Below are 60,948 nucleotides of genomic sequence, written 5' to 3'. Positions count from 1 at the left end.
ATTAGATCGGAAAATACTTGGCTCTTTAAACTAGCTTTTTTATTATTATTATTTTGTTTAAGAAATCCAAGTCGAAATACCATTAAAACCAGGATAGAAGGCATAAAGCCAAGTCAACAAACGCGCAATATTCAAACGAAACCAAGCACAAATAGACTCCTCATCCCCCATGTTAAACATATAAAAAAAAAAAAAAAAAAAAAAAAGAAAAAAAAAAAGAAGCAATAATATAGACTGGGATTGCAACACGCATTCTGCTTGGAGCTTTCTATGCCAATTGCTTAGCACTTGGCCTCCTTCAAACCATGGGCAAAAGTAGATAAACATTGGGTCGGTCGCACCCTCCTTGTTGTAGGCAAAAGACCAAACCCCCACCATCATGCATGCATGCTCTCCCCAACAAACAATTGGAGGTCGCTGAGCTTCCCAAGCTTTTCCTTCTTACACAAATTACATTGACACGTAAGTATAAACTTTCTGTTCTTGATGACATTAGCAAGTCACTTTAGTATAATCGTTAGCTTGTGATTTGCAGTTAAGGAGAAATAATTCCGTAACTGTTAAGCAGCCAATCAGCACGTACAATTGAGTTGACAACACTAGTACTTTGACGACTGATCCGACCATGGAATAAGTCATAGCAGACCAAGTTAAAGTTATCTCTTAATCTCAGTCATCAGTCATCAAAACTTAGTCATACTTCACAGTTGGTCGACGGAAGATGTTGGGAAAAAATGACCATAAATTTTCAAATCCAAAAAAAGACAGATTCCAAGTCCATGCATTTACAGTCAGTCTACTTTTACCTAGATCTTGGCAGACAAATATTCCTTGGAGATACTTGACTGTCGCATACCTTGAAGATGCCTAGAACTTTGCAATGAATGTTTATAAGGGGAAAGGACTCGAAAACTCTAATGTGCGGTCGAAGATTCAATAAAACAAGAATTCAACGGCCAAAGATTTCGGTGCACACTATACATATTACAAACATCTCTATATGACATCATTAAGTCCTTTTATATTTCTATTTTTGAGAATTTTCCAATATGTACGTGGCAAATTTCCAAAGAAGTTGCCAGTTTTCTTGTGTATATAGGCATGGCACAACATAACTGAATTTAGCACTTGTCCCCTCATCAAATCATAGCCTAAAGAACAGAAGAGTAAGAGTTTTCCAAGTTTAGTTCGAAGCACCAGATGGATCCAAGGCTTTTAGAGTCAATTACCAGCAACAATGTACCTGCATTTATCGCCTTAGTTAGCGAAAATGAAGGACTTGTTGAGCAAAGAACAGCTGATGATACCTTGAACACGGTTTTACACATTGCTACTAAGTTCGGATGCATTGACATTGTGTCCGAAATTGTTAAGTTGTGTCCTGAAATGGTTGCTGCTGCAAACAAACTCCTAGAGACTTCGGTGCATGAAGCTTGTCGCCTGGGAAATGCTAGCGTCTTAAAGCTACTCTTAGAAGCCAATCCCCGGGCAGCCTGTAAGCTTAACTCCGACAAGAGGAGTGCTGCCTTTGTAGCTTGCAGGCTTGGCCATTTTGATGTGGTAAATCTCTTATTGAATCAGTCCGGGCTTGAAGGCTTAGAGGACGTTGGAATTGACGAAACATGTATTCATATCGCTGCATCCAGCGGACACACAGGTAGTGAGCAAATTTCAATTTGACGAACGTACAGATTCCTACATATCCTAGAATTTGTTACGCAATATATTTGTGAGTTTTCCAAGTCATGTTCCGGTGGTGCAGATATTGTTCGAGGGATCCTAGACATGTCCTCCGACTATGCTCAAAAGACCGATGCGAATGGAAATTCACCGTTGCACTACGCTTGTAGCAAAGGGCACAGGGAGATAACTTGGATGCTCCTGCAGCGAGATGTGAATCTGGCATTGCAGTATAACAACAATGGTTACACGCCTTTGCATTTGGCAGCAATACGTGGAAATATTTCAGTCCTTGAAGACTTGGCATTGAAGACTCCTGCAGCTTTCCACTATCTGACTAAAGAAGAAGAGACGCTATTTCATCTGACCGTGCGATATGGAAAATTTGAAGCTTTGTTATTCTTGATGCATGTCGCTAACAGCTTCAATCTATTTCAGTGTCAAGATCGGTATGGAAACAGCATTTTACATCTTGCAGTTTCTGGCGGGCATTATGAGGTGAGGAATGAATGAAAATTATCATTTGAAGTTTGAAGCAAAAGCTTATCATGATTTTTAACTATAATTTTTATGTCAAGTTCTTCCAGATTGCTGAGTACTTGATCAACAAAGCAAAAGTGGAGATCAATTCACGAAACTGCAAAGGACTTACGGCGTTTGACATCCTCAACCAGGCCAAGGACAGCGTAGACACTCAAAATCTTCAAACCATATTCCATAAAGCTGGTGGTGAAAAAAGTACTAACATGACAGCTTGTTCACCAGAAACATTGTCTTCAATGCAGAGTTACATATTCGAATCAGATATGTCTAATGCAAACGAAAATGGTATTCTCCCCTCTTTGCCAGAAATCACCTACACTCCGCAAGAGGATCAATACAGGTCTAAAATGTCATCGCTCCGTAATCATGTTCATGAGAGATTTGAGAAGGAAGCATACAAACTGGAGTCTTCATCCCCAACCAATTCACGTCAACGCAAGCCTTCCAGCAAAAGGCACTGCGAATACCGTAAGGAGCATAAGATATACAGAGAGGCGATACAAAATGCTAGGAACACTATAACGCTAGTTGCGATTCTGATTGCAACGGTTGCTTTTACTGCTGGAATTAGCCCTCCTGGCGGTGTCCATCAGGACGGAACAATGAAAGGGAAAGCAGTGGCAGGCAGAACAACAGCTTTCAAGGTCTTTGCAATAAGCAATGACGTTGCGCTCTTCACGTCACTCTCTATAGTTGTTGTTCTTGTCAGTATCATCCCCTATCGAAGAAAACCGCAGATGATGTTGCTGGTGGTTGCTCACAAGGTCATGTGGGTATCTGTGGCATTCATGGCGACTGCGTATGTTGCAGCAACATGGGTGATCATGCCACGCAACCACGGTACAGCATTTGTCCTGGTGACGCTACTAGCAGTTAGTGGCGGCACTCTTGGGACAATCTTCGTCGGTCTTGGAGTGATGCTGATTGATCATTGGCTTAGAAAGTTGAATTGGAGGAAATTGAAAATGGGAATATGGAGATCTGCAGATGGAGTGGAAAGCCAAAATTCTGATGTTGAAAGCTCCTTCCATCAAGGATATCACTCCTACTGAACGTTTGTGATAGGATTAAAAGCACACTACAAAGTAGCACATAAATGTCCTATTAATTTTCATTATTCATGCTATGATTTATCAATTGTAGCATATGAAAATGAGTTTTTCCCGCAAAAGACTGTCTTATCTAATTACTCAACAGCTGCTAAAAAATAATTACTAAACTGACTTACACTCATCTAAATTCAACAAAATTTTATATGAAGACAATAAACACATAGAGGTGCTCTCACACATTAAGAAAAACGAGTTAAGGGATTCCTTTCAGCATTTTATGAGTTGATTTGGTATTTTAATTAAATCCATAAAAACAGGACAAAAAGGAAGAGAACAAAAAAATAACGAAAACATATTTTAGTTCCCAAATTAAGAAAAACGAGTTAGGGGATTGTTATCCACCACCAAATAATCATCCAAACATGTTATGTTTCATTCAAATTTCTTTGTTTCCAGAAGAAGATAATCAGGTTGGTTTGATGTTAGAACATAACTTATTACTCTTTCTATGTAGCATGTTAAGATAATGGTGTTTTTAGCTTCACATAGTCCCTAGTATGCAATCTAGAAGGCAAGTTCATAGATTTAACAAGTAGAAATCATTAAGCATTAAAATAGTTTGAGTCATCACTAGGCATTGTAAGTATTGGTGTTGTCTTACTTATCCTAGAAATTGATTCACATGTTACTCTTAATTAACAAGTACTACTCCAGAACATATATAGGTCCTCATTCAGTAAGGGTAGACACACACATATTCATAGCATTAAAATCCTAAATATGCTTATCAAGTATGCATCCATAGAAAAAACAAATAATTCTTTCTTTTTTTCCTAAAAAAATGGACAAGCTGGTGGTTTCGCCAAGGCAATCCACCCTTCTGCACATAAAGAATTCATCATTGACATAGGTAGTGAACAAATTTGCAATGTATTTGGGGCTTCAAAACAGCCCCTAACCGCATGAAATTTATCTACACATAATTCTTAAATTAAATCAAAAGAAAGACATGAGTTTGAGAAAATAAAACCGAAAAAAAAGAATGATGTCTCTACTCCTATGGTTCCCCTCTTTGCTGCCTTTCCTTCTTTTCTTTTCTTCCTTCTTTTCAGCTTTGGGTCTCTTTTTTTATAACCTTTAAATGTGTTATGGGATTACAAGCATCATGGGAATTCAATCCCAATTAAAGCCAATTAGTGTTGAGGCTTTTGGGTTTTTTGGCTGCATCAGTTTTGGCTGCTAAAATTTATTGTGTTTTATGCTTTTTTTGTCAGTTAAAAACTGTTTAGCCTCTTAAGAACCTTTTAGTGGTAAAATGGACATAATTTCTTCTAGGAAAATGATAATAACAAGCCTTAAAATGCTCCAAAAATAGACATCCGTGGCTTTCCAAGCATATAAGGCTCATTCTCTGATTCATTCTGAGTTGTCCGCAACTCACTGTCAAAGTCAGTTATTCTGCATGCATAGGCAATTTTGACGAATTTGCTATTTAAAATCCACTTGTGTTCTTTTTCTCTTCTTTAATTGAAAAATCCTACAAAACACAAAAATAAAGTAAAGCTTGAAGATATATGGAACTAACTAAGAAAAGACAAATGAATTTGATGTAAAATATGCATAAGTATAAGCTTATCAAATACTGCCACACTTAAGTTTTGCTAATCCTCAAGCAAAACAAAGAAACATTAAAACTAATCTTGACTCAATATTTTTCCTCAGAGAACCAATCTTGAATGACTTCGAATTGTCCAAGTGCCATAGAACTCCCAAAGCAGTACTCAAACCATAATGGTTGATAGTGAACAATTGATCCACGCAATAAATTTCAAGCTCAATTGAACCATTAAGAAACTTGGCATAAACTCACATGTTAATACGCTCATTTTCACACAAGTGTTTATGGCTAAATATTTATACTCAAAGAATCAAATGTGAAAGATGTACCATAAGCTTGCAAAAAGTTCTCATCTCCAATCATAATTGCAAAACTTAATCAAAAGGAATTTTATTGGGTGTAATAAGGCTGGGGAAGAGGGTTACCCTAATGAAAAGATACGTAAGCATAAGTTCCAAGCTAATGAGGCTGAGGAAGAGGGTTACCAAAATGAAAAGATAGGTAAACATAAATTCCAAGCTACCTTACAAGGAATTCTCTTGTTGAGATTTACAAGAACTTAAGCTTTACAAGTACTTTACTAATATTACTCTCCAACCACACCCCCAACCTAAAACTTTAAAAAACTTTTTATTTGCTTTGTTTACCTCTTTTCTCTTTTTTATTTCTTTTTTGAATATATTTTTTTTTAATTTTGCACAAAACTAAATACAAACATGAATAGCCCCATGCTTATTCATTTGCTAAATACCACAAGCATTTCTCATTAGACAATTTCATATTGCTCACTAACTAGCTTGAAAAGGGTAAGGAAAAGTGTTTAAGGTAGAAGGGTGAGACACATATGGTGATAAGAAATGAAAGACTCAACATATATAGCTCAAATTGGCAATCTAATGGTATCATTGTTCTTTAGGAAACATGCTTATTGGGCCATGGTGACAATCCTAATGCCTCTATAATATTGAAGTTCACGCAATCAAATGACAAACATTTCGAAAGATCTTTATGCAATTTTTAGGTATCTTCACATAAGTTCATCACATATGAAAGGATAGGAGTGTATGAAAAAAGCACACACTAATAGGCTCAAAAACTGACATAGAATGGATACTTATCAAAAGTTTAATCGAGCTCAATTTCAGTCACGATCACATTTTCAAGCTAAAGAATATGCTATGTGTCACTCAAGGATATTGCAACAGTGTTCAAGGGCAATGTCATTGTATCATGGGAGGTTTAACAAAACACTACCGATGCTGTTCACTTTTAACGAAAAATCATATTTATACCTTTACCTGGTACTATTCACTATACCTTTAAAAAGAGATTTTCATTAAAAGAGAAATTTTTATGGACTTTTCGTTAATTTTCCTTTTTATCATATCTTATGTGTCACATCAAGTGACAACTAATTACTAATATAACTCAAGCACAATTGCTTCTCAGTTTTCATTTTGTTCAGAGGTCATATGACTCCATGCTTCCTAAATTTGATGTCGGATTTTAGGCAATCATGATATTGTGACGACGATTTCTGGTTTTCAGTGGAAAAAAGTTGCTGGTTTTGAGTATGATAAACGCCAGGCCCGTTATCTAAAAGGGTCCTCATTTTTGGATAAAAATGGGACTAGTTGTACGGCCTATTTCACGTCGAACTTCAACGATCCGAAATATTTATTTTGCAAGTCTTGATTCATAGATCATTCTTGCAAAAATTCAATTCAATCTAAAATCATTTGCTCATTTGATTATCATGATAAAATTTCAATGGTTCTTATAAAACAAAGTGCTCGTCAATTTCTTTAAACTCATTTAGATATCTCAAATATTTCCAATTTAACTAATATTTTGCAAAGATGATTTATGAGGTGCAACTTGATGGATGCACATTTATTGGTATTGTGAGGACACAATTGTTTTGATGGTTGGCTTTGCATGGTACAAACCTTGGAACATCCTTCGTTCGATCCTTAAGACCGACCATGGTTCGGCTTGGTTCGGGAAGTTTAGGGATCGATCAAAGTCCAGTTTACAGGTTGAGAAGCTATACCACGTACTGTGCTGCTGCAACAAATTTGTGAATTTTGACTTTTTAACATTCATTTTATATCTATCGGGAAGCAGGAAGCAACCACTTCCATTGGTTTGCAACTTTGCATGTAATAAGTTAAACCACTTGTAAATACATCAACCGCAAATCACAAAGTATATTTTCCCTCAAAATGCTGGCGTAAAAAAAAGGATTTAGCAATACGACTCTTTCACGTTTTAACTGAAAAAATTAACCAACAGTTACATTTTCTTACCACAAAATTCTACATACCAAACATTAAATCCATGACTTTGGACACCAATGACTTTGCTGGGGAAGCAATTGCACCTCCAGATTTCTGCGCACTGGTATTACCGTTTTGAAGATAGTAAGGACGAGGAGGGGCTCTTGAAGCATTCACCTCTGCATGTTTCATGAACGGTTGAGGGGGAAATGTCATGAAACCCTGATTGTTGACCCTTTCATTTAATGCATGGCGTTGCATTGGATCCAGCGGCTTCACGCCTATAATTAGTGCCCCGTTAATTTGCATCCCATTCTTGCTGAGAGCCTTCTGAGCATCAGAGTAACTCTGCACCACCAGCAAAGTGAATGGTTAACAATTTTCAATAGCAGTTGCATTCTTGTAGGATACCTAGCCAAACTGAGCAAACGGAGAGTATAAAGATGGAATACAGGTAAGTCTTTGGCAACCAAAACACACAGACAAACATGGTCTACATCCATTTCCCCTCATATACGCACAGCGCGCACATTATGGTGTTACAAATTCCTTCCATGCCATAAGCCAACAGCAGTAGCAAATAATTATATTGTGATCCTGTGATTACTTCCTTAAACATAAGTATTACTGATAATCTTAATCAATATTATGCCTCCGTGAGGCTATGTCTGCAACCAAGGCCAATAAGCGATCCTACTTTTGACATACATGGCAGCATCCCACCAATAATAAAGCCCAACTTTAAGCAGAAGTGATGCACAGTGCCATTATTATATTTGACAGAGACAAATCCATACATTTTACAAGTAAAACATCTTTCATAACACATAGCAAAAGATAAGTCATAAAAACAAACTCAGCTATTTCCAGCTGCTCAAAAATTTTAATTTATATCAAAGTCTTGGTTAGTTTTAATCCCAATTTCAAGGGCATTTTTTATAGAGAGTCAATGAGTTTGACTCGCAAACTCTCCAATTAACGAATTCATGGTAACATTACCAGTTCAAAGAGGTGAAGAAATGAAGAGAAGATCAATGCTTGATATAAGAAATTTGATTCATCAAACTCAAAATAATGGAGAAAAAAGAACCTGATATAGAATGTGCATCCAGTTGGCATCTCTTGGACCAGGAACATGTTTCAAAATCACTCCACATTTTTCAAACTCTCGTAAGACTAAATTTGTATCAGCTGGAGAGAATCTGGAAGAAAAAATAAGAACACCATCAGAAGCCTATAATGTAGATAGCTGAGCAAAAATTACATTGTAATTACTCAATAAGTTAGACAAGCAAGCCATAACTTTAGAGATTGAAGACTTGAAGACCAAGTACAACCAAATAAGCTTCAATCAGTTGAACGACTGACCTAAAAAGTTGGAGAGAGCTATGTGATAAAACAATACAATAAAGTGTTCTACGTGTTCCCAACATTTTTCTTTAGAGTACATAACAAAACATTTCCATGGTCCTTGAAACTGTGAACTAGAAGCTCAGTATAGCAATTCACAAAAATTAACTTCTATTCAACAGACATGCATAGAAAATATCAAACACCATTATATCCAATAATTTACACAACATTTTACTGTTAACTAGTTCACCCTTTTTTGAGTTTCCTTTAGGGATATCTATTTCTGTGAATGATAGAACATGCTACCAAAGAATGAGATTCTTTTACTAAGTTGTGTCTTACCCCTAAGTTCTAACAGTTGATTACCAAACAAGATCTCCCTTTTTTATTGTGCAAAGTCAATAAATTCTAAGTAATGAAGTAGCTACGAGGAGCAGAGACTTGGGAAAGGGTTTGTGGTTTGACACACAACTTGTTCACCAGTAAGTAGCTAAGAAAGACATTTATGAATGCAGAATACTTCATTATGACAAATATCTGAAATTTCTCATAATATTTCAAACTTACAATCACATTTGACCAGGAATACATCCAAACGATCACTGACCACTTCAAGTTTAAAATGCATTGTAGTGGGATATTTGATTCATGCATATCGGGAACCTCCAATAACTGGGAAACCAGGATAATTTTTTTAAAGAAAACTCTTTCCTTGGCACAACAACCACATGGAAATAAGGCCAGAGCCTTCTCATTTCCTCCTCAACTCATAATGGCAACAGCTGAAGTCAATAAGATGAACTACTAGAATATGATGATACATAACCAAATGGAGATTAACAGAAGTAACAACTAACAAGTACATAGTTGATCAAAAAAGGTACAGTACATAAACATAAGAAAATATGCCACATTGAAAGCATCACACGTGGTTTTTCCTCAATGATTTCTGTATCACTTTTAGGCAGAATTAGGCATCTCAATTAGTAATATGCAAATCAACAGACATTACAAGCAAATGGATGTTGTGGATAAGGTAATTGCCACAGGTAGACTTTAGCCAAGTATTATATGAACAAAAGATGAATGCATCTATGTATGCCCAAGAACAGTCACACAAGTAAGGTTAAAGAATTACCCGTAAACAGTAACCCATTCTTCTTCGTTGATGTTCCCTGTAGGCAAGGTATTCCCTTGCATCTCTGGCCTTGCAACTTCCCTTGGAGGTGGAAGAGTGATCAGAGCAAGAGGCTGAACAACACCCTCCACTGGTGAATTCTTTCCCTTCTCTTCTTGCTCACCACCACTCTTCGAGGGTGACCACCAACTCATACTCGCTGAACCCTGTTGGCCATGCTGTCCATTTGATAGAGCATACGAAGTGCTTGCCTCTGATTTTCCCTTCACTGGAGTCAAGGAATCACGTCCAAAACTGTGCACCGGAGTTCTAGGATCCGACTTGATTTCTGGGGATAATGGGTAATCCGGAATTCCGGATTCAGGGGAGAAGTCCAAGCGGTCTTCCAACGTGTAAAGCGGAGGTGGTGGAAGGTTCGATCCTCCACCACTCTCGCGCCATAGAGTAGAGACCGCAGCTGCCTGGCCTGGAGTTGAATTTTTTCCTCTCCTGGACGATACAGGTGAAGCTAAATCTTGGAAAAACAATGACTGCCTACTGGATTTGGGAGTTCTATGTACTGTGGTGCTCATCCTACCTCTATCTTTAAGAACCAACCTCTGAAAAATCCACAAGAAATTCCCAATTATTATTTGTTTTCCTTCTCTGCAATTTTTCTCAGCAAGCAAAGGACAACATAAGATAAACCAGAAATATGAAAAATCAAACATTGAAATATCAATAAAATGGGAAAAATGTTTTATTCGCTTGATTAAAACCAACCTAGCTCTAAATTCATCACATTCGACCGAAAATTTTGAAAAACGGGATTCGGTTTTCTCCGCTTGGTTGCTGAGAAGCCAAGGAAACTTAATTCAATTACCCAATACAAAAGATGAAATCGACGAAGTTAAACGCACATATGTGCAGTAATCTAAGTCGAGAGCTTAGAGAGAGATATATATAGAAAGAGATTACCTGGGAATTGGGGGAACGAGGCACCTGAGATCTCCGATTAGGGATTTGAAGTAGCCAAGTAGGAGGGAATTAATTGAGCTTCCCACCCCCAAAGACTGAAGAGCGAGAGTGTTTGAGAACGCAGAGCTGCTCGAAATTCGAATAGAAGCGATTTGAAACCCTAAACCCTCGCCAGCGATAAATTCAAATTGGCGCTCTTTGGACGCTCGTTGTACATTTTTCCAAATGACGATTCTATCCTCGTCCCACTCCGAAAATTTTAGCTCTCAATTACGGTAATGAGAATTAAAAAAATAGAATTCCAATTACAGGTAAGATTACAAGATATGAATCAAAATTTTGATGGAATCCACATAAATTTTGGAATCCAACTCCAAAATTTGAAGGAATAGGAGTTTCTATAACTTGATGGTATTTGAAACATGGGTTGTTAGGGTTCAGAATGAACTTTTTCTACCTATTATACCCTCATTTATTTCTAAAATTCCAAAATTGCGCCATATATTAACCCTTCAAAACCTTAGGGCTATCTCATTTTCTCTTCAGACGCATCTCTCAATTTACTAACTTTCTCTTCAGACGCATCTCTCAATTTACAAAGAGGTGAAACTCCCCTTGTCTTCTGCATTTTCATCTCTATCTTTATTTTTTTGTTTTGGTAAAAATCATCGTTGAAAAGGATTTCATGATAGAGTGATTGCTTTTCTAAAAAAAATGCAGGAACTCATTATTTGTAAATAAACACGTGAATAGGAATTATACTCATTCTTTATAAATAAACATGTCCCAAAACTATAATTAAAGTAGGGCATTAAACTAATTACAGTATAATAATTATTGAATTAAGTACCAAAAAGCTCTCAACTTTTTGGTGTGATTCCAAATGAGTCCAAACCTTTTCAAAACATTCCAAAAGAGTATCCAACATATAAGAAATATCACTACCGTTAGGTCCCAAGTTAGGAGAACTGTTAAGTGCTTACGTGACACTCTTGTCGTATTTTTTTAATAACATGAAAAATCTCAAATTAATGATGTGGCATTCATGATCAAATTAGTCTCTCTTATCCTTTCCCTCTCTCAAACAAGAGAAAAGTCTTGTCAAATTCTAGTCTAGTGTTATAGTGGCATTATCTCCATGTCTTGTTAAACAATGTCAATTTAGCTATATACAAAACTATATCAAGACAAAAAAAGTGGCATTATCTCCATGTCTTGTTAAACAATATCAATTCAGCTATATACAAAACTATTTCAAGAAAAAAAATTTCGAAAACAAAGAAGAATAGACAATTCTGAAATGGCTGTCTTCAATCATTTGAAGTGTAGTTTAACAAAGTAATACATTCAAGCTCAGTTCAACAAAGTAAACAAAATAAATGCATGCCAATGGTTTGGTTACATTTGAAAAACATGACCTGCAATTGGCCTTAGAGAAAAAGTAAACAAAATGTCAAAAACATATGCCAAAAACTCAAATGTAACTGCACTTGTTACTGAGGCCTTGAAGCCCCCTTGGCTCATTTTCCTTGGACACCAGAACCTTTTGTCTTTGTAAAGGCAATTGGGAATCCTGAAGCTTGGCTTGCCTAAAATAAAAGCACACATTTAATCAATAGCTATGCAAACCATCCTTAAATTGAATAAAGCAATTCAATTCCAAGCCCGCTATCTGAGTTCCAACATAATTTTGAAGCATTGTGGAGCCCGTGTTAGATGATCCTGGATTATTCGAAGATCGTGGATCATAATAGATCAGTAAACAATGCATGATAGAAAGAAGAAGAAAAAAGACTTAGTAAAATTAATTGGGAACTTAAAAAAATAATGGCACTCCAACATGCTCAGCTTGTTAGGTTCGTTTCCAACCCTTTGGTGGTCTTCCCCTACGCTTGGGCACTGGATTTTCTTTTGGAGGTAGATTTGTATGGCGAGTTGCTTTGTTATGCCCGACTTGGCCAAACCTTACATGTCATTGTCATCCCTTTTCTCCCAAGCTTGTACTTTCCTTTTTTTATCTGTCCTTTCATCAGCTCCCTTCTTCCTCAGTTTTCTTGGCCTACCAGGTTGTCTAGTGTAACTTTGTGGGACTAACAGTGGATGATCAGTTCTCTACCATAACTCTCGGCCATTAATTGGTTGTAGGATGTTCTCATAGCACCTCATATATGTCTCCTTAGAATATATTGAACTAACAAACTCCTCAACTTGCTTCCCCCTTAAGTAGTGCATTGCTACTATACCATGGACGCACGGAAAGCCTTTAAGATCCCACCCTCTGCGTAAGTATGAAAATCTAAATCAACAATATATTGTTCACCTTTTCCTTTCAAATCTTGCAATTTCTCAAAAATAACAGGACAAATTTCATGAGGCCATTTTCTCATTTTGTCATTTCTGACTTGAATCCTTCTCATAAGCAAACATTGAATCATCTGTAGCAATGTGAGAATTGGCTTGTCCCTAACTTTCTTAATGGTATTGTTGATTGACTCGCATAAGTTGTTCATAAGCATGTCACGCTGCAGGTAGGTGCTGGAGTGCGATCCAGAGCGTTGTGGAAACTAACCATTCCCAAGCACCCTTGTTTAACCTCTTAAGTTCATCCATATATTTACCAAAACTTGGCAGTGGTGGATTTTGCAGAAGCCCAAAAATAGTCGCTTAATGCCTTGAGACTTAACGTAAGCACTTAACAGTGGTTTAACTTGAGACTTAACAGAAGTGATATTTCCTGTACGTTGGATACTCTTTTGGAATGTTTGAAAAGGTTCGGACTAATTTGGAATCACACCAAAAGGTTAAAGAGTTTTAGGTACTTAATCCTTTTAATTATTTTATTAATTAGTTTCCAACCTTGTCACCTGTTAACCATACCGTATCAAAAATAGTTTATCAAGTTTGGAATTATCATAATTATCTTGGTGAACAACGGGCTCACTTCATGGTGATGGGTTGGAATTTTACGAGCCCATTGCCGTAGTTGTACAGGGTTGCCACACACAGAAGCACCGCAGTGCGATACCTTCGACATTGGGTCTGAAGCAAAACAGTAAATATTAGTAAATGGATTATTTTTATTTTTTAAAGTAACATATTTAAGTTTCTAAATATGTTTTGGTATATTTCAGCATTTCTATCAGCCATATGAGAGATTACAACTATGAGCAAGTAGGACACGTTGTTCATGATACAATGTCTGTTTTAACACGTACTGCAATCTTGGAGCCCTATTGTGGTGGATATTTCACCAGTACAATATTATTACAGTTAGATTTTAATAATTTAATTTATATTTTTCACTTAAAATGAAAAAAATATTACTTATGTATTTATTTTGCAAGAAGGATCTTGAAGAAAGATTTTCCACCAAAAATGTGCTATTTAAACTATTTTGGACCAAATATTTTAAAAAGGACCATGTATGAAATTTGTCGATGAAAATGAAACCCGTTTTTGAGTGGAACTTGAGAATTAAGTTGTTCTTGTATTTATTCATTTGAAGCTATGTATGAAATTTATTTTTTTACATCGTCATTAGAGGACTACCATGGCACCGTCAACGTCACCAAAGTTTGGGCAGATTGTATATGCGTAGGCGTTGATTCAAAGGCTACGGATCGTATAACCAGACAAGTGGCTAGTTATAGTTACACAAAGTTTCATGAACTTTACCTAAACATCTACATGATTGCTGCAAGCTCCAGCTCTGTTTTTGAAACAATCTTCCGTCAATTACACACTTGGGTAAGAATTTTGCGGAGTTTTATAATAAATTGTTAATAGCTTATTGTTATGTTTTATAATAATAAAAATAATTAACTTTTTAATTATATTATTAGTTTCCAACCTTGTCCTGTTAACCGTACCATATCATAAGTAGCTTATCAAGTTTGGAATTATCAAAATTATCTTGGTAAACAACAGGCTCACTTCTTGATGATGGGCTGGGATTTTACGAGCCCACTGCCATAAGTGTACAAGGTTGCCACACACAGAAGCACCGTAGAGCTTAACCTTTGCCATTGGATCTGGAGGAAATCAGTAAGTATTAGTAAATAAATTATTATTCTTTTTTAAATAAAAGGTACATATTTAAGTGTTTATAGATATAAGATTCTAAATTTTTTTTGGTACTTTGTAGCATTTCTATCAATCGTGTGAGAGATTACAACTATGAGCAAGTAGGACATGTTGTTCATCATACAATATCCGTTTTAACAAGTGCCCCAATCTTGGAGCCCTGTTGTGGTGGATATGTCACAGGTACAATATTATTACAGTTTTAGATTTTAATAATTTAATTTATATTTGTCTCTTACAACTGAAAAAAAAAAAAAAAAAAAAACACTTATGTATTTTATTTTGCAGGAAGGATCTTGAAGAAAGATTCTTCACCAAAAATCTGTTATTCAAACTATTTTGGACCAAGTGTTTTAAAAGGACTATGTATGAAATTTGTTGATGAAAATGAAACCTGTTTTTTGAGTGAAACTTGAAAGTTAAGTTGTTCTTGTCTTTATTCATTTTGAAGCTAAGTCTTTTTTTTAAAAACATTCCCACAATTGTTGCGACTGGAAGACGATGAAGGGATGCTTGATTCCAAAAATATTTTATTTGAAAAAAGATATCATAATTATGTAGGATGCTTGACTGGTTAAATAATCCTCAATTATGCAGTAGTAAAAGATTTACTAATAATTCTATTCTAAGGAAGGATGATTCTGCATTGTCATCCTTGAAACATCATTTTCTTTTCATCGGGTCTGATTCATTTTTTTTCATCTTTGTAAAAATCAATTTTTTTTACTTTTACAAACATGAAAGGCAGTCAGCAAGGTTTCTTGCCAAGATTGGTATAAATGATTTTTTCTTCATGGCAAAGACGATTAGTATGAGGGCATCTCCAACAGTATCCGTAACATCAAATACTAGTTTGAGGCATAAACTTCCTTGAACCCTACTTCAAAATAATTATCATATCACATATCACATATCACATTTTATTAAAAAATTTGTAACATTACAAATATCTGATTGAGATTTTTATATCAAATCTAATCTTTAAGTTTATATCATGATAATTTTTATTTATTTATGGACATACAATGTGTATGAAGTTAGTAAACATCGGATGAAATGGTGACATAGCTCATCATAGTGTCCTCGTATCTTCGATATTGTATTCCCCGCTTACTATATAAATGATAAAGGTAATGTTATCCAAGACCCGCGAGCCCACTGTAGCACAAGCACAAGACCCGTAGACCCAGGACGTCGTGCAAGCCTAAGTCGCGCCGAGAAGAGGAAGGGCCCAACGTCCACACATTCCAGCGGCCCAGCCCATACCGAAGATCTGACCTATGCCTGCGATATGACCCACACCTGCAATCTAGCCCATGCTCGTGGCCCACTTAGCAGCCCAAATAGGTCCGAGACCGGTTTAATTGTCCTAGCTTCAAATTTTTGGACCGATGATTGAATCAGGGGTATTTTCACCCCAATTTTCTACAAATTTGACATATCCCAACTCAAATATCGCGCTCAGAGTCCATTACACTTCCACCACTTAAGAAGGTGCAATTCCATCTAAGCTTTTCCATCCCACATGGCGAACAACACTTGTGCCAACAAGTCATAGAGCTAACAAGCGCCTTTGCACAACAGACAATCTTGGTGAATCAGCTTTTGCAGCACACCGAGATGCAGTGTGCCCCAGACGAGGTGTCCCAAAGCAAGACAATGGCAAACAACAAACCTCTTTAACAGTGTCCCGGTAAACAGCTCATCGACCAGTCATGAACTGAGCATTCTAGCAGTGTACACTCCTACATGGGCCCCTCGAGATAGGGTATACTTTCGTCTTAGCGCACAGGAGAGCGTGCACTCTTGGTTAGGCTCACGTATGAGCATACATTCACGGTTGGGGCTATACTCCAATAATCAACATGAACAACCTTCCAGGCGAAGTGCTCATTCGCGGCTAGGCCCGCAAAGAGCATTCTCCACCTCACATCAGAGTAGGCAACATGACGGACAAAAATAAGGAATCACTCAATTTGGCTCAAGTTCAACCAGTAGCTTGCAAATAACCTGCTCACCTACTAGGAACGTACCATATGCACCGCAGTCATGGCATAAATGATCCGAGCAGAAGGAAGAGCATCCTAGATTAGCAGGTCAAGACTGGGGGCAACCGAAGGCTTCGCTACCTCAGAAAAAGCAAATTCATGAAGAAGTAGAGATGTTCCTAACTGAACGATTAGGGTTTAGGGTTTAGGGTTGATAAATGACCAAAGTCTTTGTGTTTAAAGAGCATGTTGCAAGGATGGGAGTGTAGGAATTATTCGATTCAACAGCTATGCGACAGTAAACGTATAATTTAATTTTGTTTACTTTATAGCTATTTCTGCAAATAAATGTGAGAAAACTTGCTGATTTAGTTCTATGTATTGGTTTTGACATGAATTGTTAGTAATAAGCAATTGTTTGGTTGTTGGGGTTTCTATACATTTTATTATCCCTTGTAGCATTGTTTGCTTATTTGAAACTTCAGGTGGTTTTAACTATTTCAGCGTGAAAGATAGCTGAAGATGCTTTGTTAAAACTAAGCAACGATAAGGTAATGGTTTATCCAGTGGGAGTATAAAGTAAAACTCCCTTCTGGCCGACATGTTTATGCATCATACGTGAATGGTTTTGTGATATGGTGATTTCAGAGTGGCTGTGCTATGATAGTGCATGTCTTTTCTGAAGTTCTATGTCTCGAATCACTCATGGTGGATGTGTGAGGAATTGGTTATTCGTTTATTAACTCACGCGATCACTAAGGAATTGGTTTTGGTGGAAACATGGCTCGAAACAAGGATGATCAGTTTAGGTCCAAGTGGGAGAATGTTGGAACTCTATTGGACTCTAAACTTATCTCATTAGTGTTTTGAGTTTAGTTGAAACTGGAATTAGTTAGAGTTAATATTTGAATAAGTCTTCTTTCCTTTAAAGTACGACAATAAGGCTAAACATGTTGGTGAGTGGATATCCCATGTTGGAGTGTAAATTGGCGTGCAGTTTTGCCAAGCAGTTTCTATGATAGGTGGAAACGGTTGTGGTTATACGTCTATAAAATGGTTTAGTCCCTGCTCAAGTGGAACAAGTTCTTTTAGTAATTAGCCCTATTCTAGTGAGAACATAAGGTCCCCATTGAGTAGAAGACTCTTCCTCGATCATTCAGTAATGACTTCATCAGATTTGTGTGCTCTTTCGTCCCCTGTATAAATGTTGTAATCTATGCATGTGGCTAACCATAAATTCCAACAATTTGTGACATGGCCGCATCCTCCCTTCGATACGTAATCTCTAAGCCATGGCACCGCGATTGGTTTTTTAAGTCTGCAATCTTAACTTTGTCGTTTCAGAAGAAGAAGTTAGGGTTTTGAAGAAATATTTTGAGGCTTTTGATTTCCATCGCCTATTAATAGGAAGAAATTCACTTAGGTTTGGAAATTATGATATTTTTCAATAAAAAAAATATGACCAAGAATGCCACATAAGCACTTAACAGTTCTCTTAATTTGAGACTTAACAGAATTGATATTTCCTATACGTTGGATACGTTTTTGGAATGTTTGAAAAAATTGGAACTCATTTGGAATCATACCAAAAGATTAGGGGTTTTAGGTACTTAAATATTTTCAGAATATTCGATCTTCAACACTAATGTACACTAAAGGCAGGAGTAAAATTTGAACCGGGATACAATTGGTTAAGGAGGAAAGACTTTAAATACCAGTACAATCGACCAATTACTACATTCTAATAGTTTGATTTGTTTCGATTTTGATAAAATTATTATAAAAAAATAACTAAGTCAAATCAATGTTGGACTTTGGTAGGGTTTGGTTCGGGTAGTTTGGGCTTAAAACCAATTATTTTTGCTTTTAAATTTTAAATTTTTTTTTCTACAACATCAAGTCATCCTAAAATCCTACATACCATCAAACTTACAACTTAAAAATCTTCAACCTTCCATCAACCTTCAAATTTAACATTCGTATGAGAGGTCTTAGGTTCGATTATCGCCAAAGGAGAATTTGAACTACATTATTGTTAGTCCATTGTGAGGCTAAGCCTACCCCATCCCTTTTCGTGCAAATAATATCGTTTGTTAAAAATAAAAAAAAAAACATTCTTATGCAAGTGATAGGTCCAACTTGATTTAGATCAATTTATAGAAGCCTAAAAGGTTTACCAAACCAATTTATTATAGTTCAATTCAGTTGTGAGAACGTTTGAATTCTTGTAATCGTAAAGCATCTCTAATGTAGATATCAAATATAAATTTGAAGACTTATGTGGCAATGTTAAATTTTCTTTTGCTCCAATCATATGTTTGTTCTTATTCAATTAATATTTGTAGGACTTACTCTTCAAAACAAATAATCAAAACTAACTTTCAAGATTTATGATTGGTGCATATTACTAGGGCTCACGCAACAAAACATTTAAAAAATAAATTGACACCAGATTTTCTCATATGTCAATTGGCAGCACACAATTAGTTGTAACTTGTGTGTACCTTCAAATTTTATTATGTGACATTCTACTTAGGATTTGACATCTTCTTTGGATATGCTCGTTTTTTTTTTTTTTTTGGAACAAACAATATTATCTACACTAAAAGGGAGGGGGTGGGCCTAGCCTCACAATGGGCTTGCAATAATATGGTTCAAATTCGCCTTTGGCGAGAATCGAACATAAAACCTCTCACTTACAAGTGAAGATAAATATTATTATACCATAGTACTAAGTGGCTTGGAGATGCTCTTATTTGTTATTTTTAAAATGAATTTTGAATCCTAATTAACATTTAATGCAACATGTAAGCCAAAAATAACGCTCTAGACATATGACACACTGTCATTTAAATGACATGTATCAACATTCCTTCACGGGTACCAAATTTAGTATGTTAGTTCAACCAAACCCACTTTAAATATTGGCTCTGTCACTGTACTAAATTCCTACATATTGTATTGGATAAATGGACATTAAACCCTCTTTCTAATCTTTCTCACACTGTCACGCAATGATGTAGCTCAGAAAATTCAGTTATTTTAAATACATTAGAATTAAAGGAAAACACGATATTTAATGAAGAAAAAGTGATTGGAGAATTGAAAATTCAAAAGTTAGAAGATTATTTGATGCTGTTATATTTCGAAAGTTGATGTTATGGACTTTTCAAGTAGCTCGACAAGCGAAAAATAAAGAACGATCAGTTTTATAAATCTCTAGGTGTTTAGTCTCAAGACTTGCTTCCATAAACTTGCACCTAAGTTATTGAATTATAGGTCTTGAAACTATTCCGCTAGAGACATTTATTTCGGATTTTTAATATTTTAGGAAGTCTCTATAATTTATTATTCTCTATTTTAGTTGTCTTTTGGAGTTAGGGTTTGCTTTAGACTAACAACTTTAGGAATACTATCAATTAAATTCTACAGTTTGCTCTATATTTGGTGGATTCTGAATTGCTCATGGACCTCAGCTTATGTTCTACAATTTAATGATCATTTCTATGTATCCTATTTCTCGATGAGTGACGAAAGCCCAAATATGAATGAGATTGTATAAACACGGCATTTGTTTGTCAAAATATTATTTTTACTATCTATTTGTACCAGCATTTGTATTACCTCTCTAATAGAGATGAAACCAATATGTGTTGGTGCAATCTACCTTTATTAAAAAGATAATACAAATATATGATAAGTGTAACACTACTCTTTATTTGCACCTGCTACAAGTCTACACAAAGCCCCCAACATCTCCTAATTAAAACAGAAAACATAAGTTACTATGGAGACCCAATAATTACATCTGCATTCTTTGGAAATATCAACACTACAATAACTGTTAAAATGTGATTTTGAACCGTTGTTAATTAATCTTACATTTAAAATTGGTACAAAAGCTTGTATATATTATTTCACATATATATAATATTCTCTAATCACACAATCGACTATCTGATAACACAATATGTTAAATTATAAAATTTGAACAACGAAAACTATCAAAATGGGGCCGACACGGGTTCTGTAAGCCGCGTTTCTTGATCGGGGGTTTCAACAATGGCAGTAGAACACAAGCATTGGCAAGGCCCTTCTAAAATTTGAGCCTCCTCCTTCCACTCCACAAGCTTAGTCTGCAATTGTAGTTGCTCACCCTCTTTGTCAGTCATATGCTTCATCTCCTTCACTGAACCAATTACTGGTCTCAGTCCCTATATACATATGTATAAAAAAATGTAATATAGAAGCATGTAATTGTAATATATATGAATTAATTAAAATGCATAGTATGAAATCATACTTCAATGAATATAGCTGAGGCTTCAGTTGGTTCCATTTTCTCAACGACATCAGCAGCCATTTCCTGCAAATATATGATGAGAAACATTTAGAAGATAACAAAAAATCCAATTTAAAAACAAGAAGCTCAACATGAATGTAATGTGATGCACGGAGTTTATAGTTGAGTTAGTTAAAAACATCCTCTCTTGCACCCAAGCTCCAAATTGAGTTCGACTTTCCCCTGCCCCAATATCATCATTTAATCAAAGTAAACAAAAAACGTAATTGTGAAGTTTTTAAAAATTACAAACCCTAGCATGGTTGAGTTGCCCTTCACTCAAGGTTCTAGGCTCCGTCTCGATTGAACAGCAAACTTTAGCCATGAAATGAACACAAGATTAAATAATCTCTCAAGCAATCCAATTGGGTAGTAAATGAGTCCCAAGCATGTGAATAACCACCAAGTCAGTGCTGTTACTATCACTGTTTAGTCTATATATATAGTGAGGCCTATAGTAGGGTTATTGGCCGATATTTTAGGCAAAGTCACGGGTTCAATAGTGACTGGTATAGAAACTGAGGTTATAAAGCAAAATGACACTTTCTCATACATCCCGTGCTTCTCTGGTAGAAAATGGCTCATATGGTTGACAATTTTGGTGGTGGAGAGTACGTAGGTACGTAGGAGTTTTGTATGAGCTGTAAGAGGTGAGAAACTGCATGATATATGGTTACTCGATTTGATTTGATATTGATGGATTGCTCAAAAAGGTTCTTTGTAATGTTCAATATTGTTAACCAACTATATGATCATCAAGGTGAAAAGCTCTAGCATCTAATTAACAACCGTTGATTGATGTGAAGTAAGCATTAATTGTTTGATTCACTAATTAATTGTCCATAGTCGTCCACACGCATGTTGGTGATCATTGGGTGTGAAACCAAAATGCTCCCCTTCATGATTTTACAAGCTTGTACGATCGTATGTGAGGATACGAAGGTTAAGAGTCTCACGTCAACAAAAGGAGAAACCTTGCAAGCTTATAAGTAAGTTGGCTACTCCCATATTGTCAATTAGATTTATGGTGGAACCTCACACCACTAAATTAAACACTTTGCACGACGAGGGAGTATTTGTCGCGCAAAGCATGTCCAGGTCACACAAAACCTATGGCGACACAGCAATCTTCGCGCAGAGTTTGTCGCGCAAAGGTCGTGAAGAAAGACCTTGTGCGACGAAGAGTGCACATTCATCGCGCAGCTAAACGATTGCACGACACTTAACTACTCGTCGCAGAAAGGTATACGGACAAAGGTTTTTGTTGCACAATATAAGAGGGTACAAGTGTGCTTTGTGACGAGGAATTTCTGGGACGTCTATAATTCGTCTCAAAAATGTTTGCAAGACGAAACATGTAAGACACGCATGGTTTTGCAAGACAACATATCTTTATTGCACAAGTGTAATTTTTAGTAAAAAAATTAATAAATAAAATAAACGGAATATTATTAAAAAAATATTTCATACAATTGACAAAAATAAATAATAATAAAAAATTAATGAATAGAAAAACAATTTATTTATAATATAAATAAAAATGTACGTACAAATACAAAGTTTAAAAAGAAAGCGGGAAAAAAAAATGAGGCATATCTATGGGCAAGTCGTTCGAAGGTGCTTGGTAATCTTGCTGCTAGAAGGGGGTGGGGTTAGGGATGGGGTCGGAGATCGATGGGTCTGATTGCTGTGCATGCTAGGGGTGGAGGGGCTTTGATGGTGGTGGTGCAGAAAAATCGGGGAGACGGATCCCGAAGAAACTGAGGGCTTGTACAATCAATGACATCTAAGTCATGTACGATGCCAGCTCACTCCTCAGGTCAGTGACTTCTTGCGTCAAAGTCGTAACCTCACCCTTTGAGTGCGAGGATGAAGATGCTTCACTCTCCTGCCACCTAGCATTTTCCATCCCCCAACAATATGTCCCTAGCCTCCAACCGAAAGTTTGATCCAATGTCCATATAAGGATGTCAAACCCTGCATCCTCAGGGGGATCCACATACTTGATCGGTGTGTCCGAGGGAAGCTGTGAGGCAAACTCCTAAAGGACCAACTGACCCTTCTCCACCATAGTCGCCTGTGAAATAAAACATGGAATATTAATAGCAAACAATTTGAAATAATTAGTATATATCTTTAATGCATAAGAAATTACTTACATGAAGGGACTCGGTCAACTCATCCCCGGGCCAAACATAAACGTCAGCAAAGATGTTGATCTCCGGAAATTTTGAACCCTCCTGAAATAGAAAAAGATAAGGAAAATGTTAATACGAAAACAAAATAATAATAATAATAATAATAATTTATTAGCGACATTTTAAAATTGGAAATGAAAGCTGTAATATATACCTTCTGCCGCGCCTCCATCCTATATGAGAAAGGCCTCGAACCCGAAAGCTGGAGAAGAATCTTTTTCTCTCAATTGATTTTGTTGGCTTTCGCCTTCTTCTGTTATACACAAAATAAACGTATTAGTTGTAATATTTTAAGAAAATAAAAAAAATTCATAATAAACATTAGTAAAAATTTTAAAAAGTAAAATGAAAGAAGTCCTAATTAAAAGTGCACCACATAGCCTAGCTTTTGAAAATGACTGCAGAGCCAAACCCAACTATCTTGTCGGTCCTCGAACTCGTTCAGGCAACCCTCCTCGAGAGCGACCTGCAGATCATCAAACATCTCGAAATACTGGTGCAGGTTACTCTTCCACTGCTTGTAGCGTTCGGAGAAGAGCCGATTGAGGTACACCAACATGTCCTCGTAGATGTCATCGAAATTGTAGTTTGTCTGCAATGTAACAAATATTACGAAATTATTAGTAATAAAAGACATTAATAAATATAAATATATAAATTTTACATGAAAAGCATTAAAAAGGCGACGATACTTACCAACAAATGATTGTGCACCATGTTCTTCACCTCCTCTGGCATCGCCTTCCAAGATTTCCACCGTATAGGGCAATAGGTCTGCACGACGTGCCCAATGTTGTGGACCAATGCACTATGCTGCTCCGCTATTGGTGCTACCCGATCCAATTATGATACGACCGTTGGTCACCCGGGTGACCTTTGACGTCTTCAATTGCCGACAAGGTCCCCAAGTGTTTTTCTTGGCTGCAAAGAAATGAAAATTAATGTTCACCCAAAACTAATAACAAATCCTACCAAAATTTCGGCATAACCTCTCTATAATTAAAACATATCCCAAAATACTGAAAATAACACAAACAATATATGTATCCAACACAATGATCATAACTGTTTAATAATGGGTTCGGAATGATGACAACAGTAAGCAATACATACGTACATACATACATATATATATATATATAATAACTTTTTAATCCATAAATGACATAACTTAACAAATTAAACCTAAAATAACAAAAATAAGTTAACATGGGAATGAAAGGGTAAATTAAGATGGTATACCTAGCTGTTGACCCGAGGCATCAGTTGTGGATCCCGATGGCGACATCTGCTTCGTAGTACGGGGGCGCTGATGAGCATGTCAGGCACCGAAGAAGTTAAAGATGTCGGCGCTTGTGGGACTGGAGGACCAACTTGGTCAATCGGATTGACTAGCCTATGGTCCATCTCTGCCAGAGTAGTGGCGACAGTAGTACGTGTAGTCATCGGACGAGGTGTAGAAGTCACCGCCTTTCAGGTTCTAATGAGCTGTGATGTCTACAAAATTGGAAATAAATTTGTAGATTACAAAGATAAAAATTAGCATACACATGCATAATAATTTCTACTTAAATTTAAAACGAATTTTAAAAACCCTAATTCTAAACCCAGTTCAAGTTTGGCAAAAACAAAAATTAAAACTGCATCTACTATACACAAACTAATCAATGTCATATAGGATATATACCCAGCAATTATAACTTATAAGAAGAAACTAGCATAAAGGAGTGCCAATTTTGCAGTACGGATATAAAACCAACATTGCACCAATTTTTTGTGATTCTGATCTGATACTTGAACCACTCTTCATTCCAATACTTGCTAAGTCAGGCCGAAGCAGAATTTGGATATGATTATCCATTGGGTGGTATCACAATCCGTTGCAGTGAATATAAACTCCTTAACCTCATTTCTAACTCAAGTAGGTGAGAGTGCATGGTAACATGCAGTTTCGATATCTGACATATGTAATTTCATGACATTTATTCTTGCCAAATGATGTTTAAATCATTTGAAAAACTTGGTAAACTGGGGTGCTTCTTCACATATGTGGACTATTTGCTAACTATGAATATGAATTGGTATTGTAAGACAACCTTCTTAGCAAAGTCATATTGTAGACATGTACATTTCGTTGCATACAAATGATGCATAACAAAGCTCCACATGGCATATGACTCATCACAAATCGATAAGTCATCAATGACATATGGCACAAATCAAGAAAATGAAGAATAAAACTTCCCCAAAACCCGGCAAAAGGGGGAAGAAATCCTTAAAAATCAGCAAGGGCCCAAATTGCTCCCAAAACTGAAAAGCAAGCTAAAGCATCTTCATAAAACAAGCAAGAATTGAAGATTGCTCACAAAATAGGCAAGCAAGCCCTAGATTTTGGCCAAACAAGGGAAAATGGCTTTAATTAAGACACAAAACATGGCTAAATTCTCCCATGGACAAATCAAGACACAAATCAAAACCAAATCCATCCAAAGGCAAGGTTTGAGAAGTCTATAAATACAAGGTTCTTAGACAAGCATAAAGGTTGACAATTTCTACATTCAAGGTCGACAATTTCTACATTGAAAGGCCGAAATTCTCACATTGAGAAGAACCTCTGCCAAATCTTTAAAGACTAATAAGCTGCCAAAGCTCTCTTCAAAGAACGTACAGCCAAAGCCAAAGCTTTCTTTCAACCAAAGCCGAAGCACTCCCTTCAAGAATCAACAAACACTTGCACCAATTCTTTCAAGACTTTGTTACAAGCTCAAAACTTGCAATGGTGTTCGATTCACGATCAAGGTGCTAAGACCCTTGAATCAACCAAATTCTACGTCAACATTACCTTTGTCGTAACCCTAAACTTGAGGTGAAGACTACACATGCATCGTTTCAAGCTCAAAACTTGAAGCAATCGTTCAATCGTTCATCTGAGATCAAGTCATCACGACCTTTGGATTAACAACCTATGCATCTACATCAAATCTGAAGACTGAATCAAAGAAAAATTGTAAACATAGATTGTAACCTACAAATTCAAATAAATACAAATCTACTTTATACACGTGTTCTCATTTCATTTGTTACGGAATTTTCGCGTTTACAATTTTGGCACGCCCAATGGGACATCTCTGCCTTCCATCTCTGTCTTCAAATCTGCAAAAAGCACAAATGGCATTAAGAAAGGATCAAGTTGCTCATGCAATCAATGCGAAGAACAAGAACATCCTTGCCTCAAATGGTGGTACTTTGGGCATCACAACCCGAAGCAAGACAAGAGCTCTTTTTGTCGTTCCTTCCACCCTTACATCAACTTTGCCGAATGAGCAAGAGTACCCAAAGCACGAACCTGTGATCACCATGGCCTCGCTAGGAGCACCAAGGGAAGAAAGCCCAAATAGGTACTTTAAGTCGTTGGCTTCTGAAGCCAACTCAAGCAGCAGCTTGTATCTTGTAGCCATTCAAGTTATGACCACTAGTGTGACGTCCATCGAGGAGCAGCTAGCCCAAATGAACGAAGCAATTGCAAAGCTGACAATGACCATAGAGGAAAATGACTTGTAGATTGCTACATTCGTTAATCGTTTGAAGGCGCAACACGACTAGAAAGCTAACCTAAAGGTTGATCCTCCAAAAGAGGAAACAAACGAGAAAGAAGAGCTTCTGGTGGAGAAAGCTAAGGAGAAGCTAGAGGTGGACCAAGCTATAACGCTCATGAGATCTCTCTCTATCCAACAGCTGCAAGAAATGATCACAAGCACGATTAAGGCACAATACGAAGGAAGCTCAGATGACTCCATGCTGTACTCAAAGCCATACTCCAAGAAGATTGAAGCCTTGACGATACCAAGGGGTTATTAGCCCCCAAAATTCATGCAATTCTATGGAAAAAAGAATCCCAAACAATATATTGCCCATTTCATCAAAACTTGCAACAATGCTGGGACGGAGAGAGACTACCTTGTTAAGTAGTTCGTGTGCTCACTAAAAGGTAATGCCTTTGACTATTACACTGACCTTGAGCTCGAGTTTATCAATAGCTAGGACCAGCTTGAAAAGAAATTCATTAACTACTTCTACAGCACTCGTCACACCATAAGCATATTGAAGCTAACGAGTACAAAGTAGTGGAAGGACAAACTTGTAATACCCTGAATAAATATATGAAATATATTCATAATTATGAATATGTGGAGAAAATAAAAAATAAATCGATTTACAGTTATGAAAATAGAATTGGGAAATTATTATAATTCACGTAATTGTATTATTGAGATTTTATGTTATTTTTCAAGAAATTATATTAATTTATTTAAAATCAGTTCTAAATTAAACTGGTTACAAAGTTTGAAGTTTGGAAGTTAATTATTTAAAATTTGTAGACCATTCGAGGTCACAATTTTTATTTTAAAATACAGCGCGATCTCATGAACGTGTGGGCGCAAACCGTTCGCAAAACGGAGTTATAACGAAGAAGTTATTAACGATAGAATTTAAGGACGAAATAGTCATTTTAGCATTAAGAGGGAAGGCTCCAGAAAATTTGGAGCATTGAAAGGGAAGAAGAGAAAAATGAGGGACTAGGACCAATGGGGAAGGAAGGAAATGAGGGCATGGGAGAGAAGGAAAATGAGAAAATACGGGGGGGAAACGGGTACCCGTGAAACCGTGACCCGACCCGGACCTAACTCCCAACTCTGGCCACTGTTGACGGCAAGGTTTGTGTCAAAATGACCCTTCCCTGAAGGCCAATCGATCCCTTACCCATTTTAGTCCGAAAATGTAACAAAATTTGAAGGATTGCGAGAGAAACCATGAAGAGGGGTGCACGGGTTGGCTCCAATTCACCATGATCTGAAGTTAACTCCACCCATAAACACCACCCATAGTCATACCTCAACCTTATGAACAAGGCCCAGCCATTGGTTGGGGCGGCGGAGCACCGAAGGAGTCGAATCAAGAACACTAAAAAACAAGGGTTCCGATGGTTCGTGGCCAATTTGAGGAGTTTCCCGGACAAACTGGACTTGGATGTGGGTATAAAGTTTGATCTACTCTTTGAGATCTTCATTTCTGTAATTTTTGAGAATTTTTGGAAATAATGAAATTTTCCAGCAAGTTGGGGCGGTCGATCGCCACTTGTGGTGGCGCGTGGCCAGTGGGCCGATGCTGCCTTTTTCATTCAAATTTAGATATTCTGAATTCATGTTTAGTAACCATTTGATGCGTTTTGATCTTGGAAGCTAAGGTTGAATGTGACCTAAACTATAACATTTTTGGAAGTGGAGAATAGATTAAAATGCGAACTACGAATAGCTTGATCCCTATTTAGGATACGTAGGCAGTTTAACAAGACGTTAGATGCAACCATACAATAAGTGAGATTAAATAATCGAGAATTAATATTTAGATTGAATTTTGACCTAAGAGATGGAAAGGGTTCTAAATTGGAAGTGAAATTGTATGTTTTGGTAAATGATTAATGTTTATGAATTACACGTGGGAGGAAGGAAATTATTTGGAGAATGTTACTAATGATAGTGATTTCAATTGTTAATTTAATGTTATATTTTGACATTTAAGAAAATATGGATAGCTTGTAAGAATCTAAATTATTGACTTAGAGGAATGTGACTAATGAAAATAAATTAACTATGATTTGAAATTGGGCCTATTAACAAAATCAATCCCCGAAAATAAAAAAATTTAGGGCCGGGGTGTTACAAAACCTGTTGGCTACATTAATAGATGGCTTACACTAAGTTTGGATTACAAAGATAGGCTTTCTGAAACCTTTACCATTCAGATGTGTGTTCAAGGCATGCACAGGGGGATATAGTACATCCTCCAAGGCATAAAACCAAGAACGTTTGAGGAGTTGGCAACTTGATCCCACAACATGGAGTTAAGTATCACCAATCATGGGAAAAATAAGCCAATCACCGACTTCAAGAAGGACAAGGTGTTTGCTCTGAAAGTGGACAAAACTGGGAAAAAGCTTGATAAGGAAGTTTTTACAGTCAACACTACCATCATCAAGATCTCCTCCAAAACCAAATCGAAGGAGATGAAGAGAGGTGAGCCGTCTCGCACCCAATACAGGTACAAAAACACCTTGGGGGAACTGGAGCAAAAGACGTACCTTTTTCCTGACTCTGACGTGGCTGTAATGCTAGATAACTTACTGGAAAATAAGGTGATTGAGCTACCTAAATGCAAGTGCCCCGAAAAGATGAATCGCGTTAATAATCCTAGGTACTACAAGTACCATTATATCGTGAGTCATCCTGTTGGCAAGTGTTTCGTCCATAAGGAGCTCATCATGAAGATAACACAATAAGGGCAAATTGAACTTGACTTTGAAGACATGGCCATAACACACACTACTTCGATTGCATTTGGATCTTTCGATCAAGTGCCTCTCCAAGTGACGCCTAACCACTCTCGTCCATGCTCAAGCTACACGACACCTTCTGCACAACCATTGTTGGAAGCAAGCGACCAAAATACACCTATCGACGATGAAGAAAGGTAGACATTAGTAACCTACAAAAAGACAAGGAAACCAAAACCACAAGCCACATGGCTAAAGGTGGAACAAGGGAGAAGTCACTGCTGCCGCACTAACAAAAAGCCGAAAATGAGCATAAGAGCTGTTAAGCCAACATAGGTAAGGGAACCTATGGAGCAAGAGCCACGCATTCCCGTCTCCATGCACAAACACTTCCTAAAAGACTTCTTCCAACAGTGCACTACCGCTGTCTGTCACATGGTTGAAGTGGAGATAGAAGAGCTCTCAAAAGGCAAGTTATCGCCATTGAGGAATAAAAAGACCCTCACGACCAAAGAAAGCCTACCGGCACACTTTAACGTTGAAGAAGCACTACGATTTCCCAAGGAGATATGAAAAACACTAGTAGCAGTCTTAATGAGTCCCGACGACCACAAGGTGTAAGTAAGCAAGAACAAAAGCTTAAAGCTTCAACCACATGAATATGCCATATACTGTGCCGCCCATGACGCAATTAACTTCACTGACGAAGACTTGTTACTAAGGTCAAAGCCTCACAACTGTCCTATCTTCGTCTCTGGGTATGTAAGAGAGAACAAAATCAACCACATGCTTGTGGATGCTAGGTCGACCCTAAACATCATGCCAAAGTCAATAATGACCACAATCGGCATTAAGGTGGATGAACTATCCCGAAGCCGCCTCCTAATCCAAGGTTTTAACCAAAGAAGACAAAGAGAGATGGGTATGATCTGAGTTAAGATGACCATTAACGAACTCAAGTCAAGCACGTTATTTTATGCGATTGATGCAAGAACTTATAACTTGCTCTTAGGAAGGCCTTGGATCCATGAGAATGGAGTGGTGTCATCCATCCTTCACCAATGCTTAAAATGCTATCGAGAATGAGTGAAGTTAATACAAGGCGACACCAAGCCATTCACCAAAGTCGAATAACACTTCATGGATACCAAGTTTTACATTGATGATGACATGGTGCCCCAAGCTCTTCCAAAAGAGATCAAATCCACATGCACAGCCACACCTAAGAAACATGAGTGGTAAGCCGTGTCCAAGAAGTGAGAAGGGGAACCCGTGCCATCTTCAAGCAAAGACGATGATGAGCTTGCCAAACCCACAACAACCAAAGGAAGTGTGATGCCTTCAAAATGACCAAACGTACCTATCTTTCAATACATCTCTATGTCGAGAAGAAAGAATGGGGAATCCCCATTTGAAACTAGAAAAAGCAAAGCCGACACACAGCTGCACAAGGACGATGTAAAGTTGCTCAAGACAAATGTAGTTTTACTTCTGACACAGTTAGGCAATGCTAAAGTTTCAAAACCACCGTAAGGTTTCATAAAACCTCTGCCAAAGGGGGCAAAACCAAGCTCTCTTCCAACCAACAGGACCGAAAAAGGTTTCGACCCAAATGCCTACAAACTCATGTCAAGGGCTAGGTACGATTTCCCTTCCTCTTTAAATCTTGGAAAGAATAATGCAAACATCGTTAACAACAAAGAATGTAACCTCACCGAGACTTAAAAGAAGTTGAAGGAGCATGGCTACATAGTTAACAACAACAAAGCCGGACTTAGCTTCACACCAAATACACTCGTGAAGATTTCAAGAAAACAAAAAATACTAGCTCTCAACACATCAGCATAAATGTTGAACAAGATCAAGAGGAACCTAAACCCACCCCTTGAACGTCAGTCTTCAATAGGATGAATCATTCAAAACCCAGAATTTCGACACTTGATCTCATCGGTGGTCAAGACCGAACTTCCGTCTTCAAGTTGTTTAACAAGCCAACAGGCCAAAGCTCTATTTTCTAAAGGTTGTCAAAACCTAAGAAACAAAGCAACACAGCTAGCTCTCCTCCATGACGATCGGCCTTGGAAAGACTTGAAGAAACTAGGTAGCTTTCTAGAAAAAGGATGACAACACCAAAATAAGAAAAGCTCGACCCTCTAACAGCAAAAGACGACGTTCGAAGCACGATTTCTTCAAGGATGAAGTGCCAAGCAACCTTGGAAGTCAACACAAAGAGACAACTAAGGTAAAGAGGCGTACCATCGTACACATTGGCCAATCTTCATGCTAACAAGCCCAAACGGACGACACTAAAGCCCAAAGGTACGTCCCCTACCTTATAATCCAAGAAGACAAAAAAGATGAATTCCTCGAGGAAGATGTCACTATTACGCCACCACAGCTCGAGGATAGGGAGGGGCAAACCACAGTTGATGATCTCAAGGAGCTCAACTTAGGCACAAGGAAGAAACCGAAGCATATCTTCGCAAATGCATAAATAAGTACGGACGAGATCGAGGAGTACTACCAACTGTTAATGAAGTACAAATACGTCTTTATGTGGACCTATAAAGAAATGCCCGACCTTGACCCTACCATCGTCGTGTATTGTCTTGCAGTCAAGCCCGGAACACGACCGATAAAGCAAACTCAAAGAATCTGTCGACCCAAGCTCATCCCACAAATTAAGGCCAAGATTGACAAGCTAATCAAAATGGGCTTCATCCGAGATGTGCAATACCCTAAATGGATCTCCAACATCGTCATGGTCCTTAAGAAATTTGGACGAATATGTGTTTGCATAGACTTCCGAGACCTTAACGATGCTTGCCTAAATGATGACTTTCCCTTGCCAATCATCAAAATCATGGTGGACCTAATCACTGGCCACAAGGCATTATCATTCATAGACGGCTCATCTAGGTACAATCAAATCTGCATAACTCTCGAAGACTAATAACTAATAGCCTTCCACACTCCAAAAGGTATCTACTGCTACAATGTAATACCATTTGCTTGAAGAACGCTAGAGCTACATATCAACGAGCAATGCAGAAGATCTTCAACGAAATGCTACACAAAAACATAGAATGTTACATAGACGATGTAGTTGTCAAGACCAAGAAAAGATCTGATCACTTGAAGGATTTACGAATGGTGTTCGACAAAATACGACACTTCAACCTCAAAATGAACCTGTTGAAGTGTGCATTTGGTGCCACTTCTGGGAAATTCCTCGGTTTCATTGTCAAGCATTGTGGCATTGAAGTGGACCAGTCAAAGATCAAGGCTATTCAAAGAATGTTGAGCCAAGGAACCTACACGAGTTAAAAAGTCTACAAGGACGACTTGCATTCATCAGAAGCTTTATCTCTAACCTTGCTAGACGTTGTTAACCCTTCAGTCGACTCATGAAGAAAAATGCTCCATTCATATGGGATGATGCATGTCGCAATGTACCTGGCAAGCCCACCTATCTTAGAAGCGTTTGTGCTTATAAAGCCATTCATCTTATACATTACCACACAAGAAGGTTCCATTGGAGCACTCTTGGCACAAGAAAATGAAGACTAAAAGGAAAAAGCATTTTACTACCTAAGTAGAACTCTCATTAGTGCCGAGCTCAACTACTCACCAATCGAGAAGATGTGCCTTGTCCTAGTCTTCGTCATCCAAAAGTTAAGACACTACATGCATGCACCATCTACTTGGTTACTAAAACTAATCCAGTCAAGTACATTATGTCCAAACCCGTTCTGACAATGCAACTAGCTAAATAGGCGTTGTTTCTCAATTAATACGAGATCATCTACATCCCAGGTAAAACTGTCAAGGGACAAGCCCTAGCAGATTTCCTTGTCGACCATCCAATCTCAGCCGATTGGAAAATCTCAGATGACTTGCCTGACGAGGAGGTGCTCTACATCGACATCTTCCCAACAATCTTCTTCGACGGATTCGCACAAATGGATGGAACGGGAACAAAAGTAGTATTCATGTCGCCCCAAAGACAAGTACTACCCTATTCCTTTCAACTAAGCGAGCTATGCTCCAACAACGTCGCTGAGTACTAAGCACTAATCATCAGACTCCAAATGCCGATCAACATGGAAATCACAACGCTAGAAGTGTATAGTGACTCCAAGCTCATAATCAATCAACTTTTGACTGAATATGAAGTGAGGAAAGATGATCTTGTTTCATACTTTCAGCTAGCAACCCAACTACCACAAAAATTCGAGGTCGTGATGCTAAAACATATGCTAAGAAAAGAAAATCAAATGGTGGACGCTCTCACTAACCTAGACTCTGGCGTTAGGAGAAGGCGAAGTTGCGAACATGCCAGTTTGCCAAAGATGGGTGATCATACTCGTCACTGAAATGCTACTAAATGATACAAACGTCATCTCAATACTTCTAGTCGACACTGAAGAATGGAAATAGCCGCTGCTCGACTACTTGGAGCATGGAAAACTTCTAGAAGATCCTAGACACCGATCTGAAATACAGCGACGAGCACCTCGTTTCCTCAACTACAAAGGAACACTCAACCGATGCTCTTTTGAATAAGTACTTCTGAAATACCTAAGTGAGGAAGAAGTTAATCAAGCCATGGAAGAAGCACACTCAGGCATATGCGGAGCGCATCAATCTGGACCGAAGCTACACTTGTAATTCAAAAGAATGGATTGCTCATGGCCGAGCATGGTGAATGACTCCTTAAAATATACCAAAAGGTGCCAAGCCAGCCAATTCCACGCCAACTTCATACATCAACCACCTGAGTCATTACACCCTATAGTTGCTTCATAATTGTTTGATGCATGGGGATTGGACGTCATATGACCAATCACACCAAAGTCATATGCTGGAGAAGCTTACATCCTAGCTACAACGGACTACTTCTCCAAGTGGGCTGAAGTCGTACCCCTAAGGGAAGTCCAGAAGGAAATTGTCGTCCATTTCATCAATGAGCATATCAACCACAGATATGGTGTGCCTCACTACATCATCACCGACAACATAAAACAGTTCTCTAACCGACTTATGGATGAACTCGGCGAGAAATACAAGTTCAAGCAGCACAAGTCTTCCATATATCATGCTCTAGCCAACGGTCTCGTGAAAGCATTCAACAAAACTTTGTGCAACCTCCTGAAGAAGGTAATTGGCCGAACAAAGAGAGACTGGCATGAAAGAATGAGAGAAACACTTTGGGCATACAGGATGACATATAAGACATATACCCAAGCTATGCCCTATTCTCTCGTATATGGCGTGGTTGTTCTGCCACTCGAAAGTCAAATCCCCTCATTAAGAATGGTTATACAAAAAGGCTTGACTGAAGAGGAAAATTCAAAACTACGACTTCAAGAGTTGGAAGCACTTAATGAAAGAAGGCTTGAAGCTCAACAACACTTGGAATGCTAACAAGCACGGCTATCCAAGGCATTCAACAAGAAGGTCCGCCCAAGGTTTTTCCAAACTGGAGATCTTGTCTTAGCATTACGAAGGTTCATCATCATAACTCACAAAACAAAAAGCAAGTTCACATCAAAGTAGGATGGACCTTATATAATACAAGAGGTCTACACCAACGGCGCTTACTTACTCATGGTGGAAGACGGCTTAAAGATTAGCCCCATCAATGACAAGTTCTTAAAGCACTATTACCCCTAAACCATATCCACACCAAAAATGCTCTTCGCCTGCACGAGCTGAAACTACAACACGGCACAAAGCTCCTCGCCTGCATAAGCCTAAAATGCACATGACAACAATGTTCCTTATTCGCACAAGCTTAAAAGGCAACACCCAATGCTCCTTGTTCGCACAAGCTCAACAGGTGACACCCAATGCTCTTTGTCTGCATGAGCCTAAACTACACACAGCGTAAAGCTCCTCGCCTACACGAGCCTAAACTACTCACGGCAACAATCCTCCTTGTTCGCACAAGCTTAAAAGGCAACACCCAACGCTCCTGGCCCACAAGATCATAAACTGTATACGAAAAATCACCATCAAAATCATAAAAAATTCATCACTCATTTGAACTACGTCATGACTTGATCCCTCCTCAACCGAAGGTACATAGGTAACTTGAAACTTCAAAACTTTAAGTATAGTCACATCATCAACAAAAACACAAATACTTTGAAGAAAAAAGAGCAAAGTCAAGAATCTGAATACTTTATTTCTTTAAAGGAAGAATTCGGCTACATAGCCGTTTTACAAACAAGGCAACATAAGCATAAGTGGGGCGACAAGAAGAAAAAATTGCTTAACTAAAGCAAAAGACATGTAAGATAAACCTCGTGAGCATTGAAGGATGACGATGACAAAGTCACAATGGTGAAAAGAAATCAGCTACAAAGCTTGAGTAGCATAGCAAAGAAGGCAGCTACAAGACAATCCTTCAAAGCACGCTACAGTAACAAAGAAAACCAAAATGCTATGCAATCATATTACGCAACCTCACGGTGATTACGCAAGCAGTTTCTTGCACTACACAGCAACGTCACCCCTAAGGAAAAACTGTGACCAAAAGGCAATACACAACGAAACCCCCACTATAGTCTTTTGCACAACACCACGCGGTAAAAAGTAACGCACTGCAATAAGCTCCAAGCAGTAATTACACACGTCAGCAATGATGTGGTAGAAACTAACACACAAATTAAACCATATAAATTATGCAATTGCAGTATGAGTAAGTAGGGATCATTCTATTCTGGGGATTAGAAGGGATGCTAATCAACACAAATTAAACTTGTAAAACTGAAAATTAAGTTAAATTAACATCAAAACAATGATGGGGGAGATTTTGGATGAATTTAATGAAAACAAAAGTACATGGCAGCAAGTAAATTAAGTTATGAATGAAATATGGATGAAATGATAGCTAAAGGATTATTCTCCACACATGAATCATATGTATACAAATCAATTTCCAGTTATTCTTCTATAAATCACAAATGACAATGCCCCAAATTAATTGTGAACAACACTAATTAACTCTCAAATTTTCCTAAGTTTATTGAATTAGACTCAGTGAGACAACCAAATTATTCTTATCAAGTTCCCTAACTATGAAAAGCATGATAGAGATACATCTCAAAGATCATTAAGTTATGTGAAAATCATAAGCATTGACAAAGCATTCATAACTATGAAAAGCATGATACTCCTGCCAAGAATTTACTTAACTCAATCATGACTAGTGACTTACTACTTACAAATATAAGTTCATAACGATTAGGTGAGATTCCCTTATATTCTAGCATCAAATCCTTGCATGCAAACTAAGTGTGCACCCTTAATAAACATACAAGAATAAGTTTTCTATAAAGTAGATAAGTAAATCGCATTCATGTTTTATGAAACAATAACTGGATGTAATCAATTTATATAAAACATATGATCACGGCTTCGAATTCACCTCTAGCTAAAAAGAAACTTAGTTACACATGTTCATCATAACTGAAAAGCAATCTAAAATAAACATTGAACCTTAAAATAAAGAGAGAAAAAACTCTGAAAACTCCAGCAACTTCAATGGATGAATGACAGGAGCGGCACACCCTAAATCGCTGCAGGAATTTCATATTTATAGGGGGAGAACGGCTGAATCCAAAGAGAAAGAGGATAAGGTGTTTTGAGTTATTTTAGGATTCTAAGAATCAGGTAGAAAGTGTTTGAATCTGATTAGGATTCCTCTTTGCAGCTAGAGATAAGATAACATAAGATAAGATAGGATAGGATAAGATAATGTTCCTCTCCAACTAAGATTCCTCTTTCTTGTGTAATCCTTGCCTTCCAAGCCTTAAGTTTAATTTTTCCAGATTTTAGCACATGTCTAACACCATTTAAACACCAAAAATATCTAGGCCATATGCTATCCAATCCAAGTCCAAAACTGCTCCAAATTGCTCCATTTTGCCATTTATTATCATCTTTACCAATTGGACCTTCAATAATACGAAAATAGCTTAAATTACTACATAAATGGAAATTAACTAAGTAAATGCAAAGAAATAAGATAACAAAGTCGCATAAATATGCTTCTATCAAGCAAGCAGCAATAGGGTATGGCACAGCAACAAACACAATGGCAGTGCCCGACAAGGGTGTGTTGTGGCTAAAACACACACTCAAGTGTCCTATAAATAAGGGTCAACTGCTTCCTAATGCTATAACGACAATACATACCAAATAGCAAAAGGAAAATCAAAACAAGGAAGTACATTCCAACCAAAAGAAGGAAGCAAATTCCAACCAAAAAATGGCAAGTTTCAGCCAATTTGCGCGAGCAGGACATTGATAAATCAACTTTCTGAATGAGTTTTGATACAAGGCCAATTGGACAAGGAAGCTAAGATGCTCATGATCGTTGTATCCAAATTTCATAACTTTCCCTAAAGCCAAATGTTCCAATTTTCAAAGTTAATCCCTCAAAAGTTGTTCTCCTGTTAGTAAGGAAAATGACGAGTTTAAGGCTTTCCTAATTTTTCCTAGTGGTATGTGATATATGCTTGAAAAACTAAGAGATAAAGCTACGTTTCCCATATTATTACAAAATTGTCCAGAAGAGAAATTGACCTCAAACTTGTTGTGCAAGTCAGATGACGTGTTTCCCAAACCAAGGACAAGTCTTCAAGTTTCCCAAACCAAAAGGGAAAATACCTCTTTACCGTGGAAAAGAAAAAGGGAAAGGGAAAAAAATGCAAATCTTACTCACCCAAGGACAAGCATTAAATTTTTCCAAAATCTTGAAGGAAATCACTAAAGATTTTCAACATCTTGAAGGAAATCACCCTCATTACCAAAATTGAGGGAGATTCCTACCTAACGGAGGAAAAGCATTTTTTCCTTTGTTTCCCATAACCACAAGGAAAAAATTCAAGTCCCAAAATACACCAAATGTATTTGTCAAAAAAATTATGGAGAATCAATATGCACAATAAATATGTGCCGATTTATCCATTTTTCAAAATTTTCATTCAAGATCAAGCCTCTACAGCCCTCGAAGAAATTTTTCATTTCATTCAAGACCAAGCCTCAACGGCCCTTGATGAAATTCATCATTTCAATTCAAGAAATACGCCTCAACGGCCCTTGAAGAAATATTTCCATTCACGAATGCCCATGCGGCCCTTAAAGAATCAAACTAATTCAAGATCAAGTCTCGACGACCCTTGAGTTAGAACATTCACATTGCAAGACTTCAAAACACGTTTCCTACATATGACAAGCACATGCCTACAACGCGCCTTGAAGTGGGGGCATTTGTAGACATTTAAATTTCATTGCATACAAATGATGCATAATAAAGCTCCACAAGGCATATGACTCATCACAAATGGACAAGTCATCAATGACATGTGGCACAAATCAAGCAAAGGAAGAATAAAACTTCCCCAAAACTCGGCAAAAGGGGGAAGAAATCCTTTAAAATCAGTAAGGGGCCCAAATTGCTCCCAAAACCGGAAAGAAACCTAAAGCATCTTCACAAAACAAGCAAGAATTGAATATTGCTCACAAAATAGGCAAGCAAGCCCTAGATTTTGGCCAAGCAAGGGAAAGTGGCTGAAATTAAGACACAAAACATGCCTAAATTCTCCCATGGACGAATCAGGACACAAATCAAAACCAAATCCTTCCAAATGCAAGCTTCGAGAAGTCCATAAATACAAGGTTCTCAAACAAGCATAAAGGTCGACAATTTCTACATTCAAGGTTGAAAATTTCTACATTGAAAGGCCGAAATTCTCACATTGAGAAGAACCTCTGCCAAATCTTTGAAGACTAATACACTGCCAAAGCTATCTTCGAAGAATATACGACCAAAGCCGAAGCATTCCCTTCAAGAATCAACAAGCACTTGTGCCAATTCATTCAAGACTTTGTTGCAAGCTCAAAACTTGCAACGACGTTCGATTCAAGATCAAGTCGCCAAGACCTTGAATCAACGAAATTCTACGTCAACACTACCTTTGCCGCAACCCTAAACCTAAGGTGAAGACAATACACGCATTGTTTCAAGATCAAAACTTGAAGCAATCATTTAACCGTGCATCCAAGATCAAGTCATTGTGACCCTTGGATCAACAACCTACGCATTTACATCAAATAACTAAATCAAAGGAAAATTGTAAACAGAGATTGTTGCCTATAAATTCAAATCAATACAAATCTACTTTGTACACATGTTCTCGTTTCATTCGTTACAAAATTTTCGTGTTTACACAAACATAACTTACAAGTATTACTATGGTGCTTTTATAAGTATTGTCAATAAGCAATACAAGGAAGCTCTCTCATTCAGTCCGAACGAATACCTAGGGTTAAAGGGATAAACCCTAATTAAGCTAATAATTGAATCAATTGATACTTGTAATAATTTTAAGATGAGATAAATAAAAAGAAAAGTATTTCATAAGTCATTGTTTCTTTCATTCAGTTGTACCAAAATGCAGTAATGCTATCTGGGATTAATTCTACATTTTCACCTATATAAATAAATATATATATATATATATATATATTATAAATAAGTATTATCACCTGCAATTCTTTTGTTGATGGATTGTGGAGATTAGAGTTACTGGGAATGAGCAAAATAGTTCTTCGGGGCAGCACACTAAATCTATTTGTGTTCTTCAAATTAAAAAACACCACGGCCCTTATTCTAACCCTTTGCTTGAAATTAAAAAACCTCTAATTTAAGAACCCTAATCCAACTTCCAGTGAAGCACCCTAAATCTAACCCCGAATTTAAGAAAACCTAATCTAACCTCACTACCCAAAATCGTTCCCCTAAATTAAGACCTAAATCTAATCCCAATTAAGAACCCCAAAAACTCTAATTTAAGAACCTAAATGTAACCCCCAATTTACGAACCCTAAATCCAACCCCAATGCCCTAATTCTAACCCCCAATTTTAAAAATAAAATAAAATAAAAATAACCCTTAATCTATAAACCCTAATGAACATGGTAAATAAAGAAAATTGAAAAAAAAAATTAAGAGGAAATTACCTCTTGGAGATGAAGATGCAATGACCGAAGAGAGGGACAGAGAGATGAGGTGAGCGATGGAGAGTGGTAGTGAAAGGGTCTGAAGGTAAACACATCTGTCAGGGAAAAATAACTAGGGGTAAGAGAATGGCTACAATGGTGTCAAGAGAGAAAGAGGAATGAGAGAGAGGGTATCGTGCGGGGAAAAAAAAAGGAAGAAGATAGAAGTGAGGGGAGGAAGACGACACACAGGATTAAAAACATAGAAGCTTGCGCAACGGAGGCTTTGCCGCACAAGGTTAAAATCTTCGTCGCGATGTTTTTTAAAATTTCCGTGAAAAAAAAAAACGCCTTAATTTTCAAACACTTGTGCAACGAAGACATAGATTTCGTTGCACAAAGGATAATTGCGCGACAAAATCTAGGTATTCGTCATGCAAATTTCTGAAAATTCAATCTACCCGCATAAAATTAAAACGCTTGCGTGACCAAAAGTTGTTGTGCGTGCACGCAATTATGTTTAAAAATAGGTTTTTTTTTTAGAATTTTGATTAAAATTTATTATAAAATACTAATAAAAAAAATTATTTACAAAGTAATTCACATATAAAATGGGATCCTAAATCCCAAACCAAAAATTTTTAGGACTGGAATTTAAAGAACAATCACAAACAAAAATTTCAGTATTCCTAATTTTCAGTATTTCGGGATAGTTTGGTATTCCCAAATTTCATACAAATTGAAATAGCAATCATTCATACCATTTTTTCCAGCCCTATATATAATGCATTAACCATTTAATGTGTTTTACAACAAAAGTTAAAAATAAATTGCTTTAATCTTCATCCGAACTACAATAACTTTCCCTTTCGTCGCTATCATCATTTTTAGTGTCTCATTCCTCATCATCGATAGGTATGTCACCATCGTCGTTTGTGCACACTCGACCATCGTATCACGGAAGATTACCGAGGTTAATTGTGATTGATTGAGTCGGTATTTCGATTGAAGATACTCATTCTATCATAAATGGTTCTTGGATAAGATTTGTATCTTTGAGTGTTTCCGCACCAACTTCCATCGAAGATTCTAGACGTTGGTTAGAGACATTGTCGATGTCGTCGTTAGTAGGGTCTTGTTCTGGTATAGCATACACGTTCCTATGGTCCATCTTCTGAACAAATTTACAACCCCTCCTAGCTTTAGGGTCATCTAGATACACAATTTGTTTTGCCATGTTTACTAAGATGCGTCATCATACCAAGTTTTGGTAGTGTTCACTGATAGTAATTCATGATCTCTTTTAACATTTCCCTGCCTATTTGGGTTTGTATCAAACCATCAACACTTAAATAGGATCACTTGGCATCGGTCTTTGTAAAGGAAGTGCACAACACTTGTTAGTTTGCCATAGAATTCAATGTTTGTACTTTCAGCTCCACCTGGGACATGAACACCGCTATTTTGCGTACACAACTTGTCATCTTGTGCAACCACTAAGAACTTGACGCCGTTGACGTGGCAACCCAAGGACAATTCAATGTGAATAAGTCTGAACGCCAAGTTATATAACTCTTCACTGTACGCTAAGGAATTCGATGCTTTCAATTGATGCACCTAATATTACACAAACACTTAAATTTGTTAGCTCGAGCAAAATAATTAGTACAATATATATTTCCAATACAAAACACTTCAAACTTAAATATTTGAGGAACCACCGCAGAAACAATTCACAGTGTTTCTTGGCATACAAATGTGAAGGATGTGCCTACTTTATCATATCTTCATGCTCGTCTAGGTATGATAGTGTCTTGTCATAATTGTTGAGTACGAACCAATATGATACCTCCATGTCCTTTTTGGAAAACGACTCACCTCGTATTAGATCTTCGAAGGGTTAAGCGATTTGGGGAAAAACTTTCAGTTTTTCCTTTCATACCCCGTCATTATTGTGAGGATGACGATTTAAAGTTGTCTCCACATCCTTTAAATACATTCCACAAAATGTAAACGCCTCATATGCCACCCAAGCTTGTATAATTGATCATTCAGGGTTCGATTTGTTTCGTACACTTTTCTTCAAGTCTCCGAGAAGCCTGCCAAAATAAAATGATACGATACAAATTTTACTAATCATAAGATATTGATTAATAAAAATGATGAGGAATATATACCTTTCTATTGGATACATCCATCAAAAGTTGACTGGTCCAGCAAACAATGCCTCATCTGGTAAGTGAACCATCACGTAGATTATACTTGTGAAGAAAGTTGGAGGACATATCATCTTGAACTTGCATAGAACTTGCACAATGTCATGGCGCAACTAATTAACGTCCGTCTTTCGCAATGATCTTGACGTCTATTGTGAAAACAAACTAGACAACAACATAATTGGTTTCACAACATCAGCTAACAAGAGATGTCGAATACCAGCAAGAAGTAAGTGTTGTAGAACCAGATGGCAGTCATAACTCTTTAGTCCAGCTAATTTACCCCCGTCAACATTCACGCAACACGCGATATTTGAACCATACCCATCAGGAAACTTTAAAAAAAAAAAATTTGTCATTCGGTTTCATGGAAAAAAAATGCAAGATCCCTTCTGGCTTTATCATTATCATCCATAAACCCTGTCATATTCCCATTCATTCCAAATCAAGATGAGCTTTGATCGTGTCATTTGTCTTACCCTCGATATCTAGAATTGTGCTAACCAATGTGTCAAATACATTTTTCTCAACATGCATAACATTGAGGTTGTGTCTCAATTTTAGTTTCGACCAATACGGGAGCTCGAAAAACATAGACTTATGCATCCAGTTCATATGTGTAGAAGGTCTGGTCCTATTAACATTTGTCCCGAACGGAGCAAAACCCAAACGATTAAGTTGTTCCAAAATCTGATCATCGGACTATTCTTTGGGTCTGAGACGATGCTCTTTTTCCCTGTCAAACTCTTTATCCTTATCTCGCCACTAGTGGTCCCATGGCAACCATCTCTGATGACCAAGGTAACAAACTTTTTCGACATGCCAACTAGAAGTTACATCTTCCTTACATGCAAGGCATGCCATATAACCCTTAGTGCTCCACCCAAAAACCATTGCATATGTAGGGAAATTGTTCATAGTCCACATTACTACTGCCTACAAAGTGAACATCTTGCCAGTACACATATCGTATGTACGCACAATGTGTGTCCATAAATCCTTTAGCTCATCCACCAACAATCGTAAGTATACATCAATTGACCTACCAGGATCCTTAGTTATTAATATGGTCATCATCATGTATTCTTTTTTCATACATTTCCATGGCGGAAAATTATACGGAAATACAAAAATCGGCCAAGTATTGCCGTGTTGGTTTAGAATCCCGAATAGATTCAATCCTTCAGTGGCAAGTCCCAATCTAACGTTCTAAGGATCAGCAACACAAACCAGGTAACGTTCAATCAAACTCTTTCCATGCCTCCCCATCTGCAGGATGCCTCAAGACATCATCATGTACCCATTTTTCCTTATACCATCTCATGTCGGTGGTAGTATGCGTTGACATATACAACCGCTGCAACCTAGGCTTCACAAGCAAATAACGCGTGACCTTTTGTGGGATCTTCGTCAATCTATTCTGATGTGTCATTTTGAACCTCAACTCATTGCATACAGGGCATTTATCGAATGTTTCATTCTCCTTATAGAATAATAGACAATTGTTTTGCAAGCGTGAATTTTTTTCATACCCCAATCCGAGACCATTCAACACCTTTTGAGCGTTTCTATGGTCTTTTGGCAAACAATTGTCCTTTGGTAGCATTCTCTTGAAAACCCCCAAAAGTAATCAAAACACTGGTTCGACATACAATACTTTATTTTTCCATGCATTAGTTCCACAGTAGTTGTGAGAACGGAAAATCCCTCACACCCTGAGTATAACTCTTGGTTGGCATTTTTTAATAATTTTTCATATTGTTCAAATTCTCCACTATCCATTAGTGTAGGCACGTCATCTTCCACTTCCTAATTGGTATTTGTCGACGTAAATGGAAAAGCATCATTTAAGATTTTCATGACTTGTCCATTAGCATCCATATTAGGTTCAACATTGCCCACTCTTGTCACATTTGAAGACAAAGCATTGTCTAATTGTTCCTCGTGATTGTTCCAAATATTATAGGTCTCTACCATTCAATTCCTTACTAAATGGAATCGAACATTTTCAATAGTTTCCCTTAACATGTTGTTACACCTCCTACAAGAACACCGGATTCTAGTTGTACCCGGGTTGTGTGTACGTGCAAAGTCAATAAAATCCTCAACTCCATTCAAGTAATCGTTGGCGCAACTGTTCGGGTTATGCATCCACATTCTGTCCATCATTCCTGCAACCACAATAACAGTACAACAATAACAACAACTTCTACATGATCTTGTCACCTTATGCCTCCAATAAGGGCCCTATCCCATTCGGGAATGCAAAATTGTGTCATGTAATTTACGGCTACTTTAGATTAGATTTCAACATGAAAATTTTTTGGCAACATCTCTGTATAGTTCTTCAAGTGCACAATATAGATATGAAATACTTATGTGCCACCCAAAGAATGTATAGAGATGACACCAAAATCCCCATGACCAAAACCTAATCCTTTAACCGTAAACTACACTGCATAACTTTGCATTCCTAAACTATCCAAATAATGGGCTAATTCAAGAATCAATTAGACCGTAGTCATGCTTTTGCATCCATGCATGACATCCAACTAATCCTCAAACAGGAAACTAAGTTTTACTAAAAAAAACAAATACGAAGTTAATTACAATTAACTCCTTACATCACAACACATACTTGTACGTCATGTACAAATTTGTACATATACATTTCAACATTCTACATAATTATAACATAAAAAATTTTGTAATAAATATAATTTAACAACTTAATATAAACATAACAACATAATTTCAATATAATTTAACTCATTAATATTTTTTTTTAAATACAATGAAGAAAATATCTTCCAAATTGTTGTCCACCGAGCGCTAGTCACACATAATATCCCTATACACAACGAATTTTACGGTGTTAGTATTAATTGACATTGATAATTTTAAATGAAAATAACAAAAATCCTTACCATACACGACGAAATAGCTTGATCAACCTAGAGAAGATAGAGATTTAGATGCATAAAGTATTAGAGGAAGAACTTGAGAGAAAATGAGAAAGACAAATCCCGAATTGAAGAAAAATTAAGGGAAACAATTGCAAAGGCCAAAACTGCAGTTTTCTACCTCTGCAGCTTTTTTTTTTTTTTTTTTTTTTTTTTTTTTTTTTTGGCAAATTCTCTTTTTCGTTTTTTTTATAATTTAATAATGTAAGCTATTTGTGCAACGAACACTTTATTTGTTGCGCAAGTTGCATTATTTTTGTTTTATTTTTTTCCCGTTTTCTTTCTAACTAATGTAAATTTTTTTTTATCCATTTTCCAAGAGTTAAACTCGGTAAAACACTGCTCCCGCACCAATCCCCCTATATCGAACCTAAGTTCGACGGATGCTTCAACTGAACTTTTGTCATTAAACGAGGGCAAACACTTACGTTGTTTCTCTCTATTGTCACCACAGCTTTCTTCATTTTTTTTCCTACCACCAAAATTTAAAATGTAATAGCCTATTAAATCAATAATTTCAACCATATCAAATGTAAAACAATTAATTCAACACTAATTTTTTTTTTTTTTTTTAACCTTTCTCTTCACGAGAGCCTTCTCCCTCCCAACTTTTCGTTGAATCTGAAACCGAATCGGCCATCGTTTGATACAAAATCTTTGCAAAATAGAGTTCTCAAACTGTGTTTATATAAATTACTTGACACACTTTGCACGATGAATCCTTGGTTGGGCAAAGTTGTTATAAATGCATGCTATAAATGTGGAGCATTTAATGTGTGGCTGACCGTTTTCAGCAACAATTTGCGTGATGAACATGTACAAAAACTCATCGTGCAAACTTTTGGCGCCAAATTTTATTTACCCGCCTTTTCTTGCGCGATGAACAATAGTAATCGTCGTGCTAAGTCAGCATGTGCAACAAAATTGTTTGTCGCACAAAGTTTTTATTTTTATGTTTTTGAATTCATCGATGTTTGCATGACGTAAGTATGTTTCCGTCGCACAAGGTACACTTATTCCACGAAATCTTCTTTGTCACGCAAAATATCGTCACGCAAGCAGTTTTTTCTACTAATGTCAACTTTCTTCATTTAGTTGCTTACATGAATGTGTGCACTTTCTAACCATTGGTGCTTATGACACTAATCTTAGCATTATCCATAGGAGATACACCATGTTCCTGCATAGCGAGAGATTTTTGTGTGTCTGGCACATGGGACGGTACGTCATATGTAAACTTAAGGGCATACTGGGAATGAAAGCCAAATAAAAAACATATGGGGTTATACTTATACCTAAGAGTGGTCATATCCACACACTCCGTTTTGCCTTTTACACACTCCTTATAATTTTCAATCATGAAACGAAAATCAAATGACATAAATTAACACAAATTGTGTGAAAGGTAAAAAAAGATGTATGAATAAACATCCTACTGAAATTGAGTTCATATCTTATTGTGTACTTTTTTATAAGATTTTGGTAAACTTTAGTATCATTTTGTAGCTCCCTTGGTAAACTTTAGGACCACTTCATGCAAGGGACTTGTAGTTTGAAGTATTCTTTCTTGCACCTAATTGAGGTTAAAGTTCGAATCTTTCATTTTTCAATATCACTTGTATAAAAAGAAAATGATAAATAAGCCTAAACCATAAGCTTGATATGAATAACTTGGTTGAAGTTATTGGAGTGGACCGAGCTTTTATGACTTTTTCACATTTGTTCCTAAAATTTGTGAGACCTTTTGTTTACAAATTAAACCACAATTAGAGGAGGAGAAATAATCAATTTAATTAAGCAGCACGATCCCTTAAATAAATAAAAAATAAGAGAAAAATAATGGTAAGTACATCACTACTAAAGAAGAGAAACTTATATGAAACAAAAATATATCACCGCTTGTTTTCATTCATTACAGAATCGGAATAATATTGACTAACTTACAACACTCAAATATAACAAGAATAAACAAACAAGGAGAGGAATATGAGCCTCCTAATAGGATGGCCAACTGGTTTTTGCATAGCCATGTGCTTGCTTAAGGTTAATATGTGGGTGGTTGGTTCATCACGAATAACTAGTTTAATTCTAGTTTTTATAATTAATTAATTTTTCCTCTCTCTCTCTCTCTCTCAGAGCCTTGCTACTTGAGCTACCAACTATATGATAAGTCAATGGAAGCTGACTTTATTTACGAGCTTAATTTGGTTTAGAGGATCGATGGTACATATGCATTTGCTTATCTGTTCTTTTACCTTTTCTTTCATATGTTGTCAAGAGCTGGCAATCTGAAGGCTTGGAGCTTATATGGTCAAACAAGCTGTGGTCAAAATCAAATCCAAAAGGTGGAGAAAGAAGATTTGGAAGACAAAAGCTGTATATTCCTAGCTTCAACCTCTTGTTCGTGTTATGCATTAACAATTGTGTAATGAAATATATGATCCTATTTGCCAGATATACATGTCAAAATCATTCACAGTAATCGAACAAAACCAACCAAATGTTATTGAGCTAACGTTCTTCATTTATCGAAAAAGCAAAGGAAGAGAGATTTTCTATTACAGCCAAGACATAGTTTCAACGGCATCACTTATCAAATAATTCATCATCTATCGAAAAAGCGGATGGAGAGAGATTCTCTCACACAACCAAGACATATATAGTTTCAGTGGTATAACCTATCAAATAAATATTTGTCACGTGTTCAAAAAGTAAACCATTTGTCCAACAAACTTGTGACGTGATGAATTAGTAACAAGATAATTTGAGGGTGTGTGTTCCTATTATAATTATCTTGTTACTACATAATTTGAGGGGGGAGAAAAAGAAGAAGCCTAATTGGTTAGGCCATTACCATTACAAGCTTCCTTTTATTGGGCATATTTTCTTCATGTTTGAAAAACCAATTTTGTGCTCCATGTTGGCTTCTTTATCCCAAAAGGACCCCTTTTTCTTTTCGTTCTGATCGATTAATTCCTGCTCAGCTTTTATCTCATGACCCTTATATATACTGAATCACTGATTACTGGTTATATATGCTTCCAGCTGCAAATTGTAACATGCTGTATGTTAAGAATCAAAACATATGTGTACACACACACACACACACAAACACACAGAGACAACTTAACTTATAAGTAATTAATTAGTGTAAAAAATACACACCGGTAGTAGAAATTTGTAATAAAATTATGGGATAAGAAAAAGAGAGAGGGCGAAAGTCATAAGAAGATAGCTATGGAGGGGATGGGGGACAAGAAACATATCGATCATATCTTCTTAACAAAATATAACATGGGGGTTAAATGATCTTCGAGACAACTGGGCAGCAAAGCCATTCTGAAATTTGGATATATTATCCAATTTAAACAGAAGCAGATGCAGGGCATGCACGTCATGTACACCATGTGCTTGGGTTTCATCATCCCACATGCAATCCCCCCGAAGCTTCCTCCAATTCACATTTTCCGCTCAATGTGCCCGATCCTCTCATATTGATTACTCTATATCAACTGTGTACAACTGGTGTTATTCTTTTTCATCAGTAAGTGAGAATATGAGAAATTTTATAGGTTCGATTTACGTGAATGGTGAGGACGTGTTACATTTATGTCAAGTCATTCTATTAGAGTAGAGTATTGTTACATAAAATATAGACATACTTGCCCCCTAAATTTGTATAGAGCTGTAAATTTCCCACTTGAACTTTAATTTTAATCAATTAGCCCCCTAAATTTTTATAATTAGCCAATTTCCCTTTTGAACTTGAATTTTAGCCGATTACCCCCCTGAACTTTTATAAATAACACTAAATTTTAAAAAATTTCATCCAATTTTCCATTCATTTTGATCACAGGGACAACGCATGACAACTATGTGGGGGCAAAAAGAATGGAAAATTTATGGATACAAAATTTAAAATCTAACACTAGAGGGGGAAATTGGCTATGTACAAAATTGTATGGGGGTAATCGGCTAAAGTTAAAGCTCCAAAGCGAATTGGCTAGTTATAAAAGTTCAGGGGTGTAATTGACTAAAATTAAAGTTCAGGAAATTAACATATCCATACAAGTTCAAGGAGCAAACCGACAAATATCTCTAAAACATATAGACATCCATATATATATATGTTACATATAATGGAAAATTAAAGTAGAATTGATTGTAAAAAGAAAGCAACAATGCATAGGTGTACATATATGTGTACTTTTGCGTACCCTGGCAGTCTTGTACGTATAAATATTTGTTGTGGGATTTCAAAGGCAGGACTAGGAGGATAGGGGTAAGCATGTGTACCCATCTTAGCTTTGCATGGCCCAGCACTTGGCATTGTCTGAATTGAAGCCCCCAACACATTCTTTCCATGCATGTGTGCATTATTAGTGTTAATGTAAAGTGGGCATATATATATCTCTGCTGCTTGCATTGTCTAAAGTGGTCGTAGTTCTCATTCTTCACTCCACTTATTGTACATATTTAGACATATATATGTGGTGACCTTCTTATATAGTGTATTCTCTTCTTTAAGGGCTTGTTTACTTATCAGTAATGGAAATGAAAAGACAAAGAATGACTTCCCTTCATGACTTCCTTCGTGTTTATCTGTATGTAATCTGTAATGAGATTTTCTAAAATCCCGATGAAATAACCCAATTTTAGGAATTTAATTAACAAGAGAGAAGGTGTTAAATCCAATTTCCTTTTCTTATTTTTTTTCCATGCCGCAGTTATTCAATTTCTTATATCCTTATTGCTAATAAGTAAACGAGCCTTAAGTTTATTAAAAGAGATGAGAAAGAAAATAAAAAGATAAGAAAAATGAAGGAAGTGATCGAGAAAAGATATGAGAGGAAATTTATCATACATATATAAACTAAAACTAAAAAATGTTTAAATGAAAATTACATCCTCAAGTAGTAGATTGTTTTGGTGGTTAGGGTTTTCTTCCTCAACCCATTGCGTTCGGGTTCAAACCAATTTTCATTCCTTTAGTTTAAATTAATGTAAAATATCACTTGTAATAAAAAATAATTAAAAAATCGGGTTTTTCTTTCTCCTTCTTCCCTTTTTCTCCTTAATTTGCAAACATGTCCTTAGTTGCCCAAATGTAATTGAAGTTCATCATTCCTACAATAAAAATCATAGAGTGAAGTCAATTAGAGAACAAAAGGAGGAAAAATCATAGACCCACACAGTCACACATGGAGTTGTTAAATTTCGACAAACTAAACACAACAAATGCAAATATGATCTAGAAAAAATAAAATAATTAACCCCTAAACAACTAATCTAATTATAAGTAATAAGACAGTGGGACCTCATGGAAGGGCAAATGTCTAGGATCGGGTGGACAGTTAAATCAGTCCCCAAGTGTACCTAATCCTTTGTTTATTGATCCCCCACATGTGTCCCTCCCGCATTATTTTTGCTAGAAGTTTTTCAATGAACTGAATATAAGATGGTAGGTACATAACGTGTTATAAATATAAGCAAAGAGACATTGAAAAGTTTACTTCCTTCACTTATATTATGACGTGAGCTTTACAGATTGTGCTTCACTGACTTATGCTCTGAATACATGAAAAAATCTCTTAATTTTTGCTAGCAAAATTCAGCAACCAATGCCAAATTCTCCGTACAAATTTGAGGAAATTGTCGTAATGGTCCCTTAACTTTAACTCAATTAAAGTAATGATCTCTCAACTAAAAATCTAAAAAGTACAATGGCTGGTCCCTCCGGAACATGACCAGTGGTTCCTTAACTCACTAAAACGTGCAGCTATGGTCATTTTCGTCAACTCCGTTGGAACTTCCGTCAAAACGAATTACGTATCATGCACGCGAGGCTGAATCAATGGGCAAATATAAAAAACCAAATGAGAAAAATTGTAGCAATGATCTCTCAACTTTAACCCAACTAGAGCAATGGTCCCTCAACTTTAACCCAATTGTAGCAATGGTCCTTCCAACATGACTCATTTTGACATAATTCTAAAGAAGTTGAAAAAAATGACCATAGATGCGCATTTTGATGAGTTAAGGGATCAATGATTATGGATTTTTTGAAAGACCATTACTACAATTGCGTTAAAATTGAGAGAACATTGCTATAATTTTCTTTTCAAACTTTTATGCACTTTTTCCTCCTCTGTTTCTTTCTCCATTCGTCTCTTCTCTTTGCTTTGCATTGGTTCCCAAAGCTTTTTTAAAATAAATAAATAAATAATGAAAATAACTTGAAAACTTTGAATTTTAACGATAAGGGCTAAAATAAAGGGTAAAGTGAATAGTACCATGATTAACTTTTTAATGTAGAAATATAATTTTTCGTTAAAATGAACAGTAGCAAAAGTTTTTCGTTAAAATTCTCTTTTAAAATCTCACTTTAATATATTTAAAACGGTACGTACACAAGACGATGTATCAACATAATACTTATAAATTCCTCACTGAATTCCATGCTCTCCTACCTTGCTGCTTCCTGCTGTATTGCCTTAATATTCTCCTAATGTGCCATGAAATTTGGGCCCTCGATATTCACAAAAGGGTGCCACTGATCAATCACAAGTCTAGTACATGAACTTTGCTTTCTCTCCACATATATTATATTCCCTTCAAGTTTGCATGTTGCACTATATGTGTTCCAAATTTCTTGAGTTCTAGGAAATGCTATATATGTTCATGGAAATTTATACAAATTGGACAAACTTTTGGTAGCTCCTCATCATGTCAACCATTTGCAAAAGCTTCAATGGCCTTTTTGCTTCTTCATGGGAGTGACAGACCATTTATTTGATGATAATGTGAACTTATTATCTTTAATATATGATCAAGATAGACGTTAACATTGTTCTTAACTTATACGAAGTATAGTTAATCGTAGTGTATAAGGACTGATGTCCTAACTACCTCACATTCAACTAAGACTATATATACACTTAATGTTCATACTGGTAAAATATAACACGATCCTTTGAGGCTATAGTGTGGTTGATATATAGTCTAAAAAATAGGAAAAAAAATATTATTTTGTCCTTGACATCACACTTACATTAGTAAATTGATATTTCTTCTTTATTTATTTTTTGTTACATTCTTCTTCTTTTATTTGTTCCTCAATAAACAAAATTTGTTAATTTTATTAAACTTATCAAAAGAACAAAATGTAGATAAAATTGATTCTAAATTTGCCAAATTCAGCAATAAAAAGAAAGTAGAATACAAAGCCAACCCCAATTTTTGCCCCTTCCCACTTTTTTTTTTCAATTCTACAATTTTTTTTCTCAATGACCCTTAAAACATTTTACTACAAATTCAAATTTTAACACCCAAAAAATTAGCAAATTAAGCTAGAGATTTCGTGTTAAAATTAGAGAGGTCCACCTTAATTATCCTACCCTAGCATCCACTACATCATCTGCCGAAAATCGTTCACATTATGATGATGGATCAAGTACTCATCATGACCACCGTTGGATACTCCAAAAATGGAACTTTGACTCAGAAATTGATGATGATGTGATCTCTGAACCTCCTTCTGTCTTCGGAGCTCCAGAACCTTCCTATGCGAATTGGAGTGCCTAGCCGACACGAAAGTAGGGCTCGCGGCGGGCCGGTACTCGGGCACAAGCCGACCTGACTTGTACCGGACGCCGCAAGCGTTGCAAAGAGTTTTAGGTCCCATGGGCCCAGTTCGCCATTGCGGGGTCTTCTCAGCCGCGCAATGGAGGCATTTTCGGCCTGAAGAGTCTGAACCCGAATGCGAATTGCCCCCACCAATGGCACCATCTCTCTTCTTATGCAATGTTGTTTTGGGAGGTTTGGTGTCATTGTTGGGAGTGATGAGGTGGAGGAGGCGCGTGGACCAGTCTCCGGGGGCGGCGCGTGAGCGCTTGCTTCGAGCCTTGCCCGGGAGAGGCGTTTCGGAGGGGAAAAGCGGTGCGTTTTGAGGCGTTTCGGAGGATGAACACGTTTCGGGGGTTTGAGGCTTGGTTGTGTTGCTTACGGAGAGGAACTGGAGAGATTGTAAATCCTTGTCTGCCGAGAAAGAATCCTCCACAAAGTTCGACAGCCATTCCAGCTCCGCCAAATCGTCGTACTGCAATCAATTTTTAATTATACAAATTGCAATTAATTTGCAAATAAATAATTAATTAATTTTACATAATAATCAAACATAAAAGTAATGTGGTGATCGTAATCATCGTATATTCTATATTGCATGCAAAATATAAAAAATTATCCTCCTGTCCTGCGAATTACATATCTATTTATTATAATTTGGAAAATAAAAATAATTTTAATTCTCAATTCCCGAAATAAACTATTTTGTTGAATAGTTAATTATAAAATTAACGTCAGGATCATGCAAATTACATGCAGAAGCCAAAAATTAATGAATATCATTAGAATTCATGAATTAAAGGAATTGGAGGTTTACCGGAACGCAGAGGGCGCCGGAGATCTGAGAGTCGCCAAAGCTCCGGTTGCCGGAGAACTGAGGCTCTCCGCCAGAGACTGAGGAATTACAGCTGTCAACGGCGGTGACCGCTGAGGAATCGGCGGCAGGGTCAAAGAAACCGCCGCCGCCGTCCGCTGTGGTGACGAAGGGGTCTTCATTAGAGAAGTCGAGGAGGTCGTCAACGGTGAAATCGCCGCCGGCCGGTTTCTTTTCCGGGGAAAACTTGGTGGCTCCGCCGTTGAAGTAGCCGCCGAGGTGGAACTCGGGCAGTTCCATTTGTGAAGGAATTGAGTGTGGAAATACAGTCTAGAGAGAGAAAGAGTTTGCTTGGATAGTGTGAGAGTGATGAATGAGAGAGATAATGGAGGGGGTGGGGGGGGGTTTGTAGGTGTGGGGTGAGGGGTATGGGTGTAAATAAGTGGAAATTGGAGCATGATTTAGTGTGGTGAGAGATTTGTATTAAACAATAGGAAGGGGAAGTTGAACCCTTATGAAAGTCCTCACATGATCGCTGACACCACCTCCACCTTTGTCACGTGCTTTTTGGACCCACCTTCCCACCCCATCCCCTTATTTTATTTTATTTTCGAGTACAACGATATATTTACACTAAGAAGACGAGAGAGTTTAGGTAAGTCACATAATAAGCAATTTAATTTAGTATCGAATTCGCTACCCCATTTCATTTGCAAGTGAAGAAAAATATCACAAAAATCAGACCAGATACTGAGTAGCCCTTATCTTATAAATTCATGAAAATAAAAATGAAAGTAAAAATTAATATGGTTGATAATATCTAGAAAGGTAATAAATGTAACTGTGAATAAACGGACCTTATCCAAATTTACCATAGTCAACGTGCCATGGGGATAAGCATCGGATGACTCGAGCCCATCCAACTCAGTCTTGCAAAACCTTGTCTAGGAACTAGAAAAAGTGTAGTGCAGTTTTGTTATCTTATACACCATACTTCAAGAAAATTACAGTCATTTACCATTCATTTCTTTTAATGGAAGTACAATATTCATTTAATAGAGAACTACATGCAAAATCGAGGATAGGGTGCTAACAGTAAGCTTCAATAAAAACCTTGTCGGGGCTTTCAACTTGAACGAAGGGAAAAAGTGTGTTCCGCACCGAACTTAACTACTAATACTATCCTCTAATAATACATCAAAAATTACATCAGGAGGTTTCTCGAACCAAGAAACTGGGTGATCGAGAGCTAAACTAAATCTTGCTAGGTGGTGAGCCACCTTATTCGTATCTCTTCAACCAAATGAAACCTTCCATTGCTTGAAACTTTGAAGAATTTGCCGTGTATCAGCAAACAGATGTCCATAAGGGCCATGATGCGCTATTCCTTCATTCTGGATTACGGATATCACTATAAGAGCATCACCATCCACATGCACCTGTTCAGTTGACCATTGTCGTGTAAACACAGTTGTTGCACGCGCAACAACAGCCTCAGCATGCAATGCAGAACGAATCCCATTCTCCCAAACCATCATTGTTGCAATGAACTCACCTTCTGAGTTTCTTACCACAATCCCAATACCTCAACGCAATCCAATCTCATCCCAAGCAGCATCAAAGTTGCATTTTATCCATCCAAAATCTGGCTTCTGCCATTCTTAACTTGTTCAATAATGTTATGCGATTTGACCTCATTCCATTTTTGTATTCTGACAACCAAGTTTAAGCTTTAAGTTGGGTGTCCAAAGGGGAAACCTTTGCACCATTCCATAAAAACTCTTTGCGCACCTTCCATATACTCCATAATAAAACAAGCAGCAACTCAAAACTATCCTTAGATAACAATTACGCCATATGTGCCAACCAACCACATAGGCCATCCTCACTCCGATAGAACGAGCGAAATCCCAGCGGGCTCACAAACCAAATAGCAATTGATCGAGAGCAACGTAATAAGGCTTTATGTTCAATTGTTTCCACTTCTTTATCACATAACCCACAAACATCCTCCATAAGAACTCGTCTTTTTGTCAAATTCACCTTAGATGGCAAAGCATCCATACAACCACGCCATACACAAATCTTAACTTTCCTCGGGGCTGTAGCTTGCCATAAAGCTTTCCATAAAAACTTGGTATCCTCATTTATCATAGATCCCATGGGCTCATCGCCACCAATACAATGACACGTTCTTGCCACAAAGTAAGCACTCTTAGTTGTAAATAGACCCTTGTGTTCTTTAGTCCAAATCATGGTATCAACCGGGTTGAACAAACTCTATGGAATACTCAAAATCAAGCTTGCTTCATCCTCCAAAAACCAACTACGGATTAAAATCGTATTCCACCGAACTCCATCGTGGTCCACCATTAACAATCTCACAATAAGATAAGGATGCACCCCCATCGGTCTGGGGCTAATAACTTTATAAAAATTCTCCATTGGCAACCAACTGTCCCCCCAAATTTGTGTTCGTAGGTCATCTCCAATCCTCCACCTAGCTCATCTCTGTATAATTATTCTAGATGCCGCCACACTTCTCCAACAGTAAGATGAGTTTGGCCTAACTAGAGCCTGCAGAAAATCTATTATAGGGTAGTACCGAGCTTTGAATATTTGAGTAATAAGATACTGCGGTTATTGTATTACTCTCCACCCTTGCTTGGTAATGAAGTCAAGGTTGAAAACATATAAGTCCTTAAATCTCAGGCCACCCTTACTTTTTGGTTTACATAGATTTTGCCATTTAATTCAGTATATTTGACACTTGCTTACTTCCCTTCCCCACCAAAATTGCGCCACCATTCGGTTCAACTCCTCACAAAAGACTTAGGCAACAAAGACATCTGCATCGTGTACAATGGAGCTGCTTGAGCTACAATTTTTATCAAAATTTCTTTGCCAGCACTGCTTAACAAAGAATCAAGCTAGCCATTCAACTTTTTCCATAGACGGTCCTTTATATAGGCAAATGTAGCTTTCTTAGATCGTCCAACAAACACCAGTAGGCCAAGATACCAGTCATCATACTCCACTCGTTCCATCCCGAGACAATCAACCAAAACTTGTGCATCCATGTCCGCTAAATTTCTACTAGAGGCCACACTACTTTTTGAAAGATTAACAGCTTGCCCAAATGCCTGTTCGTAAGTTTTTAGCAGCTCCTTCAACTATACACACTCATGGACACCTTGAATTCAGCCTTGTGCTTCCCACGTATCAAATAATGCAAATAAACCCTAGGCACACAGAACAAACAAGAACGGTGACAATGGGTCTCCCTAGCAAACTCCACGTTTAGGTTGTACAAGACCCTCAAGCTCCCTATTTACTTTGAACGAACAAGAAACTGTAGTAACACACATCATTATCTAGTTTATCCATTCCTCTGCAAATCCCAGCCTCCTCATCATTTGTTCCATAAAAACTTCATTCAATACAATCATAAGCCTTACTATTATCCAACTTCAATGCCATCACCCCATTCCACCCATTGTTCTTTCTATGCATCTAGTGTGCAATCTCCAAAGCTACCAAACAATTATCTAAAATTAACCATCCCAGAATAAATGCACTTTGAGAGGGTGATACAATATCCGGCAAGATGACTTTCACCCTATTAGTAAAAACTTTGGAACAAATCTTGTAAATAACATTACAAAGACTAATCGTCCGGAGTTGAGTCATTAAGGTAGGATCAAGTTTCCTAGGAAGTAAAGTAGCATGGGTATAGTTACTTTTCCTAAGCACACGCCCATATAAAAGTATAAACCTGACCCCATCATAAACACATTGTCCCACAATCTCTCAATGCTTCTGATAGAAACCATGTGACATACATCAGGTCTTGGAGCCTTAGTTGGATGCATTTAAAAGAGTGCAGACATAATTTCATCATTTGAAATCGACCTAAGGAGTTCTTGGTTCATTTCTTCCGATACCTTGGGAGCCACAACCCACAAAATTTCCGTCGCATCTGTTGCACCCTAAGAATCACATAGTTTCATGAAATACTCCACAATAATAGCCTACATTCTTATTTTATCCTCATGCCAATTCTCAACCTCATCAAATAACCCATGCAATCCGTTTCTCCTTTGTCGTCGATTTGCTTTCTGGTGAAAGAACTTCGTATTTTGATCACCAAGCCATAGCCAATTTTCCTTAGACCTCTGACGCCAAAAAGCTTCTTCTTGTACAAGTAATGAACGCATCCGGGTATATAACTCATGCCTTTGGGTAATAGTTGCTCGGTAAAAAGCTGTCCAAATAAAGAGTTCAACTTGTCTTCCGTTTCTGAAAGTTCCCCAGGAATTGAACATTTTGTGGTTTTTGCCCAGTTAGTCAACTGGATTCATGTTGCCTTAATCTTCTCCGTGACTCGGAGCATAGGTGAGCCCTGAAAGTCCGACGCCCACCCTTGTTGTACCGCAACCCCGCATCCATCCTTAAAAGACCACCCTTCCTCATATCAAAAAGGTCCTTTTAAATTTAACTCTTCTCTTTTGAATCCAATCTAACAAAATTGATATATGATCTAACGAGGTAGGCTTTAAATGGGTGACTTTGAAATGTGGAAACAAATCAATCCAACTTTGTATTGCTAAGACTCTGTCCAAATGAACTTTAATTCCACCACTCCTGGTCGTAACCCAAGTGAACTTATCACCTACAAACCCTAAATCTTGTAGTTGGCAACATGTGAGCTTATTTCGAAAACCCTCCATTTGTCATTCGTTTCATAAATCACCTCCTTCTTGCTCCTCGGCCCGCAAAACATCATTAAAATTCCCTATGCAACACCACAGCAAGTTTGAAGTATCCCGCAAACATTGAAGCAAACACCACGATTTATGTCTTTCAGCCTCTGCCGGAAAATCATAAAAGAAAGTAATTCTCAAGTGATTCACATCTCCTATATGCCTTCAACCTCCAAATCAATATGATTAGAAGAATAAGATACTAATGAAAGATTGGCCTTCTTTCTCCACATAGCACCCCCTGGACGTCCCAAACTCGGTACTATAAATGCAAAATTAAACTTCAATTGTGATTTTAATCTCTCCATATGCTCCGTCGAGCTTTTAGTTTCACACAGAAAAATCACCATAGGATCTTTAAAGAGAACAAGTCTCTTAAATTGCCCGGAGGTTCCCAAGCCCCCAGCAATTCCAGCTGATGTAACTCATTAGGCTTGGCGGGGTTGATCTCCATCAGCCGTCATTGCTATAGAACTCATCAATTATGAAGTAGCACGTTTCTTTGTTGCAGGGAAATTCCACACCTCATCTTTCTTACATATACCTCCCTTCCCAAGCTCTGGGGGGATAAATTGTTCTGGTTTTGACTTCCTAATTTTCTTTCTGCGAAACACACTTCATATAGGGCGATCACCCTGTTTAGCACCAAGCCCAAAGATGAACGGTGCTTGAAAGGATCAAACCCCAGAGAAAGAGAAGAATCATCCCGTACAAAACTTCTCTCCCTTCTAGCCATCTCTCTAGAACCGTCTCCTAACAAAGAAAGTGATAAATTCCCTGTAAAAACCTCGTTCACTTCCTGAGCTAACACATCATCCCCCATTCTTGGCGTAATTTCTATCCCAAACAAAAACAATGGCTACGATACAAGTGTCACGTTGCCCTCAGTAATAAGTGTCGTATTCTCATATTGGGTCCAAGTATGCTTCATCGGCATATATGGTAGCAATGCCATAGTATCAACTAACCTGTCGTTATCATTAAAAACTTCATTAAGATCAGGTATGTGGTTCCCTTCCTGACCATTTTCCTCGCACAATATGGGTTCCTCTGCTGCCTCATGCATAGCGTTATCCAATTCCTCCGACAACGGTGCTTTCATCACCTAACCACCTTTAGAATCGAGCCCAAACCTTTTACTTGTAGATCATCTATAATCTTTCTTTAACACATCATCTTGGAACCATCTACCATATGGTTTAGCCATATCGTCCACTCATTTACTGTTATATCACTCACATTGATCTTTACCATGATCCATCATTCCGCAAAGAAAGCAAGTTAACAGCAGTTTCTCATAACGAGCATTAATATTCATAGTCGTGCCTTCCAGTTGTACAGACATGTACTGTCACAACGGCTTCCTCACATCCAGTCATACCCTGACTCTAAGAATACTACCAAACTGCTCATCCTTGTGACTTTGGTCCGCAAGAACATACTCTCCATGAGGTTCCCTAATAACTTACCGATTGGGCAAGTCATATAACAGAGAGGCAAACCCTTAAATTAAACCCAAAACTCTTGAGAATACTGCAGGACCCTAGCAAGATATGCCAGATTATTTGCCTCCCTAAGTACTAATAGATATTGCTTATTATATAACCAAGGTCTTCCTCTCATAATGGTGGTACGCTCTTGCATGGAATTAAATCCAAAGGCAAATCGATCTTCTTCTAAATCAGTTATAACCACATTCGCTTTAGGGTGCCAGAGATTCCTCATTTGTCTCTTAAAACTCTCTTTGTTCACCGGTTTAGAGGAAAATACCTTTCCCACAAGAAACACTCTCGACGACTTCAAGGACGAAGCCTTTTTTTTATCAATCACAGTCACCTTCTGTTCTTCCTCCGTAATAGCAAACTGGCCTGCAAACTTTGACACAATGTCCTCCATTGACATCAAACCATTTGTGACCCAGAGCCAACTTCATGTGCAAAGCCTCAAACACCGAACAGAGAAGTGTAAAAGTTTTCCCCGCACCATGAATTATC

At 37.3% G+C, this 60,948-nt stretch overlaps 5 protein-coding genes across 8 annotated transcripts; 2 read left to right on the top strand and 3 right to left on the bottom strand.

The window, feature by feature from the left end:
* The first annotated feature begins 1,004 nt into the window (after positions 1-1,004).
* LOC137709519 (uncharacterized) lies at positions 1,005-3,381 on the top strand. 2 transcript variants are annotated; one of them, XM_088688853.1, is made up of 3 exons: positions 1,005-1,657; positions 1,763-2,178; positions 2,259-3,381. In XM_088688853.1, the coding sequence occupies exons 1-3, from the start codon at positions 1,201-1,203 to the stop codon at positions 3,273-3,275; spliced, it is 1,890 nt and encodes a 629-aa protein (XP_088544979.1). In that variant the 5' UTR covers positions 1,005-1,200; the 3' UTR covers positions 3,276-3,381. The 2 variants fall into 2 exon arrangements, with proteins under 2 accessions (XP_088544979.1, XP_068304705.2); XM_068448604.2 differs by having other exon boundaries at positions 1,008-1,657; positions 2,268-3,381.
* Positions 3,382-7,036: 3,655 nt separating this feature from the next.
* LOC137708631 (nuclear pore complex protein NUP35) lies at positions 7,037-11,010 on the bottom strand. 3 transcript variants are annotated; one of them, XM_088689957.1, is made up of 5 exons: positions 10,621-10,860; positions 10,426-10,494; positions 9,664-10,262; positions 8,263-8,374; positions 7,037-7,520 (listed from the first exon to the last, which is right to left on the bottom strand). In XM_088689957.1, the coding sequence occupies exons 3-5, from the start codon at positions 10,233-10,235 to the stop codon at positions 7,212-7,214; spliced, it is 993 nt and encodes a 330-aa protein (XP_088546083.1). In that variant the 5' UTR covers positions 10,236-10,262; positions 10,426-10,494; positions 10,621-10,860; the 3' UTR covers positions 7,037-7,211. The 3 variants fall into 3 exon arrangements, with proteins under 3 accessions (XP_088546083.1, XP_068303851.2, XP_088546082.1); XM_068447750.2 differs by lacking the exon at positions 10,426-10,494 and having other exon boundaries at positions 9,664-10,308; positions 10,621-11,010; XM_088689956.1 differs by lacking the exon at positions 10,426-10,494 and having other exon boundaries at positions 10,621-11,010.
* Positions 11,011-14,127: 3,117 nt separating this feature from the next.
* On the top strand, positions 14,128-15,119 carry LOC148689576 (uncharacterized). The gene is made up of 5 exons (XM_088688505.1): positions 14,128-14,350; positions 14,548-14,604; positions 14,658-14,664; positions 14,765-14,886; positions 14,992-15,119. Exons 1-5 carry the CDS (start codon positions 14,128-14,130, stop codon positions 15,117-15,119), a joined length of 537 nt encoding a protein of 178 aa, XP_088544631.1.
* A 5,266-nt stretch (positions 15,120-20,385) lies between these two features.
* LOC137707600 (uncharacterized) lies at positions 20,386-21,427 on the bottom strand. Its single transcript, XM_088689905.1, has 3 exons — positions 21,287-21,427; positions 20,995-21,057; positions 20,386-20,905 (listed from the first exon to the last, which is right to left on the bottom strand). The coding sequence occupies exons 1-3, from the start codon at positions 21,356-21,358 to the stop codon at positions 20,696-20,698; spliced, it is 345 nt and encodes a 114-aa protein (XP_088546031.1). The 5' UTR covers positions 21,359-21,427; the 3' UTR covers positions 20,386-20,695.
* A 31,493-nt stretch (positions 21,428-52,920) lies between these two features.
* LOC137709463 (GATA transcription factor 9-like) lies at positions 52,921-54,565 on the bottom strand. Its single transcript, XM_068448551.2, has 2 exons — positions 54,195-54,565; positions 52,921-53,852 (listed from the first exon to the last, which is right to left on the bottom strand). The coding sequence occupies exons 1-2, from the start codon at positions 54,489-54,491 to the stop codon at positions 53,163-53,165; spliced, it is 987 nt and encodes a 328-aa protein (XP_068304652.2). The 5' UTR covers positions 54,492-54,565; the 3' UTR covers positions 52,921-53,162.
* Between the last annotated feature and the right edge of the window lie 6,383 nt (positions 54,566-60,948).

The sequence above is a fragment of the Pyrus communis genome, chromosome 17, assembly GCF_041283825.1.
Source record: "Pyrus communis isolate YQ-2024b chromosome 17, ASM4128382v1, whole genome shotgun sequence".
Lineage (NCBI taxonomy): Eukaryota > Viridiplantae > Streptophyta > Magnoliopsida > Rosales > Rosaceae > Pyrus > Pyrus communis.
The sequence above is the reverse complement of the archived record's forward strand: the minus strand, read 5'-3'. Positions and strand labels throughout refer to the sequence as shown.

What these genes read in the sequence shown, in the direction of transcription:
- LOC137709519 (XM_088688853.1), top strand. Translation starts at nt 1,201, where the DNA reads ATGGATCCAAGGCTTTTAGAGTCAATTACCAGCAACAATGTACCTGCA. An exon ending in TGCATCCAGCGGACACACAG is followed by an intron (nt 1,658 to 1,762) that starts GTAGTGAGCAAA and finishes CCGGTGGTGCAG; the next exon opens with ATATTGTTCGAGGGATCCTA. An exon ending in TTTCTGGCGGGCATTATGAG is followed by an intron (nt 2,179 to 2,258) that starts GTGAGGAATGAA and finishes TTTTATGTCAAG; the next exon opens with TTCTTCCAGATTGCTGAGTA.
- LOC137709463 (XM_068448551.2), bottom strand. Translation starts at nt 54,491, where the DNA reads ATGGAACTGCCCGAGTTCCACCTCGGCGGCTACTTCAACGGCGGAGCC. An exon ending in CCGGCGCCCTCTGCGTTCCG is followed by an intron (nt 53,853 to 54,194) that starts GTAAACCTCCAA and finishes AATTGATTGCAG; the next exon opens with TACGACGATTTGGCGGAGCT.
- LOC148689576 (XM_088688505.1), top strand. Translation starts at nt 14,128, where the DNA reads ATGTATGAAATTTATTTTTTTACATCGTCATTAGAGGACTACCATGGC. An exon ending in TGTTTTTGAAACAATCTTCC is followed by an intron (nt 14,351 to 14,547) that starts GTCAATTACACA and finishes GGTAAACAACAG; the next exon opens with GCTCACTTCTTGATGATGGG. An exon ending in TTGTGGTGGATATGTCACAG is followed by an intron (nt 14,887 to 14,991) that starts GTACAATATTAT and finishes TTTATTTTGCAG; the next exon opens with GAAGGATCTTGAAGAAAGAT.
- LOC137707600 (XM_088689905.1), bottom strand. Translation starts at nt 21,358, where the DNA reads ATGGCTAAAGTTTGCTGTTCAATCGAGACGGAGCCTAGAACCTTGAGT. An exon ending in GGCAACTCAACCATGCTAGG is followed by an intron (nt 21,058 to 21,286) that starts GTTTGTAATTTT and finishes ATATATTTGCAG; the next exon opens with GAAATGGCTGCTGATGTCGT. An exon ending in CCTCAGCTATATTCATTGAA is followed by an intron (nt 20,906 to 20,994) that starts GTATGATTTCAT and finishes ATATGTATATAG; the next exon opens with GGACTGAGACCAGTAATTGG.
- LOC137708631 (XM_068447750.2), bottom strand. Translation starts at nt 10,235, where the DNA reads ATGAGCACCACAGTACATAGAACTCCCAAATCCAGTAGGCAGTCATTG. An exon ending in GAATGGGTTACTGTTTACGG is followed by an intron (nt 8,375 to 9,663) that starts GTAATTCTTTAA and finishes TTTTTCTTCCAG; the next exon opens with ATTCTCTCCAGCTGATACAA. An exon ending in GGATGCACATTCTATATCAG is followed by an intron (nt 7,521 to 8,262) that starts GTTCTTTTTTCT and finishes CTGGTGGTGCAG; the next exon opens with AGTTACTCTGATGCTCAGAA.